The 60,314-nt window shown below is 38.4% G+C and overlaps 3 protein-coding genes across 3 annotated transcripts; 2 read left to right on the top strand and 1 right to left on the bottom strand.

Moving 5' to 3' along the window:
- Positions 1-2,043: 2,043 nt before the first annotated feature.
- LOC134821684 (uncharacterized) lies at positions 2,044-8,670 on the bottom strand. Its single transcript, XM_063832389.1, has 5 exons — positions 8,634-8,670; positions 5,948-6,274; positions 5,679-5,818; positions 2,873-4,010; positions 2,044-2,195 (listed from the first exon to the last, which is right to left on the bottom strand). The coding sequence occupies exons 1-5, from the start codon at positions 8,668-8,670 to the stop codon at positions 2,044-2,046; spliced, it is 1,794 nt and encodes a 597-aa protein (XP_063688459.1).
- Positions 8,671-8,834: 164 nt separating this feature from the next.
- LOC134821929 (cilia- and flagella-associated protein 157-like) lies at positions 8,835-10,711 on the top strand. The gene has a single exon (XM_063832757.1). The coding sequence runs from the start codon at positions 8,854-8,856 to the stop codon at positions 10,309-10,311; it is 1,458 nt and encodes a 485-aa protein (XP_063688827.1). The 5' UTR covers positions 8,835-8,853; the 3' UTR covers positions 10,312-10,711.
- Positions 10,712-10,857: 146 nt separating this feature from the next.
- On the top strand, positions 10,858-14,463 carry LOC134821930 (leucine-rich repeat-containing protein 69-like). The gene is made up of 6 exons (XM_063832758.1): positions 10,858-11,049; positions 11,638-11,831; positions 11,956-12,071; positions 12,206-12,320; positions 13,589-13,735; positions 13,928-14,463. The coding sequence occupies exons 1-6, from the start codon at positions 10,875-10,877 to the stop codon at positions 14,219-14,221; spliced, it is 1,041 nt and encodes a 346-aa protein (XP_063688828.1). The 5' UTR covers positions 10,858-10,874; the 3' UTR covers positions 14,222-14,463.
- Positions 14,464-60,314: the final 45,851 nt, after the last annotated feature.

Here is a 60,314-nt window from a genome sequence, read left to right as displayed (position 1 = left end):
AATCATTTACCTCATACTTTATTCAGAGAACTGTTATGTTTTTTTGGGCACTTATCAGTCTCTTAAGATGTTTCTTTACTATTTCGAGATTGTTTTAAAAGTTAGATAATAAACTTAAACATCCGATAATAAACTCATGAATATTGGATATGCACTAACGAAATGTAAAATACGTTTTTTACTATATATATAATACTAGTGAACTACTCAAAAATTCGTTTCAATCATAAATTTTTATCAGCGCAATTCAAAATTTAAATAAAAATTCTAAAGCAGAAGTGAACGTTATTCAAAAAAATATTTCCTCAACTGACTTGTTTTCTAAATATTTAAATTTCATAAAGAAAAAGTCCATAAATGTCTTGTTTCACGTTGTAGCCCAGCCGCGCACGAGTGACGTGCGCGGCTTCGTTATTCGTGGCTTTGATCACCACAAAACCACGTTGTGCAATGACAGGGGGTTACGACGTGATATATATCACGTAATATTAAAAATACTTCCCCACGAACATTAATTATTCATCAAATGCAATATTTAAAAAATGCATCAAAACATTGTCCTATTTTAAAAACCTAATCAAACTTCCCAGTGGAATAAAAATTTGTAAAACGCTTCTTTGCCACATTACATAAGGATTGTAGGTTTACAACCTACCAGGACGCGCGCCGAGTTGGACTCGTCGACGCTAATATATGGAAAAAATATTTTACGATCGTATCACCCGTTAACATAAAGATGAAACCAAAAAAAATCGTTATGTTTCTCTTTATTACTGACATAACTGACTCCCTCAATTTTTATTAAAACTTCATAATAATAATAATAATAATAATAACTAAACATTTATACATCGCTTTATAGCCAAAAAGAACTCAAAATCCAAGGATTCAGTTCAAGCCATCTAAAGCAACTTATGAATAAGTACATATAATAATATAATAATAATAACAAATAAGAACTTAGCATTTTATGAAGTATGGTTTGTACGAGAAAGATATTATATGATACTTATATAAACACTTTTTCAAAGAGATGAGTCTTTTGTAGGTTTATAACCTGCCAGGACGCGCGCCGAGTTGGACACCGCCGAGTTGGACACCGCTACCTCCACTGCACTAAAAGTTATACAATAAATTCTACAATCCTAATTTTGTATCGTGATGGAGACCGGTGTCCATACAAACATTTACTAGGTTGCCGTTTGGTGTGAGCAATAGCGAACAGCACGCACACTCCTTTGCCCCGTCAACCTATATCTAATCTATTTAAAGAGTGACAACCATACTACACATTGAATTAGGATTCCTTTAAATATCAAATTGATTTATTGTAAACTTGTTTACTCTGTAATAAATGGCATAAAATTGAATTTCTGTTTAACTGAATTTTTTGTTTAACTGATGGTCCTAATATATGGAACAGATATTTTACGAATATCACCCGTTAATGAGTCTTTAGTCTCTTTTTGAACAAGACAATATCAGTCAATGTTCTCAATTGTTAAGGAAGCTGATTCCATACGGAGGGTTCACAGTAACTAAAACCTCTCTCAGTTTGAGACAGGAGGAACATTTAGGTGGAAATAGTTTTGTTCAGTTCGTAGCACACTTACAGGTTGACTCTTGATGTCGATGCATTTGGTGATATAGTCTGGAACTATGTTGTTGACCATTGACGCATTTGAACACTGTTAGAGCAATATTATACTCTATTCGCTGTCTAATTGGAAGAAAATGGGCATGTTTCAGGAATGGAGTGACACTGTCCCATTTTTAATAGCTTTTCTACCAAACAAGAATCGTACACAGGAATTTTGTATCTTCTGGAGTTTCTTTATGAGAAAAGCGGGTAAACCATTGTAATAGTCTAGTTTTGAAAAGATCAAACAGTGAATGAGCTTTTCAACAAAAAGCAGCACACAAGAAGCATTTATTAGGAGAGTCGAATTTCTTTGGGAACAAAATGAATCTCTCCAGGACTTAGCCAACTAAATAGACTAGAAAACAAAAACTCTGCAAACATCTCAGAGAAATGATAACACCTTAAAGGATAAAGAGGGAGGATCCTGGACCCCGAAATCCACCACCTTTCTGTACTTTCAGAGGTATCAATGTGGCAGGAAACCAGGGCTCATGCTGCCGCTGAGCTACACTATGTCCCAACGCACTGGTGTTGGGATGTCTGCCGCCGGTGCCTGCCGGGTCAATAAAGCAGTCAAGCATCATGAATGTTATGTTGAGTATTCTCAACCAGCAGATGTGGGAACTCCCTCGAAAGACCGAAAAAGATCTAAAGAGACAATTAGCAAAATCGGAAAATAGACTAAATGTCAAACAGTATATATACAATAAATTAAATCAAGTGATGCAATTGGCAGAGCACAATCGTAAATCCTGAGCAATAGATATCATCTATCCCTCGTAGCTCTTCTCCTCAGGTATCAGGTTGAAGGAAAATAGACTTGAGTTTGTTTATATAATTTATAAAGCGTATGTTATTGCCCACGTTAAGGGGCCTGTTAATAATTAATTAAATTATTAGCTATTTTAGATTTAATAATAATAATGTCTTTTTAGAACTGAGTGGAGTTGGGTTAAAAACATATAAGAGATACGATGATTTAACTTGTAGAAGCTTTCAATAAACATGTGTTAATCGTCGTCAGCTGAATGTGATGTGGTGGACAATGCTTATATGTGATTGAGTGGTGTCAGGGATGGAGGGTGGGGGAGGTGTGGGTGGGAAAGTGAAAATTACAGTACAATGTCAATAAAAAATTAGTCTTCTGTTGAGGTTGAGAAGGAAATGCAGATGGTCTGGACTTTAAGGATTTGGCAATTTTAGGAAGAATGGGGTCCCAGAGGGAACTACATTTGGGTGCGCGGTCTGTTCTGTTCATAGCTGGTTGTCGTATTTGTATAGCTGCGTGTTCTGTGAGGTCTAGTTGGGAGCGTGAGGTGAGGGATTTGAGGACTTCGATGTTGTTCCAGGAGATGGTGTGGCCGGTGGTCAGGGCATGATGTGCAGGGGCTGATTTGATTCTGTCTGTGGATTCGTCGATGGCGTTGTTGAGTCTGTAACATCGTTCGTGTTCTTTCATGCGGTGGACCAAGGGTCTGTAGGTCTGTCCGGCGTATTTGGAGGGGCACTGTGAGCAGGAAATTTCGTAGATGGTGTTGGGGGTGAGGTGAGTAGGGGGTGTGGTCTTCGTTTTGGTGAGGAGGTTGCGGAGGGAGGTAGCAGAGGAGTGAGTGACTTTGATGTCGTGTTGTCCGAGTATCTTGGAGATGGGTTTGGATAGGGAGGGATGGAAAGGAAGAGAAACACTAAGGGCATGTTCACGGGTCTGTCGGTTGAATGAGGCTAGGGATTGGTGGCGAGAGGGGTTGGTGAATTTCCGTTGTACTTCGTCCATGATGGTGGTGATGCGGTGAGGAGGGAAGCCGTTCTGGAGGCAAACGTGTCGTACTGTCTGGAGTTCGTCGTCAAGGTGTTGGGGTGAGCAGATGTTGTGGGCTCTTCTGGTCAGTGATCGGATGACTGCGTTCTTAGATGAGTTGGTGGTGCAGGAGGAGTACTTGGTGTAGAGGTTGGTGTGGGTGGGTTTTCTGTAGACTGATGTGGATTTGTCAGGGTGGATGAGAACGTCAAGGAAGGGTATAGTTCCGTCTGTAGAGGGATGTTCTTGGGTAAAGTTGAGGTCTTCAGTAAGGGAGTTAAGGAATGTAAGGAAGGATTCTGCGTGGTTTCTGTCTCTGAAAGATCCAAGGCCGTCGTCAACGAAATGGGAGTAAGTGTTCGGAGGGTCAGGACATGAGGATAAAGCTAAGGTCTCGATTTCAGCAAGGCGGATTTCAGCTAGTTCAACAATGAGGGGGGATCCCATTGTACCACCTTCGTCTTGGGAGTAGAAGGAGCCGTTGAATTCAAGGTATGAGTTGTCAAGGCAAAAGTTGATAAGGGAGCCTATGGTGGTGGTGGTGACATTGGAGGGAAGACGAGAGGGGTTCTGTTCAAAGGAGGAGATGACAGTTTGAGGGCTAGGCGCATGTCACAGGAGGTGTACAAGGATTGGACGTCTAAGGAGGCGTGGTAGTGGAAGGAGGGATTGAGAGAGGAGTCGAAGCGATGTTTGAAGTCGGAAGAGTCTTTGAGGCGTAAGGGGTTCTGGGCTAGGGGTTTGAGGAAAGATGCGAGGACTTTGTGGAGGGCTTGGAGGGGGGTGTTGTAGAAGCTGACTACGGGACGGATAGGTGCGCCGGGTTTGTGTATCTTAGGTTGTCCGTAAAGTTGAGGCCATCTAGGACCCCTATCAAGATTCTAAAAAAAGTGCGATGAGATTGAATTTTGAGACTAAAAATGCGATTCCCCCCCCCCCCCCCCCCCCCCCCCAGACTGCAAGATTTCTTGCCCCACAAATTACTTTGTATTTAAAAAGATGTCCCTTTGTAAGCGAAATTGTAAGTATGTCGCTTTATGTCGCTCGATGTTTATTTCTCAGAATTGTAAGTATGCCGCTGTAATTTGGATCAATACATAACGAAAAATTTACGTGTGTATTTTTATGAAGTATATATTGTTACATATTGAAAATCTGACATGCCTCACGTAGCGCCCCAGTTTAAGGAACGGCCGCTAAGCAGCTGATCCCGAGTTCGAGTCCCGTCGACGGTCATTCTTTTGGCAATTATTAATTATTTTACTAAAATTATCACCAGAGCATCTTGTAATATACTTTATCTGATAAATTATACAGTTCGTACTTCAGCTAGAGAAGACTGGCATTTAAGGATTTGTCCGGGGAAGGCCTCGTTCATACTGGAACATATCAAATTATGGTGAACGGAGTTATCTGGTAATATTTGTTTTGTTTATGGCTAGAATTTAGAATGGAATCAATGTGATGAGGATCCAGAGTTACTTACCTGCTAGGATTAATAAGTCAGGTCTACAGTTGAAGAGACCCTTTTTCAAACTTTTAATGAAGAAATATCCACTGTGCCTATGGTAGTGTCAAGTATATTCATTATTCTGAGAAAGTCGACTTATTCGATGAGTCGACTGTAGCCAGGAATAGTACCTTGAGATTTCGACCATTACCGGACCTCCTTTAATGGTAACCATGGTAACTATAGTAACCACTGTGAATCTTGATCTTATAAACCGATTAATGTCGACAACAACTAGTATCCTTTAAGACTTAGTCTTAGACAGTACAGAAAAGTAAGCCGTCAGAGTAACACAACCAGTAATAATTCAAAACAATCAATACCAAAAGTTCAATGACCATGAAAAGTCGGCTTGATGATGAAGACGAAAAGGCCAGCAAGTTAAAGAATAGTATGATGGGGCCGTTGCGCGCGACCGAATATGTAGTGCTGAAAGAGGGTGCCGAAATCTCGCAGCTAGACTCGCGATATTGGGGTGAGATTTATACTAAACTCGTCAAAATCTCGCACTAATTGCGCGGCTCAAAGTTGTTATACTTTAACCACGTGATCTCACACCGCACTAAGTTCCGAATTCACAAAATATAAAGTACATTTTTGTGTCGCTTAAAACTTTTAAATTACATTTTTTCTATTTTCTCACACATTTTGTTGTTAGTTTTTTTTTCTGTGTTTATTTTAAGATTTTGTGCGATGAGCCTGTCTCGCCATCTCGCATGAATCTTGACCTGGGATCTAGGATGTAGATTGCGCATCTTGTGGTATAGGTCGGTCGTGATCTTCTTGTCGGTGTGTAGTTTCTTGAGGACTTTCTGTAGTTTAGTGGTAACGGATTGAGTGGGGTCTTTCGTTAAGAGGGTGTAACTACCTGAGGATAAGTGGTCGGTAACTTTGGTTATGTATTGATCGTGAGTCAGTACAACAGTGGCGTTGCCCTTATCAGCAGGAAGAAATTTCAATTCAGATTTCTTAGATTTTAAAGATTTAAGAGCGGTACGTTGTTGTGGAGTCAAATTGTCGGTGGTCATGTCACGTTTATTGTCAAATTTAGATAATACAGAGGTGACCTGATATGTGGCTGAGGCTTCCATGCCTTCTCCTAGTTGTTTAGTGATATTCTGTATGAGGGGAGCCAGGTCGGGGGTAGGATCTGAGGTGGGTGTCGGGACGAACTTCAGTCCAAGGGAGAGGACGTCAGTTTCAGCTGTGGAGAGGGTCTGTCCAGAGAGGTTGATCACTGTTTTGGCTGTGGTGTCTTTCTTGGGGGTAGGTGAGGTCTTGAGGAGGGGACCATGAAATGTGGGAGAGGGTATGTCGAGCGTGTCTTTTTAGGTCATAGTTAAGCTTTGAGCCTATAACTCGAAGGTTCCTCAACTGATAATTGAATTGACTTGATCTTCAAATGTAAGGAATTGATCAAAGAGGACACATAAACTTTTTACTGTGTGGGATGCATCCACAGGGTCAGCTGCATTGTCAAGGTGTATTGAATCGACTGGACATGAAGAGTTACTATTCTTGGTCTGTATTACAAGAGCTTCTGTTTTGTTTTGGTTTAATTTGAGTTTATTTTGGGTCATCCAGCTCTTAATTTCTTGAAAACAATGTGTAATTCTCTCTTTGATTGTTGACAGATCTCGAAATAGTGGGTTAAACTCAATGTAAAGTTGGGTGTCATCTGCGTACATGTGGATGTTAAATCCATGTCTCTTTGCAATATGATTAAGCTCCTTTGTGTACAGTATAAACAGAATTGGACCTAGAATTGAACCTTGCGGGACTCCAATTCTAAGGACGCATCTCTTTGATCTTGATTTATCAATAGTTACAGTGAAGGATCTGTTATTGAGGTATGATGTAAACCATTTGAGAACAGTACCTTCAAAACCAAAATCCTTTTTAGTTTTAGAAGGAAAAAGTGATGATTTACAGTATCAAAAGCAGCACTAAGGTCCAAAAGGAGGAGGATAACCTTGCTTTTCATGTCACTGATACAAAGGAGATCATTGTAAATTTAGTAAGGGTTTCAGTTTCGCAGCTATGGTTTGACCTATAACCACTTTGATGTTCAGCATGGAGATTGTGGTGGTCAAGATGTTTAGTCATCTGTTTCTGGACACTCTTTTCAATAAGTTTCGAGAGGAAAGGTAAGTTACTAATTGGTCTATATATATAATAATTGCATCATTTTGATTGGGCAGTGATGGTGACTGAGAAAATGTTGGGAGTGCCAGCCAGTAACTCTGTCAAATGAACAGCCCACTGAAGAGTGGGTGAGCGCAAACACAAGAACAGTAGAGAGGGCGGAAAACTAAGCCGTGCGCGGTAAGTTAGCCAGTGCCTGAGAGCCGGTCTTGCCTCCAAATGAGGTACTGTGGCAAACTGTGGAGGCAAAGTTCGAGTACAAGGCAGCTCTAACTGATGAAGAAAACTGAAGATGTAGACTGAACAGGAAGCCAAGAAAAAGGGATGGGAAGGATCCAGCTGAGGTCTGGCTCATGTCAGGAAGTGATGAAAAACTCACAGTCAAAATCATCCGTGGCTGTTTACCGGCTACCCCATACGTAGGCAATGTACGAGATTTCATGCATCAGGATACACTGAAACAGTGCAGAGCTGTGCAGAGCTGATTACGACCAGGGTCATCACTGAGATTATCCTTGCGATCGGGGTGCGACATGAACATGGAGGCAAGATTGAAGCTACCATTACCGACATTATTGAGTAGATTTCCATTTTGAAATGGAGCATATTATTCTTGTTCTCGATGAATAGCTGGTTGGTGTTCAGCTCGCAATAGTTGCAGGTCCTTTCATCAAGTGGAGTTTTGTCATATCTCCCCCTTTCAATTCTAAGGTGATGAGAACTAGAAGTTAATCGTTTTATTGATCCTACTAGAGTGGGTGTCCACTGTCCATATTGGAACACCATCTTACTATATATAAAGCGAGACGATATATATGTATATATCCGTACCATTTTACTGACACCACGGCATCAACTTTAACACGACTTTCCGCAAAAACCGTAAAAGATATACAACTGAAACTTTTTTGGCTGGGTCAATTGCTTTAATGGCCTCCAAATCAGCATGAAAAAATAAAAAATTGGCCAAGGAATAATGATTTTAGAGCCGAAAATTTGGACCCCCAAGTGGTGTCAAAAACGCGAATTAAATAGGTAATAATTATTTTAGTCTCTTGAGTATTGACACCACTTTAAAGTTAGACGGGTTCCTGCTAGTATAATAGAATGGGCTTGATTAGTGAGTCGAGCAGTGTTAGGAGTGCTTCGAAAGATAATTTTGAATGCATGATAACCCTTTTCAGGCCAAAGAATGCTCACATTGCTTTGGTTTTAAGGTTTTGTTGAGCAACCTGCACATCAGATTGATGCAGTTTAAATCCAAGGTAACAATAACAGTCAACAACTTCAAGCTCGGATCCGTTAAGTGTACATATGATGTTTTGTACATACTGTTTTAACGTTTTTCCTACCAAAGATGACTGCTTGAGTTTTGAGCTCAAAACGCTTGGTGCAAACCTCCTTTAAAGGTTTGCACCAAGCGTTCACAAATTCCGTTTGACTTTGGGCTATAGGTCGGAACTGTGACGTGTTTCACTCTTTGCTTTACCCAAAGTTCACGGTAAATCGGGTTTTTACTGCCCTACCCTGTGGCATACCTGTGTTGACAGGATTAAGGAAGCGGTGTGCATACATTACCACTTATTTTGGTGCATTGCTTTCTGTCTCCTCTCTGAACATGCTCTGTCTTAGAGTAGGTTGTGTCCAACCTACTTGAATAATATAACTTTTTCTGCAATCTGCATGTACCTAATTTTTGTATTTCATAATGAATTGTGTTGGATATGTCAATTTATTAACAATTGCTTCAGGTAGAGTATGCCCCCTAAAAAGAAAGGTAAGAAAAGTGGAAAGGGTAAGAAAGGTGGCAAGAAGGGTAAAAAATCGGGTACTGAAGAGAATGGACCTAAGAAAGAGACTATAACAGAACTGCAAAAGGAATTCTACATCATACAGATAAATGATTTAGAAAAGCGTCTTGACAGATATCAGAGTAAATGTGATCAGTTGGAAATAGAGAGTAAAGATCTACAGAAGAATTATGAAAAGCAGACTCAAGATAAAAAAGAAATTGTTGCATTTTTAAAGAAAAAGTTGGAGCAGATGGGGGATGAAGTTGCAGACCTGCAGGAGAAACTCATCAGTCTTCAACAAGCAAAGGATGCTGAAAAAGATTCATACGAGTTGCAGATAACACAGCTGAAAACTGAAGCCCAGGAAACTAAAGACCAGCTTACATCAGAGAATATGTTGATAAATGGAAAGTTGGAGCAACTGGAAGATTTCAGACAAAACAAAGAGGAATTGGAGGCCAAGTTCAAAACCATGGAAGAATTACTGGAACAAGAACAGAACAGTCGCAAAGATGCAGTGTACAACCTAGAAAGAAAAGAGGTTCAAAACCGGGATAGGCTAAAAAAAGAAATGACTGCTCGAGTAAACACGGTTGCTGCTGAATTTAGGAAAGTGTCGAATAAGCAGATGGCAGAAACTACAAAGCGAACAATTCGTGAAAATGTGTCTATCAATGCTCAGCTAGCTAAAATGTCCGAGAAAACTATTGAGCTGATTAAGGAAAATGATGAATTAAGACTTCGTGACAAGAGGCATCAACAGACAATTAACATGCTTGAAGACAATGAAAAAGAATTGGCGAGGAAAAACAATACCTGTCAAAAAATGATCAATATGCTGTTGCAGAAAGTGAAAAAGTATGAACAAAACGTTGACGAATACAAGATCATGGAGACTGACCACAAGGAAATGGCCATGACCATGAATATTTTAGAGTCACAACTTGCAGATGTTGAGATAGATTTAGAGGACAAGAAGATGGGTAAAATGGAATACGAGCAAGCTTATCAGAAAAAGATTGAGGAACTCAAAGCCAGCAAGTCAAGAGTGAACCAACTATCTCGAATAATCTTTGAAGCAGCTTTCGGAATTCAAGTTGCACTTCAAGTGTCTCCAGATGATATATCTGATAAGATGAAGAAGGAAGCTATCGAACAGGGTGAGGATCCAGTCGACAGAGAGAGGTTATTCCACACCCTCCTGACTTTGTTAGCAGCTGCAGGTTTACCAACTGAAGGATTACCAAAAGATATAATTACTGAACATAGTGTCAGCAAGACATCTCAGGCAGGTAAACTCTCAGCAACTATCCCATCCCAGCTTATTGATCCCAACAAAATCAGCCACTACCGTTTGGGAGATCTTGGTCTGGTTCCAAAACCGGCAAGTTCAGGCAAACAAAAACTGCCGCCCATCAAATGATGTGCATACAATTATGCTATTGGTATTTGTTATCAAGTTAGTTGTTGAGAAATAGGATCGATGTAGACTTTAAACCACTTTGAGATGACTTTTTATTCTGAAATATGATGTGATGGTAATCATATATGCATAATATGATAATAAGTTAATTTGAAACAGTTTCGATCTGAGGACCCTGTTAAGTTGTTTAGGTTTTGTTTTTCACAAACTTAAGTGGTCACAGCGTAGAACTAACAAAAATATTACTTTCAAGAAAGTTATTATTATCGATTTTTCTCGACATTCCAAATGAGTATTGTGTATTTTATAATAATGTTTTGCTGCACTGATTTGTAACGATGTGCGCTGTGCAATATTGTGTGTGTGTATAGCTACGAATAATTGAAAAGTACTTCATTTACCCTGATGTTTTAATCTTGAGTAATTCTTAAAATCTATCAACCATTTTCATTACTCATATCAATCTGTAGGTCTATTTGTCTCTGATTTATTTGGATAATTGACAAGATTCCAAGTTTTTATCACATTTCTGTTTCACTAACATCAATGTAGTACAATGTCACATGGCCGACACATCCCTTCTGAGTGCAGTTCGAGGACAATCCAAATCGGTTACTTTGTGTAACAAGGCCCTGAAACGAATACCTCCACTTCTTTGTAAAGTAACTGGTGCAAAGCAGCTGATCCTGAAAAATAATAAACTAAGAGAACTTCCCTATGAGTTAGAAAACTTGAGAGGTATGTTAGGTGTATTGTAAAATATCATAGACTTGCCATATTAACATATATCTAACTTAGATAGACCCTACGAAGCAGGTTCTATATGATAGATAGTTCCTAGTGCGCATAGCGTATGAGGTGTCTATCTTTGTGTAAACTCAAAATGCAGTTGAGAGGTTAACACTTAGATTCTTTTCAGTGACAAGTGTCCACAAATTATAGATAAGAGTTGATAAGAGTTTGTAAGTCCAGTGATATGTGCCAGACACGTGACCAGTGATTTTCAATACGCACGAAGTTTTAGTATACTAGCATCTAACAAATTCCGGGAAATCGATAGCAGGTGTATCAGTCACTTTGATATCACGGTTCTTCCTAGATATTGTTAAACACAATCCCTGACGAATCTATATATAGACACGGGGTGCAAACATATATCTATTTCCGATAGACCCTGCAAAGCGGGTTATTGTTACTCATTTTGTGGGCACTTGTTACTCATTTTTACTTTAAATTAGTCGTCATAATTATCATTATTTATTTAGATTGTAGACCTATGATTAATTTTGTAACCAATTTCCCATTATCTACACAACAATTATTCAGACTTGCAGTTTGTGAATCTCGGTAACAATGAGTTTGTTAAACTCCCTCTGGTGCTGGGATGTTTCCCACTTATAGACACACTCCACATCTTCAACAACCAACTCGAGGAACTTAACGGGGAAGTGATCATAAGATTGTTCAACTGTAAACTTCTCAATGCTAACAATAATCAGATATCTGCAATTCCGCCAGAGGTAAGCACAAATTTCGAGACCAATTAAAGATGTAAATTTAGATTCTATAATAGTAAAGTTCAATATTATAGGCACTTTCATTTATTCTGTGATTAATTAGTGGCAACCAAATGGTCCCTTTCAGATACGTGGGATGAAGAGTTTGAAGATCTTGTGTCTTGATAAAAACAGGATATCAGTCATACCACCGGAGATATTATCTTGTATTGAGATAACAGAGTTACATCTGGGAAATAACAGGTACAGGGTTGAACTAATTGACTAATTTATTATTAATCAATTTTATAACAGAGACTGGTTGTTTTTCTATAACACCTTCCTATATCAAGCTTGAAGCTGGTGGTTTGCGAGATAGTTAAAACACTTTCTTTCAGGATAAAAGAATTGCCACGAGAATTGGGCTATCTTAAGAACCTCAAAAAGTTGATGATATATAAGAACGAATTATCTGAAATTCCTGAGGAGATTGGTCACTGTCAGGCTCTTCAGGTTAGCATCTCATTTGATTCAATGACAATTAAAAATACAGTTAACCTGAAGTGAATAAGTTATTATTTAGTTAGTATTATTTAGTTCGAGAACCACAACACTTAATATTTTTATAAAATTGAGAGAAGTTTGTTTTAAAAAACAACTTTCATTGGCAAAAAAATCATAAAATTTTTTTAGGATTTAATCTTTTGAAGAAATTTGTTAACTACAGTTGTTTCTAATAGAAGGGATTTTTTTATAATTTGAAAATCTTGGACCTGGAAAAATCATCAAAAACCAGGTCCACGATTTTCAAAATCGAATAAAAATTTAAAAAAGCCTATCTCAAAATTCTGTCCGACCAGAATCTTCTAAATGATCCTTAAAACATTCCCTGTAAGTTTCAGGGTGCGTGATTGCTCAAAAACTGTATAAGAAGATTTTTAGACGAGATATTCAGTATATGCGCATGATTTACACGAGCGTGCTAAATAACTCTACAGTCGATCTTCGAGATTGTTCTAAAAGGGCCCCCGACAGTTGAAACCAACTTCAATCGATGTATTTTCGGACGCTGATTCCGAATCACTCCCCATGACATATAGGGTTAAAATGCTCCCCGGACGAGATATTGGCGAAAAACTGTCTCGATCACGTGATATGACCGTATAAGGAATTTAGTCTAGTTTCTCGTTAGGGTTAGGGTTTCAGTGTATGCTTTTGTTAAAGATAGGGTTAGGGTTAAGGTTGGGATCAGATTTTCTCGACTGACTGACAATGTTTCTTCTTTTCCCCATTTAGAATACAAAGATTAGTACATTTTAGCTTATGATTAATACTATATTTTTACCTATAGTTTACCTAGATTAGAGGGCTAGGATTTCGAAAAGTCGTTCAGGACCAGTTAGAGAACGGGTTGAAAAAGTCACGTGACAGTCGAGTGTAGAGTGATTAATCATCATCCTGATTTACAATTACTCATAATACAATTAATCATAAGCGCTGATCTTTGACCAGCGATAAATTTTACGAGGAACACTATTTTTCGATGGAATCAAAAATAGCTGATAAATATTTCTCCCTTCTATTAGAAACAACTAAAAAGTCGATTTTGAGAAAATTTCTATGAAGACCCCCCTGCCCCCTTACTGCCGTTTGTCAGGCAGTTATTTTGGTGCCAAACCATATGTCATACCACGATCGATGTCATTGATATTGCTCACTTCAACATTGTTTCTGAATTTTATTTTAATAAACCAGCAAGAAATAAAAATGTCACGTGTCAGATTCTAGACATATCCTGCAACAACATAACGATGTTCCCTGAGGGAATATACCATTGCTCACTATCTGAACTGCACTGCGATGAAAACCCTTTGTTGGAGCACCTTCCTGTACTCAGTCAGAATGTTAACGATGTCTTTTATTTGAAGGTAATTTATAGCTATATTAGAAAATTAAAAAATAAGATAATCTGATTAATTTTTAAATGCCTAGGCCTTAGGTCTATAGTATTATAATAAAACTGCACTTCTATTGATAATAAGCTTTTGTCGATTATTTGTAACTTTGCGAGTGATACGTGATTTATCCCTATTCCTCAATGTCACGGGTTCAATCCTCAGGAGTTGTGTGCTCGGATGATTCTGCAATCTTTCAAAGACCGCAACTCCATCCTCCGCAAACAAGCCACCGTCCGTCCGGACGTACTGAACCTCCTGAAAGACGCACGGAAATGTGTCCTTTGTGATAAATCTTACCTTTTCTCCTGGCTGGAATGTGTTCATTTTGTGGACGCTAAAGCAGTCCTCAAACTGTCAAACAGGGCCGGGAACATTCCTATAAGAGCTTGTTTGTGTTCGTACGAATGTTTTTATTCGGAGAGTCACAATTACTTTGCTGTGTCGTACCCCACGTGACAGGTACCGCTCACTTTTGGATTACACCGTCATATTCATTATTCATAGCAGTAGCTAAGTTTGTATAAATAATACGGGGTTTTAGAATGGTTTTATATGTTCGTTTTCGGGGATTTGATAGTAAATGTGAACTATGGTATATTTGCTAACGTTTTTATTTGGACGTTTCAAACTTGGCAATTGATAACGAACAAGTGTTTAAGTGTGATGTTGTACTATCTTTCAACGATCCTCATCCACCATATTGTAAACTTTAAGTTGAATAATATAAGGGTAAGAATTTTGCACTAGGAAACCTTCTACCCTCTACTCCCCTGTTGTACCACGGGGGGGGGGGGGGGGGGTACCAATGGCATAAATGGCATAATGGAGAATTGGCCAAACAAAATTTCCATTTATGCCATGAAATTTCTATGCCATTTGATGAATTTTATGCCATTTGTCTCCATTCTATGCCATTCGAAATATTAAATTTTAAAACTTTGAACTGAGAATTTAATAACGAATAGTCTGCACCCCACTAGTACTGTCCACCTTTATCTCTATTTGTTGTACTGACCCTGGTCATTAGAAACACCCCTAAAAGTTCGTTTTTTGACAAAAAATTTAAAACTTCTGTAATTTCATTTCTGTTTTACGCATTTGATTTTTGGTATGCGTATAGAAAATCGATACGGCTTTAAAATGAGATGTTCGGCGACCTCCTAGCTCACTCACTAGACTCAGTAGGAGTGATTTAACTGCAAGGGACAATCGAGGCTAACAAATTAGCCTCACCACTTTCAAAAAAGAACTTTCTCATGTTACGTCCATGATATCCAAGTTGCAAGTATAATCCTTAGTGATTATACTTGATCGAGATCTAAGCTTTAAATATTCGAGGTGAAAATGAGGCTAACCACCTTTTGAGAGGGTGAAATGAGGCTAACAAGTATACTTTTGTGTATATTTTCAAGTTGGTTCGGTATTGTGACTATCTAATATGTCAACAATAAAGATTGATTCATCCTCTTCAAACTCAACATTTCAGAAATCGCCGAGTCTACTTGTAGGAGGCCAAAATGAGGCTAATAAATAATTCGACCGCATTTTAACTTTAATGTACGGAAACAGGTTAACAGCTCACACGTTACTTGATATCCATGTTGCACATGAAATTCCTTGGGATTATATTTAATCGGTATTTAAGCTTCAAATATTCGAGGTGAAAATGAGGCTAACCACCTTTTGAGAGGGTGAAATGAGGCTAACAAGTATACTTTTGTGTATATTTTCGAGTTGGTTCGGTATTGTGACTATCTAATACGTCAACAATAAAGATTGATTCATCCTCTAGCTCTTCAAACTCAACATTTCAGAAATCGCCGAGTCTACTTGAATTGTAGGAGGCCAAAATGAGGCTAATAAAAATTCGACCGCATTTTAACTTTAATGTACGGAAACAGGTTAACAACTCACAAGTTACTTAATATCTATGTTGCACATGAAATTCCGTCGGATTATAGCTTCAAATTTTCGAGGTGAAAATGAGGCTAACCACCTTGTGAGAGGGTGAAATGAGGCTAACAAGTATACTTTTGTGTATATTTTCGAGCATGTTCGGTATTGTGACTATCTAATGTGTCAACAATAAAAATTTATTCATCCTCTTCAAGCTCAACATTTCAGAAATCGCAGAGTCTTCTTGTAGGGGGCCAAAATGAGGCTAATAAATGATTCGACCGCATTTTAAGTTTTAACTTTAATGTACGGAAACATGTTATAGACCCACTATAAAACTTGTAATTGTAGCCCGAAGGTTATTGAGACTTTATCGAAACTTATGTGAGGTTGGATTGAGGCTACCTTCCCTCCTTGAGGCAAAATTGAGGCTAACAGATACACTACGCAGACAATTGTCACTGTGCCAGCTATCAAGTAGTTGCTGAGCAGCAGCAGCAGTTAGATGAAGAAAATGAAGTTGAGGAAGGAAATGTATTAGAGCTGTTGGCTAGAGTAGGCCCCTTACTTCTATGGAGCTCTCTGGCCAATTGCTCTGGCAATGCTCTCCATGGGGCCATGTAATATCACGTGATCTGATATCATGCCAAATTAGACTCTAAACTATAAAGTATAATAAAAATGGAACTGTTTGAGAAAAAACATTTTTCGTTACTTGGAAAGAGAATACTTACTCAGCTGTCAGCATAACGAATCAGACGTACCTTGATCTTATATGTACTTGTGACGGTCTTGTTTTGTATTTAACTCTGCTGAAGAAGCAATTCCCTAATGCTGAAATCGTCACTTATTACCTTGGAAGTGATCAGAATGAGCAGCTGTTTGCATTTATTCGGGTTTCTTTTTCATCTGGTCGCTCAAGAAATATGGATGCGATAACTATGGCCCATGGAATGGAGAGAAAGAATGTGTACAGTGCTTTATCATTACATGAAGACACATCTGCAATTGCAAATTGCACATGCACGTGGAAGTACAGTTTTGCATCCTACAGTTCACCTCAAAAAGATTAAATCTACAGGCCAGAAAGCAGAACGAGTGAAATGGACTGGTGGTATGATAAGCCTAGGCAAGTTGGCAAAAACGCTGGACAGGGCATCGAGGGACTGCATTCGAGAAGGGAAAAGAAACAATTTCCCTGTGTTCGCCGCAGTCGCAGATCCTGAAGAACGGAGTGGGAAGCCAATCGTCCATGGCCAAGAACTTTCTTGGGAAGCTGTAGATGATGAAGCTGGATGCCTCGAGGATGAGGACGACTTAGCTTATGAGGTAGAACCTGGAGTTGATGATTGTGATGATGGAGAAACGATATCAACAGATAAATATGGAACACTATCCTTCCGGTCTTTTGAGACACTCACGCTCAATGGAGGAAGAAGCACTTTATCAACAAAATCTCGTCTTTCAAGATTCAAGGGGGACGCGTTTGGAGTGTCTTCTGATGTTCGCATATACAATCAACCTGAATGCGGATGTTCAACAGTTTTGAAAGCTGGCAGTACAGAAACTCTTAAAGTCTTCAAATCTCAGCAGGACTTTGCAACAGGAGTGGTTAGATTTATTTCTTATAAGTCATGCCCGATGAAGTACTACTGCCAGGAACATAGCCTAATCAATGGATCTCCAAATGTTTGGCTACTCGTCGAAGACAAATAGATCATCTGATGCATTGTTCCTTGATGACATTCAAAATCGTTGTGTTGTCAATGTTTGTATTCTGTACATTTTGAACATCTCACAATTTGCTTTTCTTGAATAGTGAAATGTTTGGTATATATTTGATATAATACATTTCTATTTTCTTTATTTGTCATATGAATCTTTGACTTTAACGATCATTCCAAGCGTTATAAAGCATGAAACATGTCTCTTATTCAAGTACTAATAATATTTGCGAATTTAAAGTCATCCTAAAGGTCAAATATGAAGACCTAAATTCATGGCATAAATTGGCATAAATGGAGAATTGGCCAAACAAAATTTCCATTTATGCCATGAAATTTCTATGCCATTTGATGAATTTTATGCCATTTGTCTCCATTCTATGCCATTGGTACCCCCCCACCACGGGGAAAATTAATCAATTTTATTGTAATTCGGTTGAAAAAAGAATCGATCGAATATGGTCATACAATCCCAAGACATTTCCTTCACTGGTAGCTACCGCCAACATTGAGAAATAGGTGTAAATATAAAATTGTCGACCGGTCATGACTTGGAATTTTATGAAAATCGGTTGATTTTGGTCTTGGAACACACTGATTGGAACCTGAAATTGGGTCAAACTTTGTCTGTGTGGCCACAGATATCAGTTTTGTTAATAAACAATTCATAAGGAGGCCATTTTTTGGGCATTATGCATAATAATAGTATTGAATTGGAATAGTCTTGAAATCGACTAGCAAAACTAGGTACATAAATTAAATTGAGCACTTGAAATCAGATATTCTGCACTAGTAACAATTTTACATCAAATTTTCGGTGCTTGTTGATTTATTTTAAGATACGAAAATGTGTGCAATATTCATGCTACGATTTTAATGATAAGCATGTAAATTCAACGAAAAGACGATTAACGCATTTTATTATAGTCATTTTATCCGAAACAAACGACCTGTTGTGTCACTTACATGTTTCCAGAGCCGCCATCAAATTATTAGGGGTCAGATCATATGACGTATAATAAGTGATGTGACGTATAACTAGTGATGTGATCCACCAGCTATGATTTACAGAACATGTGAACTCTACCCTATATCTAGCCCAGTTTAACTCCGTACTTTTGATTTGAATTAACAAGTCAATAGACATTTTTTCGTAGGATAATTAATCAAATTTACTGAATACTGAATACTGAATACTGAATACTGAATACTGAATACTGAATACTGAATACTGAATACTGAATTTAGAAATTTACCAATTTCCTCAAACTTCAATGAACGTGTCCATATACCTAAGAACACTTGATCGGCTCACTCCCCTTGCATGCCTTTGGCACGTACGTCTCACATGCCTTGATACGAGAACCCCCTTTAGCAAGAGCTCCCGTCCCTTATGTGATCTACGAGTTGAGCAGTCAGATCATGTTTACTTCTTAATGTACAGCTATGATTTACAGAATTGACATGGATTACACAGGATTACACAAGTCTGGGCCAGGGTTATCCTTAAATCTTAATTATGACTAATTCGCGAGGTTCTCACCAAATTGATAGTAAAATTGTTTAAGTTTCGTGCATTTGAATTACGTTGACGCATATCTTCTTAATAATTCGTCTTTGACATGTTGGTCTTTAAGTCCACCTGTGTCCCGCTTGTTGATTAGGGTCAATTCATGGTTCTTTCCGAGGGCATTCTTGGTGTCCATACCCTGGACATGTCTCAGGATTGAGTCTGAGATTAGGGTCGTCTTGAACACTTTTGAGGGCGTGGTGGATCCTGAAGTTTGACGCTCAGTGAAGTCGGAGTTCTGGGTCCTGGTGAAATTGGAGTTCTGAGTTCTGGTAAAGTTGGAGTTCTGAGCTTGAGTGGAGGTCTGAGCTCGAGAAACCGAGGAAGTCATGCTGAATCCATTGTTTCTTCGGGACAGTAGGTTGTTTTCTCTACTGTGAGTTCTTTGATCTCGAAAGGGTGAGGGAGGTTGGTAGGGTGGAGTGTATGATACATCATCGTCATTAGGGGAATGGGGACAGGTGGGACATCGGTACTGATCGCGCCATTCCATCCTTCTGACTGAGTGACTATTTTGTGAATTTCTTTAATCAACTGTCCGTCTTCCCGAAAGAATGCACTGTTGTAGTAGTTTTTGAGGTCAAATTTTAGTTTTTGAACACTTTTGTCTACTTCGTCCGTTTTCGTTTCTGCTATAGAAATCTCCGTGAAAACCTCGTCTACTCTGTTTTTGATCCGTGTGGTAGCTGACAGGTTTTTCTCCCAGAGGTCTTTGACCTTTTGCATTTCCTTCTTGCCAACCTCCTGCTAGTATCGGAGCACTTAAGGCTGTTAACCTCAGATGTAAGTTTCTCCAACTCCTGCTTAACGTCAATAACGTTATAGATATAGGGTAGACATGTGAACTCTACCCTATATCTAGCTCATTTCTGGGTCAATTAAATTCTGCTGGTGGATCACATCACTAATTATACGTCATATATCACTAATTATACGTCATATGATCTGACACCTAATAATCGGGGGCCCCCCTTTGTCGGCCTCCCTCAAATTCAATCTCTTAAAATACTTTTTGAAGTAGTTCATGTTTGTTACTAAGAATATAAGTTGTGTTGCAGTCGCACATATATTCATTTTACTCGAATTAAATTTGAGCTATTTTAAGAGAAAAAGAACGTGTGATCTGGGAAAAAAGTCGTGAAAAATGTTAGCTTGAGCGGAATGCGGATGTGCATGATAATTTTGAATTTTGGTGCACATCTTTGATAGCTCAACCTTTTAATGTGACGATAGTTTAAACCGCGGCACGATTTTGATAGGAAAATGTATCGCATCCTACTTGTGAATTTGTTAAGCAGATAATACCAATAGTCTCTATAAAGATTGATTCCTTTGTAATTTACTGCGATACTCTTACTTCAATGTCAGTTTAAAGACATATTATCGGTTCTCATTTTCGTGTTTTAAGCTTATGAGTTTGATGATATGGTTGTTTGCTAATTGCGAGTAGTGTCAGCCAATTTTGTATCAATAAACTTTAAAATTGTTACACAAATACATCATTTATTTCAAAGAAAATTCGCCGAATGACCTGTACAATGTACATGCCTTGACAAGCGACCGAGTGTAAACAAAATTAGGGACACCGAAACATCAGTTGACCTGTATAATGGTCATAGCAATTACATCGGGCCCTATGGGCATTGTGCACCTATATAAGTGAAGCGATGCTGCAACCAAGGCATGCTAGGTTTATTCCATTGGACTAAGAAGGTTACAGCCTAATTACATATTTTATTAATTACATATTTTATTAATTACATATTTTATTAATTACATATTTTATTAATTACATATTTTATTAATTACATATTTTATTGATTACATATTTTATTAATTACATATTTTATTAATTACATATTTTATTAATTACATATTTTATTAATTACATATTTTGTTAATTACATATTTTGTTAATTACATATTTTATTAATTACATATTTTATTAATTACATATTTTATTAATTACATATTTTATTAATTACATATTTTATTAATTACATATTTTATTAATTACATATTTTATTAATTACATATTTTATTAATTACATATTTTATTAATTACATATTTAGATTGTATTGTATTGTATTGTATCAGATGCCATCGTGGAGTAGATGGTCTCCTGCACCTTTTCCGCCTCGACATAAAAGAAAAAACCTAGACATGCAACCTGCAATCCGAAGGTGATTGCAGCCCTTACGGAAGACTATAAGATCTTCATGCTTATTAATCCAGTCAGTTATGGATATTTACCTGCATTTCATAGTAGAGGGCTGAACATTTTTTGGAGTCTCTCAAAGGTCTTAGGAACAGAAAAAACTTCGGAGCCCTAAAATACAGACTGGGAAAATCGCCCTTTTGGCCACACCCATTATCGGTACCAAAATGTTCCGGCACGATTTGAGAAAAATATGTATAATATTAAAGTCGCATAGCCCAGGCCACGCCACGGCTGCTGGTGAATTATTGACAGTGTAACTACAGATGGTATGCAGTGATCTAGAGTAATCGGTTTTTAAAGTAATACGTTTTGTGTTATATCAATTAAAATAGTACTTAGAAACAACTATAACTACTACGAGCCTCTATCTGCATTCAAATTACATTACTTAATCTATCTATTATAGCTGTATGTAGAAGTATGACGTAGAAAGGACACAATGACAACAACATTACCTCCAGTAAACCAAGCTGGATCGAAATCCGTATCTACTCTTCCTTCTCTGCCTCGCTCGCAGCGAAGCGCTAAACAACTAGCACGTGGCGCTGGCCGTCCCCGTCAGAGGTAAAGAGAGAAAGTGTCATGAATTGTTCACTGATTTCAATTAAACAAATTTGTGACAAGCACTGACGATATTTTACTTTTATTAGAGCAAGTTACAAATCAGCCGTTTTCTGAACAATCATGTGCTTAAATAAAATTTTGGAAATTCTGAATTCTTTAACCCAAATTTCTTTTTTGGGTCAAGAACTATCCATGAAACTCATTCGACTTTGACGAAACTCGACATAGGTCACATAGGTAGGTAGGAAACTATTAGAACCAATCGCTGGCCCCCAGGAGCCCCCTTTTTTGGGAACCCCCAAAAAATATAAAAATTTGTAAAAAAATGGGGTAAAAAAATTTTGTTTTAAAAACCCGGTTTTTTTTGGGGAAACTTTTGCCCAAAAAAGGGCAGAAAAATATAAGTTTATCTAAGGGGAATTAAGGGGTTGCAATTTAATTTGGAACCGTTTAACAAGAAATTAAATTTCTTTATCCGAAGAAATGGGGAAAGCTAGCAGAAAATCGATCGAGCCGTTTTGGGGAGCGAAACAGAAACACGTACAAAAACAAACCTCTCACTAGGATCTGCAAAGGGAATGTTTTCCAGTTTTTTTTGAGCTGTTCGAAAAAAATTCGCCCAAACAAGCTCAACTAGAGAAAATGCTGGTCATTTCGACGAAAATGTGTAAACATAATACTTTGTTTGTTGCAAATTGTTTATGTTAGGGTCTTTTTTTTTCCGAGAAATTTTTTCCCATCTTTTTTAAACATGAGATTCCCTTTTCCACCCCCCCCAACAAATATTTTTATTACGTTAAAATTTTAAAAAGGGGGGAAAGGGGGGGGGGTCTTGGGGGAAAATTTTTTCTCAAAAACCGTTTTTTTAGTTTTTTCCGATAGATGGGGGGGTGATATCAAAACCAAAATGGCTTTTAATCCATAGAAAAATATGCCCCTAGAAAGAAATTATCCCCCCGGAAAGAAGGTAAACGCTTTTTGTAATTGTATTTCGTGACGTTTTTTTGATCGCGGGGCCCTTTAAAAAATCGAGTCAAAAAAAAATCGGGGAAACCTTTTTTTTGGGACGTTTTTTCAGGTCCAAATTTTAAAAATCGAAAAAAAATTTTTAAAAGGCCTATTTTCAAAATTTTGGGGCCCTGAAAATCCCTTTTTTAAATATCCTTAAAACATATCCTGAAAGTTTGGGGGTGAATTGCTCGAAAAATGTAGGAGAAGATAGATTTTTAGACTCGATTTTTCGGGGCCCCGGCGAAAAAAATTGTCCCCGCAATACAATTAACCCTTTAAAACCCCAACGCTGGCCCCTTTCCCCCGGGCGAAAATTTCGGTTTGGAACAACATTTTTCTATCGGTTAAAAGCACTAAATAGATATAAACCCCCCTCTATCAAAACCCAACAAAAAAGTCGTTTTTAAAAAAATTTCCATGAAGCCCCCCCCGGCCCCGTTAACCGATCTTTTTCCGTCCCCCTTCCCTTTTGGGTGTGAATTTATATTGATCCCTTTTTGAAATTTAAAAGTTGATAAATAAATTTTAAAAAAATTTAAATTAAGGTTGACCCCCTGGATAAAAGAAGTGCCACTTTTAATTAACCAGCAGGGACAAGTTAGTTTTCCCCTTAAAATAAACTACTTGAAGCGGAGGAAGCCTCGGGGTTCAAACGTCATGAAACATTTTTTATCCTAAAATCGATTTTTTTTTAAATTTTTGCATTTTTAAAAAATTAAAATATTCTTATCATCTAAAATCAAATATACAGTGAATAAATGGCGCGATCAAAAAATTAAAGATTTCAGCCCTGGTTTCAAAATACAAAAAATAAAAAAGGGACGAAATATCTTTTAATTTTGTGAATTGGGGCGTATAGAAATACTTTAAAAACATAATTGAATTTGGATTGTTAAATGGGAACCCAAATTTTAACCACTGCTCCATCCAAAAATAAAACCCAAAAAATCCTATACACCTTATCGCATAATATCCTAATAAAAAACCCCGGAATTTTAATTAATAGATCCATTCCCCGGGGGAAACCAAAAACCCCCAATCGTACTTGGAACTAGCGCAGTACTTTGAAAAGTTCCCATCAAAACCAGTGGCTCATTAAACCCTTTCCACGAAAAATGCATGTCGGAGAGAAAGAAAGGATACTATATTTTGGTCTAATAACTCACTTTTGCACTTTTTTGCCCCACTTATTTTTTTTCATAAATCCCCCGCTGATATAGCCCGCATAAAATTTGACCCATATCGATATACCTGGAGACCAAAAAACTTTTTCCCACTTTTTTTTGTTTTCCGGGTAAGGCGGGGCCCCCGTGATACACCTTAAAACTTTAACTATTGCAATGCCGTCACCATTTTTAAACGATGTCAAAACACATTACCCCAATTCCAAAATCAGCACTACCCCCCCTACTTTTTACCCGTCACTGACTTTTCTTTTTTAAATTATTTCCCCCACGAAAAGGGCCCCCCCGGAAAACGGGTCCCCATATAGAAAATTTACCCCCAAAGCCCCCCCCCCATACGCCCAAAAGCCCAACATGTTTGGCCCCCCAAAAATTGGGAACAAGTGACGTTTATCAGGGTTGCAAAAAATTGGGTGGCGACTTTGCTAAAATTTGAGGGTTTTTTAACACCTCCCTGCATTTTTTTTTCAACTGTTTCCCCCAATTTCCCAAATAATTGTTTAAGCTTTTTTCGAGAAATAAATTTTGAAATTTTGGGCCCGGGAATTTTTACGTGTAATTCAAATTTTTTTCCCGAAAGAAATTGTGCCCTTTTTTTTTAACCGTCAAACCACTAAAATTGATTTTTAGAATTTGTTTTTTGGTTTTGATTTTTTAACTCAACGTAAAAAAAATATATTAAATTTCCCCCCTTTCGTAAATTTTCGATTTCTTGGTATTTGAGGGCATTCAAAACATTTGTTAGAGTCATGGCGAGCACCCCTTTTTGATAGTTTAAGCAAATTTGATTGTTTGAATCGGCCCTACACACGGGCCCGGGGGATTACCTCCTTAACTCTCATTGTAAAAACTGACTGTTGTCAGGTAACAGGAATTCCTTTTTTTATTTGTTGGGAGGGGTTGAAAGGAGATACCAGTTTTTTTTTTCTAAATTTTTTATTAAGTGAATAAGGGGGGGCCGGGGGGGGCCCTTTATCAAAATTAAACTCCAAAAAAGACTTTTTTTTAAAAAATATTTTTATTTTTAAGGGGGAAGAAGGGTGGAGGAAGAAAGGGTGGCAAACTAACTACAAAATTGGGGATTTGGGCCCGGGGAAAAACGAGGTAAGTTTAAATAAACTAATCTAAAAATCAAAAAAAAACTCCTTGGCAAACGCGTGAAATTAAAAGTTTTCGGAAGTTTTGTATCCATTTAAATGGGGGATCTTAACCAGTGCCCAAAATTTTAAAAAAACATTCCCGTGCAAAAAAAAGTAAAAACTGCTTTAACATTCAGAAAGAAAAAGGATACCCTTCATAAAAAAATGTCAAAAAAAAAATAGAAAGGCGTGCATTTAAAAAAGGGAAATTAAAATTTTCCATCGGGTTTCCCCATCGTACACATCAATTTTGGGTTTATTTTTAACAAGTAATTAACACTTCATCATTTTAGGTGATTACGTCAGCAGTTGATTACCCTTTAGAAGTTTTTACCAAAACTTACTACTGACCCAAAATGGCAGGGTAAGATTGGAGCCCAAACCCCCAGGGTTTTTTCCTTTCCCTTTAGGTTTTTGGGTTCTTACACACCAAAAAAATTATAACAGTTTAAAATTGAAAACCCTTAAATTTTCGACCCCCAGTTTTTTGATTTAGGGTTTATTGGAAATTTTAAAGAATATTTTATATAATATATTTAAAATTTTTTTTAGGGTTAATGTCTCCCTCAGAATGTGCTTTTTTTAATTTTGATGCCTTTGGGAGTTGGGATCCCGGGCGTTACTTGTTTTGGGTGAAAATTATAAAGGGAAAAAGCTCCCCTCCCTTTTAATAGTTACTCAAGAAAGCGTTTTTATTTGGCTAACAAGGGTTTGTTTTAATCATTAACCTGTTTAAAATTGGCCGCTGTTTTTAAATTTTTTTAAAAAATTTTAAAAAAATTTTAAACAGCAATAAAAAAACGGACATTTTCCGGGCAATTTATACGTGACCCCGGGCGTATTGCTGTATTTTGTATAGTAAAAATGATAAAACCCCCCTTTTTTTTGCTGGGGACCAATTTTTTTCAGCAATTTTTAAGGGCCCCAAAATGCTTTTCATTCCCTGTTTCCCGTATTTTTTTCTCTATTTGTTGACCCCAATTTTAACTGCCCTAAAAAATTATTGAACAATTTTTTTTGTCGTTTAAGCCATTTTTTTTATTAAAAAAATTTTATGAACAGGGTTTTTCCCCCACATAATTTTCCCAAATTTTTTCGCATGAATAAGAAGTTTTTTAAATTTGAAACGTCGTTTTACTTCCCCAACAGGGCAATATCATTTTTCGCCAAAAACAGAAAAATCCGAAACTAATTTTGGGAAAAAACCCAAAAAAATGGCAAAAATTAAGGGTTGGAAATTTTGGGGCTTTGTTTGGCACTGATTTTCCCTTTCCCGTATTTTTTTAAAAAAATTTCCCCACTTTCTGGAGACCAAAAATTCCCTATGGGGGAACTTAATTGGAATAATTTCGCTTTGTTCGGGAATTAAGAGCAATGTTTTTTTTACCAATTTTTCTTTAAAAACAAAACCCCAAAATTTTAAAGGAGGCTTTGGGGCCAAAATCTCACAGAATAGCATGTGATGCTTTGGCCTTTCCTCTGGGGGAGGCAGCCTATGGGAAAGCCGGGGGGAAAAAAAAAAGTGTAATGTAGGATGATGGTAAGTTTGTAAAAAAGTTCCTAAATGAACGGTGAAGTGGTAGCTGGGCGTTTGGAAAAAAGAAAGGGGAAAATAAGACGATGTTTAAGTAAATCGCATGGGCACACCCAATCGGGGCCAACTCCTCTGGCAAAAATTAAGCGTTTGGTGCGGTTTGCGAAGTTGGACAATAGGGGATGTGTTGGGTTTTCGAATTTTGGGCATTGACGGAAAGGGAAAAGTTTCCCGGAAAAATTGCCCCCCTTTTTTGGGCAATAGCCGGACACGGCCTAAAAATGTGAGACAATTTTCCTCTCCCGGGCGCCCCCCCCCTAAAACAAAACCCTGGGGCCCTTTTCGAATTTGGGTGGGAAAGGGGTTTGTTGAGGCCACCAAAGTCCCCTGATGAGGTGCAAATGCAGTTTTGTAATTTTTTCTGTTTTTTTTGCCCGAGTGTAAGTTAAGATTCTTGACGGGGTTTTTGATTGTTTTTTGACCGAGGGTCGTTTTGGGGGTGTCGGCCCTCAGTTAAACCCCGGGTTTTTCCCTTTTTGTCCCGGTGACTTTGTCGTCGGAAACAGGGGTTTGATGTTAAAATTTGGGAAATTTGGGGGCTTCAAATTTGGGTTCACTGGTTTTTGCCAAACTTGGCCACCATTTTGCCTTTTTTTTTGTTCCCCCCCACAAAACCATTTTTTGGGGCGGAATTTTCTAGAGTGTTGGGGATCCGAGTGCATTGGGGGGGTCTTAAAAAGTCTCTAGTAATTATACTCTTCGTTGAGAGCGAGGATAAGCTTTTATAGAAGGGGAGAAATGTCCAAACCAAAAAATGTGGGGTGTGTTTTGGGATAAGTTGAAGGAAAATTTGGGAAAACTTCCGGGTGAGGGGTTTGGGGTTTGGGTTGGGTTTGGGGTTAAAGGGTTTGGGGTTTTAGGGTTAGGTTAGGGTTAAAGGGGTTTGGGTTTAGGGTTGGGTTAGGGTTTTAGGGGTTGGGGGGGGTTTGAAAAAACATGGGAATAAACGGAAGCTTGTAGGGTCTTTCCTTTAGGGTATTTGGGTTTTTTATTGTAAGTGGTGAAGAAAATAGCCCAGCCCCCCTTTTCCTAGTCGTGGGGTGACCCTTTTGTGTGGCCGGGGATGGTTTCACTGGAGGGTTTTTGTCCCATGGTGTTTTTAAGTGAACTTTTATATTTTAAGTTGGGCACCCCCAGGAGTGGTGACTTGGAAATTTTGAAATGCTGTCCAAGCATCATGGTTGGGGATTGAAATTTTTTTTACAAACGGAAAGGGAAAATTTTGGGTTTGGCCCGTAAACCCCTAATACTTCCAGGGGGGGCAAAAAGAACCGAAGCATGTCTGCCTCACAGATTTGGGGGAAACCCTTAAAACAGGCTGTTGGGGGCCCTGAGGTTGCCCACCCTTTTCACCAAAAGGAAATTTGGCATTAATTATTATTTTTAATTAAAACGGCCCCCGATAAAACTAATTTAGCTGATTTAAAAAATCTTTTAGCAAACAATATTTTCCCCTTTTGCGAAAAGGGCGTGCAGAACAAAGATGGTGGGTACTCGGGGAGGGGATAAAATTTTTGTTTACATTTTTTGGGCGAGTACCGGGTTAGGAGGCGAGGGTTTATAATGCTTGGGTTTTTATTTAAGGGGGGACCAAAATGTTTTGGGGGGCCGAAGAGACGCCTGTAACGCCTTCTTGTTAGCCCCCCTTTTAGGGCCCCCGGGAAATTTTTTTCTGAAAAGAAAGCCAAAAAAAACCGAGAAAAAAACGCCTTCTTATTACCTTAAGGGGGGCCCAAAAAATTTGGTTCCCCAAAAAAATTTGAGAAAATTTTTCGAGACCATTTTCCCAAATTCCCATCGACGTATTTAAAAACGAAAATGAACCTTCCCAAAACCGTTTCGGCAGACCATGCATAATGGGCCGATGGATCGATTTTAAAAAAGTAATGTCCCCAAAAGGAGGGTCTTCACTTTAATTTCAAAAGGACTTTGGGGACGGGTTTTTTGCAATTTGGAACGGTGATGTCCCCTTTTATTAATTATAAAGCCCCCATAAAAATTTTAAAGCTTAAAATATTTAATATTCTTTTCATATAAATGCCCCTTTAAATGAAATTTTGGGACCTTTTAAAAATTTGGGCGCCCCAAAAAAAAAAGTCCTCACCCAATTTGGGTTTTCAACAATTTTAGGGCCCAAAATTTTTACTAAATTTTGGTTTTACCCAAAGTTGTCGTTCTTAAGGTTTAAATCATTTTGATGACCGTTTTTTTTAACCAAAAAAAAAAACGAAAAAAACGTTTAGCTACGTTTTCCCAAAACCCCAAAAAAAACTTCAAAGGGGGGAACAAGAAAGGGGTTAAAAAAAGCATTCCCCTTCACCCCCCTGGAAAATTTTCTTCCCCGCCCCAAAAATTTAAAAAAACAATTAACCCCCCTCCTCACCCCCTGAACAAGTACTCGATTTAATGTAAACAAAAAAAACCCTTATCCCTCCCCCCCATTTTCCCATCATTATTTTTCTAAAATGTCTGGGGGTTTAAAAGATTTGGAAAAATCATTGGAAACAATTTGGAAACATTCAAAATTTTCACTTTTTTTTTCACCATTTCAATTTTTAATTTCTAAATACCCCAATTGAAATATTAAAAGTGTATTCTGGGGCATAAAGACCAAAACCAAGAGCCTTTTGGGGGTTAATTTTCTTTTAAAGAAAGTTCAGTTTTTTCCCGTACAGGCTATTTCTACCTAGCATGATCTTGAAGTATTTTTACTGTTTTTAAAATTTAAAAGCAGAAAAATTGTATGTACATAGACTTTTTAATGTGCACAAATTTTTTTTCGAAAAATTAATGGTTTTAATTTAAAAATTTCATTTGTTAAAATTAAAGAGAAAAAGGGGTAGTGGGGGTTTCTTTTCCCCCCGTGATCAAACCCAAAATTCAGTTTTGATGTACCTTTCCTTTCCAGGGCCCCCTTTACCTAAAAGTAACCAGTTTTTGATGTACCCTAGAAATTCCCAATTTACTAATTTTAAATTTCCAGTTTTGATATCCATCTTACAAATTTTTTCGTCCCAAAAATTTCCAGTTTAGAAAATACTTTTTCCCCCTGGTTTTTTTCCAAATTTAAACCCTTTTTGATCCCTTTAAAACGCCATGATCACCAAACATTACTTTCCCGTTATTGATGAACCCGGGAGTAAAGGAAAACCCCGATAACATCCCGGTCAAAAACCAAAGCTAAAAAAGGGAAAAAACACTCATCCCAAAAAAGTTAAAATGGTTTAAAAATTTCCCCAAAATTGGGGGTACGGGACTCAATTCACCATAAAAAAATTCACAATTTTTTTTTTACCATTAGAACCCCCCAAAATATTTTATATTTTTCACCTTTTAAAAAGACCAAGGGTTTTCCCTTGGGTCGATGGGCGAGAAAAAAGTTTAAGTTGGAAAAAGGAAAAGCTCACGAAGCAAATTTGGCCCCATGCCAACAAGGTTTTTGTTTTGGAAATTTTGTTTTTTTTTTTTGTTTTAAATTTCCCCTTTTTAGATCTTATTTTTTGAAAGGGGTTTAATGTTGAAACCTTTTTCTTGGGAAAAATTAAAACCCGTACTTTTTTACATTTAAAAGAAAATTTGGCCACCTTAAATTGGTTTTAAAGAATTTTTCAGTGAAGGAAAAACTTTCGGAGGGAACAAAAAAATACAAGGAAAATTTTCAAGATATCGAAGAAGTTGGGGGACCAAAAATGTGTAAATCCGCAGGCATGCAGCTCTCTTGCTAGCCCTTTCAACATGCCCGTGAGTGGTAGAAACCCAAAATTTTAAACGGGTTCCCCAAAAAGCCGATTTTTTAAAAATTTAAAAGGGGAAAGATTTTTCAGGTTGTTTTTACTTTAAAATGTTGATCACCCGGGTTGGGAAAACGGGAATGCCCGTGGGTAAATAAAAAAAGGCTTTCTTGGGAAAGCATGGAAACTATGAAAAGGGAAAGGGTTTAACTTAGAAGTTAATTAAATTTAAACCCCAAACATTTAATTTTAAAAAGAAGTTCTCTTTGTTGTTTACACAAAAAAAAGCTGCGGAGAGAATCAAAATAATTTCGACCGGGATTGACAAATAAGGCCCCTGCAAAACCAAAAGGGCGAAAAAAAGCCCCCCTTCTCAAAGGGATCCCAAACAAAAAAATTTTCCCAAAGGGGCCCAAAGCCAATGAACCTAACGGCAACTACCCCCCAACCTGCCTTTTTTAAATTTCTTGTCCTTTGCCCACCGCCATGCCACATTTTGGGCAAATGGAAAAAAAATTTCTTGAAGGACCAATAATTAAAGGAAAAGAGGGCCCACCCTTCTTCGCCCCAAAAAAAAAATTCTTCCACAACCATACATTTTTGATGCAAAAGTCGCACTTAAAAACTACAACTGGGCCCGTAAAAGGGCTCCTTGATCCTTCGCCCCTTTGCGCCTTTTCCCCCAAAAGGGCCTAAACTCCTCATGAAACCCCTATAATAAAATTTTTGCTTACCAAAAAAGTTCGAAAAACTTCCCAAATTAGTAATTAAATTAAAATTTAAAGGGCATCACATCAACACACAAACAAAAAAAAACATCGCACTATGTTCATAGAACTCATGGATAAACAATTCATGACACAGATGGTCCTTCAGCCCACGAGGAATAAATTCTTGTTTCGGAAATAGGTTCTTTTTGTTAAATTTTGGCATACATTAGTTCAAATACACTCATGAATTTGAAATTGTTATTGTTTGAAAGAAGATTGTTTACCAAATTTGGGACAAGGTTCCTTTGCCTGTTGTTGTGGGGGCGTGGGGCGCCAAATGGTAACGCATACCAATGGTTTGTCATTGCATCAAAGCCACAATTCCCCACTGAACGACAAATGTCAACGGTAAATGGCTCTAGAACCCTTCAAAGTAAACCCCCTAGCCTACTATATCCCGTAATGTGTGGATTATGATTAAATACTGAAAAGGTCTACTTAAATTAGCTATTTAACAGTTTCTATGACAACGTTGATAATTTCTATTTAAAGTAAACCGCGCGCATTGACAGTATTAAAAGGAGGCGCGTTTATTTTGATCAGATAACTGATCTTCTGCATTGCATTGATGGTTATATGCGCACATACAACATACAGCATACCTTAATTCCCAAAAATTTGGGCGACAAAAAATTTGAGCGGGCCTCTCGCCCAAATTTTTTGCAGACCAAATTAATTGCATAAATCTTTTCCGTCTGCTAAATTTTTTGCTAACCAAACTTTTGGCATTTGGCCTGTGGCCCTGAAATCTATAGAAAGATGGCTTTTTCTTCATATAATCCAAGTGAAATAATATTTGAAATTTTAGTTTTCTAATCTGTCATTCATGGCTTGACCAAGTAAAAAGGCTTATATTTTAAATGAATAGAAATAACTGGAATTAGACTTCAAGACCTTTGGTCCGGGTTTACAGTAGTTCGCTACACACAATTATGTACACCTTTGTTTCCCCCAAAGCTAAGCGTATGTGCCGCTTAGTTTGATAGATCATGATGTAAACCTTCTAATTTTCTTCCAAACCTTTCGACCATTTGGTGAGGCGTCATAATAATAATTGTATGTGAAAGGGGTATGATAAGATATGCTGAGTGTAAGTAGACTAAACTATCTGATTGAGAGACTAAATATCACTATTGTATATCTATCATTTTGTACTGTGCCATCATCACTGTATTTTTTAGTAGTTACTGGGCACTGGGCAGATCGTAAATTTCATAATGTGAAACAACTCAGACTACCACCTACATGCTTAAAATTGAAAGCAAAATGACTGGAATAATAAGGAATAATAATGAACTAAGGCAAATATCTAACTGAAATTTTAGTGGAAAATCGTTCATTTTTCGAAGAATTTGTGCCCAAATTTTCGGTCGCCCAAATGAGTTCAAATTTTCTGCCCAAATTTTTCGGGCTCAAATAAATTGTGCTCAATATAATGGCACACAAATTTTTGGGAACTAAGGTAGCTAGTTACGCTTCGCCTTATCAGGTTATGTTCCGCCGGCGCACGGAAAGACTAAAGAGCTATACTACTGAGTAACTACTCAACCCCTCCCTGCTACTGGAGTATACATCCTGTATCAAGTCTCTTAATGTGTAAATCCGTTTTGCAAAATCGAAAAAAAAACCAAAGTCTGAAGTCACGATCGAGCACGTAATAATATTGGGGCGAGCGAAATGGTATGAGCCTATCGGTTAAGTTACACAAAGTCTACAATCATTGAATCATGATCAACTAATATTAACGTACTTTATAGCATGATAGCGTCACAACAGGAAATATTAACCGCTCTACTGTTTGAAAAAGTAGAGCAGTTTGAGAATATTTGCAACCCTCCTCTCGCTGAAGGAGAAGTTATCGAAGATGGGGCTGAACCTCAAAAACCTGATTTTCAGTTCAGAGATAATTTTGGTAAGTTCCCTTTTACAGTATTGAAAAGTTAATGTTCACACAGAATGGTGATGGTTTACTGCAGTGCACATTAAGTTGTGGTCTTACCATGCACCATGGCGTCAAATTCATATGAATAGGGACTAGAAATCAGGTCCCTATGAATAGTTAATGGTTAGTGATAATACTATTTCCTCTCAGGACAAACACCACTTGAGAAAGCAGCTGTTTTGGGAAGAGTAGGCTTAATTCCCAAACTTTTGGATAACGAAGAGGTGGATGTCAATCTAACGGACCCTCAGGTAAGATATTCATCAGGTATTTTGTTTCCCTACCATTGCCGATGGCAGAAAGATCGTAGGCCGTAGGGAATAAGTAATCGGGTTTTGATATTATACATATACTAGAAAGCCCGTGGTAACAGGGACGAAGCTAGTAGTATTTTTTGAAAGAAAGTTTTAATCGCATCAAAAAATATCCATCTCAACCGAAGATACATCCGATTTAAATATAAAACACTTTAAACACAACGTAATTACCACAAAACCGATCAAAATGACGTTAAAACAATCTTTGCACGTGCATACTGCATGTGTGCATTAAAACACCGTTGCTATGGAACCTTTTGGTTGTTACCTAAATTCCTATTTTTCATTTAATTTGCACGTGGGCGGTCGTACATACATACATACATTCTGCATACAGAAAGAATTCTCTGAATTATAGTAGACTAGAAAGCCCGTGGTAACAGGGACGAAGCTAGTAGTATTCTTTGAAAGAAATTTTTAATCGTATCAAAAAATATCCATCCCAACCGAAGATACAGCCGATTTAAATATAAAACATTTTAAACACAACATAATAACAACAAAACCGATCAAAATGACGTTAAAACAATCTTTGCACGTGCACGTGCGCATTAAAACACCGTTAGTATGGAACGTTTTGGTTGTTACCTAAATTATTATTTTTCATCTAATTTGCACGTGGGCGGTCGTACATACATACATTCTACATCAGAAATAATTCTCTGAATTATAGTAGAGATATGAATTATTTAATTGTGAGGTGGCCAAACGTTGCAGTGGTACTGGTAAGGATAGAAAGCTACTCCTTCTTGGGGCAGGGGGGGGGGGGGGGGGGGGGGGGGGGGGGGGGGGGGGGGGGGGGGGGGGGGGGGGGGGTCTTTATGAAATTTCTCTCGAAATTGATTTTATAGTTGTTTCTAATAGAGGGCAGTGATATCTATCTGTTACTTTTGGTCCCATGGAAAAATATTGTTCCTAGCCGAAATTATTGCTCATGTGTAATTGTATTGCGCGAGCTATTTTCAATCGTGCGCCCTGAAAATCGAGTCTAAAAATCTATCTCCTCCTATATTTTTTGAGCAATCACCTTGAAACTTTCAGGATATGTTCTAAGGACCATTTAGAAACTTATACTCGTTTTAGAATTTCGAGATAGACCTGAAACAAATTTGTATTTCATTTTGAAAATCTTGGACCTAGAAAAATCGGCAAAAAAAGAGGTCCAAGATTTTCAAAATCGAATAAAAAATTGGTCCTTAGAATATATCCTGAAAGTTTCAGGGTGATTACTCAAAAAATGTAGGAGGAGATAGATTTTTAGACTCGATTTTCAGGGCGCACGATTGAAAATCGCTCGCGCAAATCGCTCGCGCAATACAACAATACAACAATCAAACTCTACATCCGGTACGGCTATGCACACATGATATCTCTCTCTGCCATGAAACATGGCTAACCTTTTAAACTGTGATTCAAAACCTAAAGCTAAACTAAAACTCAACTGGGCTCTCCTTTGTCACCAAACTAAACCAATAAGTAATTTTAGATTATTATATTTTTCTATATTTGTATAATAAGTATATTGACGTAGTGGATGGTTGAGGGGGTTTCAAGCACAGGTCACTCTCAAATCCTAAAGATAAGCAGTGGCCTTCGGCACTTGAAACCTCTTCAAACCTCCCCTGATTTATTCATTATTGATATTGTTCGATTGTGCCGTAAAAATAAATATTTGTTTTATTAAATATTTGTTTTATTAATAATTACACATGAGCACTGACCTTTGACCGGCAATAATTTCGGCTAGGAACAATATTTTTCCATGGGACCAAAAATAGCAGATAGATATCACTCCCCTCTATTAGAAACAACTATAAAATCAATTTCGAGAGAAATTTTATAAAGACCCGACCCCCCTGCCCCCTTAAACACAGACCACGCCCTTTCGAATGAGACGTTTGTTTTGCTGCGCACGACGCCAGTGTTGATTAATTACACCCATAGCAACCAGTTGTTAGTGGTTGACGACTGTTATACAAGTTTCGAATAGTTTAAATTAATCGAATTTAGGAATTTAGCGTATTACTATAATTAAGGACATGTTTATAAAAAATGACACTGTTTTTACTTTTTTCAAAGTAGAGTAAAAAAACTGAGGAAATGCTTTTTAAAGTGCAACCATTGATTTGTACCTATGATGAAGTGAAAATATTCAGCTCAAGTTCCAGGCTCAAGCAGAATATGACTTATGATCAATTTAACAGAGTGCCAAAAATCAGCAAACCATTTGAACATCCAAATGACTAATTTCATTCATTTCGTCACATTTTCCTCAAAAATCGTTCACATTACATTGATAGGGGGGAGGGGGTGGGGGGGCAATGGCATAAAATGGCATAAATGGATAATTGCTCATGGGTTTTTCCAGTTTTTCCATCGAAAAAGTCTCCATTTTATGCCATTTTGTGCCATTTAAAAACTTAAAAATTTTAAAAACGCCGTTTTTTACAAAATTTTGACCCTAAAGGACGAAATAATTTTAATACAATATTCATCTAGATAAGAATCTAAATATCAAAAAGACAATTTTTGCCCTTTTATCGTATTTCGACCTTCAACAATTTCCAGCTCGAACACAAGGGTATAAATTTTGTAAAAATTGTTAAATAATTTGTTTTTCAAATATCTTAATTTTTTCTAAATATCTTGGTATTAGCTTTGAGTAGCCTGGTATGCGAAAGTAAACATGTTAGAGTGTCCAAGTAAGCTGCTTCATACGTAATTCGATGATCAAAAGTCATGGCATAAAATGGCATAAAATGGCATAAACGGGGAATTACTCAAGGGTTTTTTATTTTCTCCATAGAATTGGAAAAGTCTCCATTTTATGAAATTTTATGCCATCTCTAACCACCGAATTGTTTATGTTACAGATAACTGGAAATTAGTAAAAAGTGACTTATTTGACGGAAAATGTAGTAGCAACCTATGCCAAAACAAATTCCATTATAAAGTTATAATATCAGCCGGTAATTATCTTATTTCGGCACTGAATGAAATAAATGTGACTAGATTGTTGACAACTGATCTTTCTTTGCATTTACATCCATACCAGGAAGGCAATAAGGTTGTGCCATCCGACTGCTATGAAAAATCTTATATAAAATCATTAATCAAGGCCTCAATGGTGCTTCAAAATTTAGAAATTTATTAGTGAATGTTAGATAGAAATAATAACTAAGATGACATGATGCACGCATTATTTATACATGAAACAAAACACCGCGCAAAATTAATAATTTCCTACCTGTCGACCTAGTTACATCTTGGTGACAGTACTGTACAACCAAACCATATACAGACGGCGACACCCAAAATGTTTGTCAAGTTCTGCACGCCTTTAATGAAAACACGATTGTCGCGTGCGCCACACTCCACTCTAAGTCCAGGATGCAAGTAGACAACAGACATTTATATTTAGAGTTAGAATAATACCTGTACTGGTACAACTATATTGTAAGGAAAATTATCGTGCGTGAACCGTGGTGTAACCGCGGCAAAATTCTTTTTTATAGTTAGATACATGTATTACTTGTGTTTTTTAAATAGCCAGACGAGTTGAGATAAATCACGATTCCCAACCCTTTGAATTTGATACAATATTGCTAATCGCAAATTAGTATTTGTTTCTGGCTTAAATTAATCAAATAATTAAATGTTCAACAAGTTACCACGCCCCTCAATCTTCCAGGGGTACACATCTTTACATAAAGCCTCCAGCTGGGGACGAATCAACGCTGTTAGCTGTCTACTTGAACACGGGGCTAATCTTGGGTGATTTTAGCTACAATTTTCAACATGCAACTTACTTTCGAAGATGACTATAGTGCTCAAACTAACATTATCTACACTTCATAGAATAACTCTTGTCAATAATTGGATCACCCCTGCAGATTTCGTCGATTTCAGGTGCCGTCGGCACCATAAAAATTAAAAGCAAACATACATTTTTCCCCCTAAAATCGGACGCTTTCTGCGCAAAAAATTGACCTCAACAGAAAAAATTAAACATGGCTTCAAATCCAAATTTGAACCAGAGATTTTTCACTTCCTCTCGATAAACTCAATTTTCAACCCAAAATAAAGTCTCAAAGGGGTAAATTACTCAGGTCAGGATTGTAGGCAATGATTATGCCAAACTATACATTTTTGTAAATTCATTAAACTTTCAATTTAGCCTAAAACACCCTATTTCGCAAAATTTTTCCGGGGGGCTGCGCCCCCCTAGCCCCCGCCAATGGGGTCCGCCCCTTACCTGGACCCCGCTGGGGGCCGCGCCCCCAGACCCCTGCCACAGCTTGCAGCTTCGCTCGCCGACAGCCCCCCCCCCCAAAGAAAAATCCTGGCTACGTGCCTGAGCAAAATATAGGTTTAGGGCTTTTCAGATGATTTGGCTCCTCAACAGATACCGACGTACATAACGGTCAATATGTAGTTTAGGTTTTGCTGGCCCCTAGGTTACGAATGTGCCCGAGGAGGAAAAAAAGCAAACTTAAGAAAATTTCTCGGGAACTTAAAAGTTCACCTCAAAACGAAATCTGCACCTATGAATTGGATGACTTAATGAATACTTACTAGCGAAAAAAGAGGATTTCAGCTCTTTCCCGGTTCGCCCTTATAATCAGTTTGATCAAATTAACTTGAAATTAAACGTAACATTTCAGTTTAAAGACATGTCACGGCGAAACAGCACGAGCTCTAGCGGTGCGATACAGGCACGAGGGAACTGTATTTCTGTTGGACCAAACACAAGCTTTACAGGACTTCAGAGCTTCTATTAGTGATGTAAAATTTAACTATTATATCTGTAAAAATATAATTCAAATTTTGTATCTTTAAGAATATTGCTTGCTTTAAGCAAGGATTAAGCTTAGTCTCCGGATGAGCGAAACGGAGAAGAGGGATCCGGTTCTGGACTTGTCTAAACTTAAAACTGACATCGCTCTACAAGAGAGATATACAGTATAAGTTAAAAACCGATTTTCTATACTTGAAAAGGAGGATCAGACAGCAACAGAAAGGTATCAATGCTAGGCTGAAGCTGAGAGAATGTAGCATAAAATACCACTCAGATGCTACAGAAGACAACCGAATAGCTGTTCAAGAAGGCAAACAGAAGCTAGGCGATGCCTATCAAGCAGCCCAAGAGCAACTGCTGGAGGGGCAGGTCCGGGAACTGGAAGAGGCAAGAGGGCAGGCATGCTAAAAGCTGGACCATGATCAACAAGATTACGGGTAAAGCTCCATCGTATACTGGCAAAATCAAGGGCAACTCACCGACGGAACGAGTTCAGAAACGGAAGGACTATTTTGCAACTCCTCTAGGTTCACCACCAACAGTAGCGAATGCGGAAGAGGATATTGATCCAGTCCACCCACCTCTGAATATCGGAACAGAAGCGTTGAAGGGAAAACATGGGGTGACGACAACATAGCCCCAGGGGTCTTAAAACGATGCGACCTTGATCAAATTGTCGTAGACTTCTGTAACAATTCTCTATTGAAAGGCGAGAAACCAGACACTTGTTCTGATAGAGGGCAGTAATATCTATCAGCTGCTTTGGTCCCATGGAAAAATTTTGTTGAAATTATCATTAAATTGGAATTTAATGTTAAAGTTGGAAACGTTGGCGGGTTGAGCAATGCAACGTTAAAATTGAATTTCTTCATTTCTTCAGATTCACAGTCAAGTCACAGACCCTGAACGGATCGTAGGAAAGTTAAATAAAGAGGAAAAACAAACTTCAAACAAGTAATACTTTTCCCAAATATTTTTACATAAAGCACTCTATCAGCAAGGAAGTTTCCGGGAAAGATATATACTGTTAACTGAATACTTCTGATGCAAATCATTTGATAGCTAATTTACATTTTTAATTCTTTTCAGACTATGCGAAGAGGCACAAGCGTGGACTACATCACCTGAAGCCCACGAAAGTAGTTTAGAAGCTGTTGCAGAGAAGCAGACTCAGTTTGAGGAAATTATGAATCAGTATCTGGTGAAACTAGCGCCGCCTCCTTCTACTGAATAAACTGATCAGTATCTGGTGAAACTAGCGCCGCCTCCTTCTACTGAATAAACTGATCAGTATCTGGTGAAACTAGCGCCGCCTCCTTCTACTGAATAAACTGATCAGTATCTGGTGAAACTAGCGCCGCCTCCTTCTACTGAATAAACTGATCAGTATCTGGTGAAACTAGCGCCGCCTCCTTCTACTGAATAAACTGATCAGTATCTGGTGAAACTAGCGCCGCCTCCTTCTACTGAATAAACTGATCAGTATCTGGTGAAACTAGCGCCGCCTCCTTCTACTGAATAAACTGAGCAACCGATAAACATCCTTCAGTGTTAATCCAGTCTGCTAATAATTAAGTGCTAAATAATATAATTATAGAGTGTAATTCTCTGGCTATTTGCCAACAAGTCAGCACATCCCGACTTCCAAATTAACTGATATGAAATTTGAGATGATACACATGTGCAGCTTAGAGTCTTCACTTTATAAAAAATAATTAACGCATATTGATATATAATCATAAAGATTCGTATTATTTTAACGATTTCCCTTATCTAATATCTGTATCATATACTAACGACAGATTGACTCTGATTGTTTAAACAGGTTTTGGGTGCGTAATCTTTCTTTCAGACTTTTGTGATCTCTAAATTGAATTGAGCTTGAGACGAATTCACACTTCAATATTAACCACATGCACATTTGTTACCGTACATCATCATTGAGTGGTTGCCAAATCATTTGATTGTATTTTTAAAAGTTCTAGATTTAATTTTCATGATGTCGCTGTTGTTTTACTAATCTTTGAGATTACGTTTCGATTTTCGATCCGGTTATGTTTATAAATCTCGCGCGTTTTTATATTGCGGCACTCGGATCAAATTTATAAGTTTCACAAACTCCGATAATACTTCTATGAATATCTGTTATATAGTAGGGTACCAAGCTCCTCCTATGGTCCCCTTCTAGTCATCCTGACCGATTGCTATAGTTTGATTATAAATTATAAATGTACTGAAATCACAATCCCGTTCAACAACTCATCGTACTGAATATTTTCTAACCACCGCTTGTTTCAGTGAACATTTCTACAGCAATAGCTAGAACACACCACCACTTAGCAAGTTACGCTACAGCGATCCTCTGCAACACTGCTAAACTTACTGCTACTCTAGTTGAATGGAAGGATTACCGAGACGACGGTTTTATTCAGGCGAGCAGACCTGGCACACGAGCTGAGAGTTGCTTGTCAGGTAAGCCCAACTTTGATCACTTTGTAATAGTTTAAAAGTTAGTACAGGCCTCGAGAGGCCTGTGTATAGACGAGCTGGTTTAGTCTTCTCTTCTGTAAATAGTGTTAGCATTTCTCTTCTCTTCTGTAAATAGTGTTAGCATTTTTTCTCTTTTTTACTTTTCGAATGATTACTTCTTTTCACAGGTGCAGAAACCCCTGCGGCTGCTACTGCACCACCTGAAAACACTTGCGATGATAAGAAATAAGATTTTAAACTTGATGGACCTTTTTTTAACGATCAGCCATCTAGAGTCTTAATAGTTTGCTATTTTGTTTGGAGCTCAGTGATTACGGACACGATCTTATTTAATTTATTCAATTTGTCCTAAATCTAACTTCTTTGTCTAAAAGATATTGCATCATACTAATACTGTTAGTAATAGCAACCTGTCACTTGTGCGATGAGGCCAGTATCATCCATGGCCGTGTATTATCCATGGAGAATGGAGATTGGAGATTGGAGAAAGACATTCAATTGCATGGATTGAGTATAAATTCTTTCTTTGGTCTGTCCATCGATTATTAAAATGTTTTCATACATGTTGTGACTGATGACTATTGGATTTTAACATCGTGCAATCCAGTCATAGAAGAGTTCAATTCAAACCTAAGCCGATACATTAACTACCTATTAGACTAATTAGACGATGAGGATGGGTTTTTTCTGGAAATTTGAAAACCAAACTTGAATTAAAAAACAACAAGAATACTGTTTAATATGTTTCGGAGAATAATAATTTCGGCTAATTTGAGGATATGTCTAATATGCTAGAATGATATGTAGCAAAATCAAGAGATCTTGAAAGTTTTTGTAAATCGAAATCAGAATTCCAGATTTTATATCAAATATTTTTCATTGTTGCTTTAAAAAACCGTCGCTACTTGATTCCAAGTTGAGTCAATTTCATTATAGATTCGTCCGGGTGTTTTAGTGAGAATAGCTGAGAAGGGTTGGGATTCGAGATAGACAGATATACCCTCTGGCTATATCCCTGCATTAGATATACCCTCTGGCTATATCCTGCCGTGTGATAAATACTTGTACACGAATTCGAGTGTTTTGTAAATATATTTGACCAAAACCCATAATTGGGTAGAGTGGACCGCTGCACTGAATATGCCACTTTATCCTCATTCAAGTTGGGATTAAATTCATTTAAATAATGTCCTGTTTTTGATTTAGGGGTCGTTCACATATTAATGATTAAGTAATAATTTTTTGGAACATTTTTACCCCCCCCCACCCCCCCCCCCCCTCCGTAGTCAGTTTTACACATACCTATTGTGTCAAAATTACACTAGCGTAATCATTCGGAAACCCCCCCCCCCCTCAGCTGATTACGTAATATGTGAACGACCCCTTATTGTCAAATTTAGTATAAATTAAATAACTTTTCAAATTGTGGTTGTAAGTGTAACAAATATACCAAAAATCATAAAACAATAATATGTGACTCAATAATTGATTACCTGCTCGAACCATCGTCCTTTATTGGAGAGCACATTTTGATATCGGGTGAGGCAGTTGTCTACAGCAGACTGCACCGTGCTCAACTGTATTGTCCTTGCCTCTCTTTAGGTATTCTGCTTTAAGTTCTGCGGTTGTCTTAGGGACTGGATTACTATAGACTTTACTTCTGAGATATCCCCAGAAGTAGAAGTCACAGGGGTTGAGGTCGGGGGAGAATGGGGGCCAGGCAAAGTCTGCATTTTGGGAGATGATCCTCTCCTTGAACTTTTTCTCCAACCACGATTCTCTTTGCTACAGTGGGGAGGAGCGGCTCCTCAGGAGCCCCATCTTGCATGCACCAGCACCTATCAAGCACATGCTTTCTCTTTAGACTTAGAGCTGGTATAAGTTTACATAAAATGGATGTTTACTTGAAGTTGATCAACCTGATTAAAGGAAGTTTAGTTTAAACGAATAAGCAGAGCAGCCAGCAGTAGTTTCTAATTCGAGACTTAAAGATTGACATCATCATGATGAATTATTAATGTTGTTGTATGGATGGAATGTTGCCATTGGCTGATTGTGAATGATAGAAGTAAGGATAACGCCTTATTTTGACCACAGCAATAAATGGCGATTGTTTTTGCTTCTGAACATTGTTTACTGAGGTCCCCAGGTAAAACATTGTTCGAAATGGAACCGCTCCATACCATAGACTGGAGGCATTCGATAGTCGGGGGGGGGGGGGCCAATGGCATAAATGGAGAAAATGGAGAATTACTCATAGGTTTTTCCATTTTCTCCATAGAAATAGTCTCCATTTTATGCCATTTTATGCCATTGAAAACCTGAAAAATTTAGAATTTCGAGAAAAATTATTTAAAAAAAAGATATTTTCGGCCAATAATGAACAGAGTATCATGAAACATGGAGAAAAGTGGTTTTCAGAAAAACTTTGAAAAATGTTGACTTAGAAAATTTTCGGTCCGAGTCATTTACGATATGTACCTCCCGTATCGAGAGCTCCCGATTCCGAGCTCGTGTTGCAAAGGGGAGGCCTGCCTTCCGAGATCGCATTACCTCGAGTCCAAAATTGTGTATCGAGGGGAAGGTGTGGACTTCGAAAAACCGAAAAAATATTTTCGGCAAATAATGAACAGGGTAGGATGAAACGTGGAGAAAAGCGGTTTTCAGAAAAAATTTGAAAAATGCTGACTTAGAAAATGTTCGGTCCGAGTCATTTTCGATAAGTACCTCCCGTATCGAGAGCTCCCGATTCCGAGCTCGTGTTGCAAAGGGGAGGCCTGCCTTCCGAGATCGCATTACCTCGAGTCCAAAATTGTGTATCTAGGGGAAGGTGTGGACTTCGAAAAACCGAAAAAATATTTTCGGCAAATAATGAACAGGGTAGTGCTACCCGGTCATGAAACGTGGAGAAAAGTGTTTTTCAAAAAACTTTGAAATATTTTGACTTAGAAAATTACCTCTCGGTACACAATTTTGGACTCGAGGCTTCCCCCTGGTAATGCGATCTCGGAAGGCAGGCCTCCCCTTTGCAACACGAGCTCGGAATCGGGAGCTCTCGATACGAGAGGTACGTATCGAGAATGACTCGGGCCGAAAATTTTCGAAGTCAAAATTTTTCAAAGTTTTTCTAAAAACCACTTTTCTCCACGTTTCATGCTACTCTCTTCATTATTAGCCGAAAATATTTTTTTGGTTTTTCGGTTTATCGAAGTCTGCACCTACCCCTCGATACAGAAATTTGGACTCGAGGCTTCCCCCTGGTAATGCGATCTCGGAAGGCAGGCCTCCCCTTTGCAGTGCGAGCTTGTTTCGACTGTCGAGGATGTACGTCTCACTTCTCAGTGCCTATTACTCTCCCCTATTACTCACTCCTGCTGTAGCCTGTAGAAATAACTTTACACTAGGCTTGAGTAATTATGAGTTTGCCTGAAGTTTGCCTCTACTAACCTAGTATAAGCATCTAGTAGCCTACTATGAGCTTTCATAAGCTTGTTACGCCCCTAGTAAGCGTAAATGAACATGTTAGGATGTCCAATTTAGGTGTTAAATGGTGTTAAAGATGTAATTTCGAAGACAAAATTCATGGCATAAAATGGAGAAAATGGACAATTACTCATGGGTTTTTCCATTTTCTCCATAGAAAAAGTCTCCATTTTATGCCATTTTATGCCATTTTATGCCATTTTATGCCATTGGCCCCCCCCCCCCCCCGATAGTCGATATCGACACCATACGCTCCATAAACAGATGGTGACTCCTCAACATCGCTCCTACTAAATCGCTCGCCGAAATTTTAAGAAAATTCTTGTGAAAAGGCCCTAAGGGTATGAAATTGATCTGGATCGGTGTATTTTTGAACGCTGATTCCGAATCACCCCCCATGACGTAGGGTAAAACTAAAAATGCTTACCTGAAGAGTTATATGGGCAAAAACTGTTTTGGTCACGTGACAGGCTAGTTAAACACAAATTCGATTGTTTCGGACTCAGGTTAGGGTTAGGGTTGTGGTTAGGGTTATGAATAGCTTTGAGGTTATGGTTAGGGTTAGGGTTGGGATTAGGGTGTATGTAAAACCGTTTTGTTCGGCTGCAAAACCATAAAAACCATGAAGTCACGTGAAAATTTGGGCGAGCGAATTAGTAAGAGCCCCTCAACATACAGGGTGGGCCAAAAGTCAGTGTGCAAACGTTGGCCTTAATAGCTCAGTCACTGAGTGCCCAATTGAAATACTTCCTTCTGGTATGACTTAGTACCACCACTGGTTCGAGGAATTTGTCAACTCGAAAAATATTCGCGTTCATTTTTTTCAAATGGATGTTCATTTTCACATTTATTTGATAGTTTGGATAGTCGGATCAAGCTAAATGTTATTGAATTGTGTTTGGCCATTCGAATTACGTTTGTCCTGAAAGAATTAGAACTGTAGCTTCTCAGATGACCGAGATTTGAAGCATAACGAGTTTATTCATTACGTGTGATCAGGTGATTGGTTTACCTAATCACGTGATAAGGTGACCCCGTTAACTACCCCGTTAAACATTATGGGAATTGTTAAGGGTGCCCAATTAAGGTGTCGTGTCACGGTGTCACATAATCACCCAGTCAATTTTGTTAACGAGATACACAAAATGCTTGATAACTTCGTCATTTCTAATTCGTTTTGCCTCATGTTTTCAGATCATATGCAACATTTGATAATCTACCGTCTCTAAAAAAATTAGGCGTTCAGCATGTTCAGAGAAAACAATATATAGGTGTTTTAATATTGAATGGGCGTGGTCTAAATTATTCGAATTTTCAAATTTTGACGACGGAATCCTTGAACCAGTAAGTACAGTATGCCATCTGCAAAGCAACAGCTCTCAAATATAAAACACGGCGGAGGTATAAGACCCAACGTTTGCACACTGACTTTTGGCCCACCCTGTATAATAACAAGTGATGTCAAACACTTAAATGGCTAACTTATATTGTGATGCAGGTTGATTGATATTAATGAAAAGTCCATAAGTTTCATGATGGACTAACTAAGTTTGTTACTCACGTGGTCTTAATGGGCCACAACCCCCCCTCCCCCCCGCTGGTCACACGGTGTCACGTGATGAAATAATCTCGTAGTCCGAGATTAGTTACGCATATTGAGAGGAATTTAATTTCAATATCCGCAGACGAAATATATAACTTAGTTAAGGGGGAAATATATAACTTAGTAAAGGGGGAAATATATAACTTAGTAAAGGGGGAAATATATAACTTAGTAAACAGTAAAGGGGGAAATATATAACTTAGTAAAGGGGGAAATATAATAACTTAGTAAAGCATTTAGCAGGAATGCATTTAGCAGGAACGCACTAAAAACGCGCGTTTATAAATATAAATATTACATTTCTTAATTACATGACCTCATGTCATACGTTGTATAATCCGCCGCGCACGAGTGCGCGGCTCCCCCTGTATCGTAGAAACTCCATAGTGAAACGACCATGGGGGTCACGACGTGATACAACTCACGGCTTAGTCGATCAGGGCTTCGCTTTTAACCTGAGGCACCCGTATTCTGGGCCCGCCGACGATAGTTTTATTATCACTTTTTGGCAATAATGAATAACTAATAATCACAGTGCTGGCAAGCACGACCGTTGCATTTATTGTGGGTATACTATGTACCCCATTTAATATTATACCCCCTTTACTATTATACCCCCTTTACTATTATACCCCATTTGGTACACGTTACAAGCCTCTTTCGTGCACGCGAAGCGTGCACTCCGGCCGAAGGCGGCGGCCGAAGGCAGGAGTTTTCCAGGCATTAACACTCATCGGAAGTCGTTCAGCAGATTTATTTTTAGTTCAAAACATTCTAATTTGATGTCAAAGATGACAGGAATAAAAAATAGTTATGTTGAGATTTTTAAGAAATTTGCATAAAATACTTGCCAGCACTGTTATACGAAATTCGGTAAAAAACCCAAAATCGCCATATTCAGGTGCCTTAAAAACCATGTTAAAATTGAGTTAGAGATCTGAAATTTTTCAGGGCGTCTAGACGTTGACCAAATCGACTGCAAAAAAAGTTTCAGGTTTCAGGAGCATCGGGAAAATTGAAATGGGTTTTCTAGAACCCCTGTTTTACGACAGATTGTCGTGATATATACATACATATTCAGGGATAGACGCTTTGCCAGTCAATTGTAACCTGTATTTAAGTGTCCATAGATTCAAAAGTATAAAAGATACAGCCATTTCCGACCACAGGTCTTGCAAATAATTGTTTACACTTTAGTTTACATTGTATAAAAAATTATTTGACGTCATAAACACCCATTGATGACGTCATCAAGTTAACCGTTTTTAAAACTTGATTTTTGACAAAGTAATAACTTTTAAAATTAATTTTACACCATTAAGGAGTAATTTAATTCAAAATCTGAGGAAATTTTTACCTTAAAACGGATTAAACGGATTAAACGGATTAAACGATTCAAAAGTCAAATTACAATGGTAATGTCTGACCAGATATAAAAAATTAAATTTACCCAAAAGTCATAAAGAATATATATACAATGAACCCCGTAAATCTTAAGAGTGAGATTTAAAAATACTTAATAATTTAAATGAACTCATCTGAAAGTGTTCTGAGTCATAGATTATAATTTGGCAATATTAGTTAGTGTTAGGAATTTGTTTGGAGGACGCTTTAGGGAATCTTCGTTCATAAGCTTTGGTAAGGAACCTTCCTAGGTCTCCGATGGTTGTAGGGTGTGCGAAGATCTGTCCAATGTCAGAGAAGAGTAATGTTTTACTTTGTTGGGACAAACAGTGGCGGAGATCTTCATAGAGAGGGCAAGTACGTAATACATGAAGTTCATCTTCGATGATTGGATCAGGGAAAGGAAGCTCTAGAAGAAGATCGAGTGACTCCACATCTGTAGTAGAACAGTGTTTGCATGCCCTATTCGAAAGTTTATGTCGATGCATGCCGTGTCTTCCAGTTTCGATGTTGTATTGATGCGAGCTTGTTCTGAGTTGCGCAAGTCTCCTAGTCTGCTGTGGCCGTAGGTTGATCGACAGGTATGTTTCGCAACCGAAGCTTGCCTTGATGAGGTTGTAGAATCCTAGTTTTCTGTTGAGTTTTCGCTCTTTGTTCCATTGTTGAACGAAAAGGGTTTTCATAGCCTCGCTGATTTTGAGCGGGTTTGAAATATCACTTCCTCCTGTCAGTTGTTTCACTGTGTTCTTGGTGGATTCCAGCCGGGAGAACCATAACAGTTTCAGATCCCTCTGCTCGGCGTAAGCGTGCCTCACTAAAGAAGAGCATCCCTCTTTGTCCAGTCCCTCCAACCTCCCGAGGTAGCTATAGACTTGGGACGTAAGCTCGATGGCAAGCGGGTATCTTCCAGTGTCACCCCACACAGCGGTGTTTGAAGTCGATTTGTTGACATTCATAGTCCATTTCATAAATGATAGGTGAACTTTCTCCAGGGGATCTTTTGCTGTATCCTGAGTAGCCGGATAACTCCCCGAAGCAAAGTTAGACATGAAATTTGTCATGGGAAGCCAGATAATTGTTCAAGCATTCTGAAAATCTACCGGAAAGTTTTTCTAGCTTGCTCCTTCATAAAGATATTCGTCATTGAAGTTTGTGCTTTTTTGAAGAATTATTTTATAAAAACGTCAATTTTGCGATTTAGTATTCTCTGGTGTTGGGCCATGCCTTGGGTTGTGGAGCTCAGTTCTGCTTCCTATAGGTATAAATTGTGCATTAGGCTAGTTTTAAAGATGAAAATCGAAAAGTTGCACACGTGGGGACACGCCCAAATTGATAGAAAATTGCTAAAATCACTGAAAATTGCTGTTTTCGTCATTTTCTGTCAACTTTAGAGTGCCGTTGTGATTACAGTTCTTCTTGAAATACTTTGAAACTTTGCATGCTTATCAAACTATATATAAAACAATTACATGCAAAAATTTACGGCGATTCAATATTGGATGCGCACGCAACGTCCGCTCAAAGTTTGCACGTGCGAAAGGTGAGAATTTTGCTCATTCGTGATTTCCAACAAATTCTGCTTTGTCACGACAGTTTAATGTCATTATATATGAATTTAATGCCAACTTGAATGAGTATTAGGTGGCATATTCAGTCAGTGATCGACCGATATGCTTCCTTAAACACAAGGAAATGTTTTTAAAGGAAAAATTTCGAAATCGTTGAAACTTCCTCCTTATTAATGAAGATATCAGTTTATATTTCGACTTTATAAAGTACCCTGACATTATAATCAAAAAGAGATGATATTTTACCAAAACCCATAATCATGGGTAGAGTGGACCGCTGCCAGTGTCTCTCTTTCGGCTTTCCCAAACAAAAGGAAATGATATTAATTTGATTGACCGTTCTCAAATGCAAAATGATACCGAGAATGAAATCGGTCGCTCGCTTTTCCCATTCATTTACAATTGTAATAGATTAAGAAGAACTACCCAAAGGCAGCTGTACTCGGCAATAAAGATTCAATAAACTTCAGCTAATTCAATAAGTAATATCTACCACCCTTACCCCGAAATACTAGGTATCGACCCGAACGCAACCCAAAGAGATTTTTACAGCATCTGATTGATGTAATCAATCGAAACTTATTACAATTCGTAAGCCGTGAATGAATGGGAAAAGCGAGCGACCGATTTCATTCTCGGTATCATTTTGCATTTGAGAACGGTCAATCAAATTAATATCATTTCCTTTTTTTTGGGAAAGAGAGACACTAGCAGCGGTCCACTCTACCCATGATTATGGGTTTTGGTAAAATACCTTAGTAATATAATCAGCAAAGCACGATACAGTATGATATGGAATTTAGCTTGAATGTGAAACATACTGAAATAGTTACCCAGTCGTAAAATTTATAGCCACTTTTCCCGCCTTAATCAGATTCCTAGTCACTTTTCATATATATATTTAAGCCATCGGGCCAAATTGTGGTACTGGTAGTGGTAGCAATTTGTATTCAAGCAGATTATGATGCCGATTACTGATTACTGCATACTGGTTAGGCTGAGGCAAATTATGATGAAAGTGGAAAGATGTGCGGCGTATGGCAGCTGATTTTTAAAATTGTAAGTACTTGCGTACTTTGCGGAAACGTTTATCGCAAGAAATACGTGCGTATTCCATATTCGGACAAAATTTAACAATAACATCAAAAAATTCTTTTTCTGAAACTGCAAAATGGGCCGTTTTTTCTTGTCATACGTTGTATGACCCGCCGCGCACGAAGTGCGCGGCTCCCTCTGTATCGTCGAAGACTATAGTGTATAGTGAAGCGACAGTGGGGGTCACCACGTGATACAAGTTTTTTCCACGTATTTCTTAAAGTTAAAATTTTGACAAACGGCGTATTTTCGGCGTATTTAAAATGTATGCAGGGGGTATCTTCTGAAAGCCAAAGGGGCGCGGCTTTTACTAATTCGCTCGCCCAAAAAAATTCACGTGACATACAATTATTATTTTTACGGTTTTGCAGCCGTAACTCTCCAGGGAAGCATTTTTACCCTACGTCATGGGGGATGATTCGGAATCAGCGTCAAAAAATACACCGATCAATTTCATACCCAAAAGGCCTTTTCTCAAGAATTTTCTTAAAATTTGGGCGAGCGATTTAGTAGCGGAAAGGGGCTGCAAAATTTTCACTAGATTGTTTTATGAATAATAAATGCACTCGACCACAATTATTGTGTATTGTGGATCACTATTAAGCAAATAAATTGATTCTTTGTAGCAGCAGCTACCAGGACGACAACCGATTGAAACAATTTATTCGACTATAGTAAAAATTAAAAATTTTCTAAAGGTATTTACAAGATTGATTGTACAATATTTTACACAATAACCAAAAATATAATGTTTATCTCGGTAATCGGATTAAAATTCAACGTTTCGAATACATTTTTGGCAAAATAACATGTAAATGTAATAACAATCGTCGAGCAGGGGCCATTGGGCCAATCAGCAATCACATCTTGTCCTGTATTGTTAAACCTCTGACAAATCAATAAAATCTGACAGGAACTACTAGTACTGTCGGTCCATAACCAACCCTTATTTTTAAGAAGTTGTTTGTACTTCTGGCAGATCAAAAATGCTTGCTAAGCAACATCGCATAGGTGATGTGTGAACCTGAAATAAACAAGTTCCTTCAGAAGCTCAAACTTTATCTAAATCTTCTAGGATCCGTTTATGTTGAATGTGTCGTCTCACTCTCTCTTGCAGAATGTCTTCCCTCAAAATACTCGGTTCTTTTTCGATCATATCTGGAAGAGGCGAAAGATTCGGCTTCCTTTTAGCTGGTATCGGTCTGGAATCTTGCGCGCATACTGGGTGTGCCGGGAAAGAACCAGATCGGCAATAAATTTCGGATCCAAAATTTGCAATCGATTCTCAAAATAACCAAATAAGAATTAGGAGCCCCTGAACTTTCAAGGGAAAAAAAGCTCTCAGCACAACGAAGTTCGAAAGCTTACTAGCTAGCCTCTTGCAAGATCTATCAATGACCGAGGTGGATACAAGTAAAGTAAAGAATAATAAAGTAAAATAAGACCGGGATTTGACGGGATGATAATTAATCACTCTACACTCGACTGTCACGTGACTTTTTCAACCCGTTCTCTATCTGGTCCTGAACGACTATTCGAACCCTAACCCTCTTATCTGATCCCAACCCTAACCCTAACCCAATCCTTAACAAAAGCATATGCTGAAACCCTAACCCTAACGAGAAATTAGACTAACTTCCTTATACGGTCCATATCACGTGATCGAGACAGTTTTTCGCCTATATCTCGTCAGGGGAGCATTTTAACCCTATGTCATGGGGGGTGATTCGGGAATCAGCGTCCCGAAAATACATCGATTGAGTTGGGTTTCAACCGTCGGGGGCCCTTTTAGAACAATCTCGAAGAGCGACTGGAGAGTGATTTAGTACGCTTGACGCGTAACTACAATAAAAGATCGTGACGGTACGCGCGCATGAAACTATGCTTGTTGCGCTTAATAGCCTCTTATCAATTCTAAGGCGCGTTTCCAAATATCAAGCTCTTCGAAACGGTTTGCTATGTACGGTTGCTATGGGATAACCATCACAAAGTCAAACGGCCAGATTGTTAGCTTCAAAGTGCCTGCCTGATTGATACAACCGTCCTACTGGCAATTCCTCAGTTTGACAACGTTGGCAGAGAGGCGTATACGTGGTCATCGTATTGAAGCGTTCCAATTGGTTATAAGCGGTTTGGCCGATTATGTATCGGGAAATGTTCGGAATGATCAGATCCGGTCTTAATCTGATATTAAACAGCGGATACTGTAAAAGTAGCGAGTTAGACCATACGGTAAACTAGATATGTCTAGTACATAGTACACATAACTGAGAACAAACTTCCTCCGGACGTCAAGAGTTCTAAGACACTGTCGAAAGACAGTTCTAAGTTTTAAAGTCAAATTTGAAGGATTAAGAAAGATAGGATTTCTAAAAGTAGTGCAAATAATTGTTATTTTGGAACGTTTCGAATGAAGTGTTTGTAAAAAAGTTAAAAGTTGAACATTCCGAGTGGCACCATTGTTTTGGTTTTGGCATATTAAAAAAAAAAGAAAAAGAAATTTTCGAATGAAGTTTTAGGAAGATATGCATTATTATTTGATTTGTTTTTTAATTTGATTTGCGGGAGAAATCTCACATTTAATATCAAATTGAGGGAGACACTTCACATCTATATTATAATTCGAAAGATTCCTCTTGTTTGTACAACCACCCACGTGAAAAGAGATGAAAAATAGTAGTTGCAAAGTAACCATGGTATGGGTGTTGAAACGCGGTGGAGTTGGTGTTGTACACACTGCACTGATAATGATATCAAGTTGAACGTGTAATGTAAATATAGTGTGGATACATGCGAAGTATATTTCTAAATACTGATATTAATTATACATTATAAGATCAAAGAATATTGCAAGTAAAATTTTTGTTAGCTACGATCCCCCGGTTTTTTTTCCAAAAAACCCCGGGCCCCCGGGTTTTTTCCCCCCCCGGGGCTTTTCCCAAAAACCCGGGCCCCCGGGCTTATTCCCGGGCCCCGGGCCCGGTCTTATTCCCAATCCCGGGGCCCCCGGGCTTATTCCCCCAAACCCGGGCCCCCGGGCTTTTTCCCCGGGCCCGGCCCCGGGCTTTTTCCCGGGCCCGGGCCCCCCCCCCCGGGCTTTTTTCCCGGGCCCCGGGCCCCCGGGCTTATTCCCGGTCCCCCCGGCCCCCCCCTTATTTTTCCCGGGCCCCCGGGCCCCGGGCTTATTCCCGGTCCCGGCACTTTTTCCAATCCCAGTCCCGGGACCCGGGCCCAAAAAAACGGGGCCCGGTCCCATGTTTTGACAAAAAATTTTTACTTTAGAATTACTGACTATTTATATTTCCCTTTTTGAATTACTGCATTTTTTTTTCTTTTGAAAATTCTGCTATTTTTTCTTAAGAAATAAATGACTATTTTCATTACTTTAGAAATACTGACTATTTTTATTTCTTTGAGGGAAAAAAAACTGACTATTTATAGAACTTTAGAAATACTTAATATTTCTTTGATCTTTAGAAATAATTACTATTTCTAGATCTTAAAATACTTATTAAAATTTCTATTTTTTAAAAATTATTAGAAAAAACTTAATATTTCCGACTTTGATGGTGGCTGGTAACTGGGGGTTTACAGATTTTTTCTTAGGAAATTCTTTTGGGCCAAAGTTCTGAAAGTAGCTGCTGTGCGTTCATGAAATTCCTTATTTTCCCACTGCAAAAATAAAAAAAAATCAAATGAATGGGATAAGTAAAAACCCGAAATTCTAAAAAATTTTTAATTTCCCGTACTAATTTTAAAATTAAACCCAATTCCGCGGAAATTAATTTTTCAGCTTGGGTTTTTTAATTTAAAAAGTTGTTATTTAAGGGGCCCAAATTAGGGTTTAATTTTAACAGCTTAGTAAAAAGGGGGAAGGGCCCTCCAAAGGGTCCAAAAAGGGAGGAAAGGAATTTTGGGTTTTGGGAAAGTGTTTAGGTGGGGAAGGTAATGGGGGTTTTGGGGGGGGGGGGGGGGGGGGGGGGGGGGGGGGGGGGGGGGGTTAAAGGGGGGGGGGGGGGGGGGGGGGGGGGGGGGGGGGGGGGGGGGGGGGGGGGGGGGGGGGGAAAGGGTTTTTTTTTGTGAAAAATTGGTTTCGAGAATCATTGGGCCCAAAAAACTAAAACCCGTGGGCCGAAAATTTTTAGGGGGGGCCCCGGGCCCCCAAACCCCCAAAACGGTGCCCCCTGGGGGGGGAGGCCACGGGGGCCCAAATTTTTGGGAAAAAATTTGGCCCCCAATTTTTGCCAAAAACCCTGAAAATGCCTAACATCCCCGGTTTAAAGGGGCTTACTTGTAGCTAGTGGTTCCCCGAACCCGTATGTGAAATTTCATCAAAAATTTTAAAACCCAAAAAAGACTGAGGGAAAGAGGCCAAAAAAAAAATTTTTCCCCTATTTGGGGGATACGCCCAAAAATTTTGGGAGATTTCGTCCCATAAAATTGGGCAAATATTAATATTTTTTTTAATGGACTTACTTTAAAAATAAAAGGTAAAACTTTTAAAAAAGTTTTTCTCTGGGAGTTATAGCTTTATATATATTTAAAAAATTTTTATTGGGGCCAAAATTAAAAACTAATTAACAGCTAGTTTTAAATTTTAAATTAATTAAACCCCTAGTTAATCTAATTTAAAAGCTTGTTTAAAACAAATTTAAAAAGCTTTTTAATCTAATTAACAGCTTGTTAAAAACCCAATTATTTTCTTGTTTTAAACTAAAATTTAAAACTAGTTAATCTAACTAACACTAGTTTAATTTCAAAAACAACGCTAGTTAATCTAATCCCAAAAGCTAGTTAATCTTTAATTTAAAACCCGCCCCCGTTTAAACTAATTAACAGCTTGTTAATCTAATTAAAACCCCTAGTTAATTTTTAAAAAACAGCTAATTAATCCCAAAAATTTCAGCTAGTTAATCTAATTAACAGCTAGTTAACTAAAATAACAGCTAGGGTTTAAACTAATTAAACCCGCTAGTTAAACTAATTTAAAACCCAGAAAAATAAAAATTTAAAAGCTAGTTTAAATTTAAATTACCCGGGTTTTAAACTAATTAAAAGCCTTTTTAATCTAATTAACAGCTATTTAAACTAAAAATTTAAAACTAGTTAAATTTTTAAACTTAAAAGCCCAGTTTAAACTAATTAACCCGCAATTTAACTAATTTTTAACCCCTAGTTAATCTAATTAACAGCTAGTTAATCTAATTAACAGTAGTTTAATCTAAAATTAAAAAGCTAGTTTAAACTAAAAATAACAGCTAGTTAAACTAATTAACAGCTATTAATCCAATTTAAAAGCTAGTTAATCTAATTTTAAAACTAGGGGTTTTAACATTAACAGCTAGTTAATCTAATTAACAAAACTAGTTAAAATCAATTAAAAACTAGTTTAAACTAATTAAACGCCATTTTAAACTAATTAACAGCAAATTAAACAAATTAAAAGCTAGTTAATCTTTTTTAAATTAAGGGGGCCCCTCCCTAATAAACGAAAACCCCCCCCCAAACCCCCCGGCCCCCCCCCCCCCCCCGAAAACAACCGGAGCATTTTGGAAACCACCCCCCCCGGGGTGATTACGTAATTAAAGTATTGATAAAACAGAAAGATTAAAGTTTAGGGTATACGAAAACCCCGGGAAACCCTTTCTGATGAAAACCAGCACAGGTATATTTTATTTTTGGGATTTTTATGAACCACAAACAACACGTAACTGTAAACAAACAATTATCCAACCAAAACCCGGGTTTAAATTTTTAAAAGATAACGCTAGGGGAAAGGGGCAGTTAGGGAATTGGGTTTCGTTTTGGGAAAAGGGTGCAGTTAGGGAATTTGGGGCATTAGGGAATAGGGGGCGTTAAAAGGGGAAAAGGGTTCCCGTTAGGGAAAAGGGGGCAGTTAGGGAATAGGGTGCAGTTAGGGAATTTGGGTGCATTAAAGGGAATTGGGTGCGTTTGGGAATAGGGGCAGTTTTGGGAAAAGGGGGAGTTAGGGAATAGGGTGGGAGTTAGGGAAATAGGGTGCAGTTAGGGAATAGGGTGCAGTTAGGGAAAGGGGGCAGTTAAAAGGGGAAAAGGGTGGAATTAGGGAAAAAGGGTTTCAGTTTTGCGAATAGGGTACAGTTAGGGAAAAGGGTTTTCAGTTAAAGGGGAAAAGGGTGCAGTTTGGGAATAGGGTGCAGTTTGGGGGTTGGGGGCAGTTAGGGAAAAGGGTGGGAGGGTTTGGGAATAGGGGGCAGTTAGGGAATAGGGTGCAGTTTGGGGAAAAGGGGGCAGTTAGGGGTTGGGGCAGTTAGGGAATAGGGGCATAGGGAAAAAAGGGGGCAGTTTGGGGGAAAAGGGTGCAGTTAGGGAATAGGGTGGGAGTTTGGGGGAAAAGGGGGTTCCCGTTAGGGAATTTGGGTTTCAAATTTGGGAAAAAGGGGGCAGTTAGGGAAAAGGGGCCCGTTTTGCGAATAGGGGACGTTTTGGGAATATGGTGCGTAAGCGAAATTGGGGGGGCAGTTAAGGGGAAAATGGTGCAGTAAACCAATAGGGTGCAGTTAGGGTTTGGGTGGGGTTAGGGGAAAAGGGTGCAGTTTAAAGGGGAAAAGGGGGGCGTTAGGGAAAAGGGGGGCAGTTAGCGAAAAGGGTTTCAGTTAGGGGAAAAATGGTGCAGGGAAGGAAAGGGTTGGGAGTTAGGGTTTTGGGGGGCAGGGAAGCGAAAGGGGCAGTTAAAAAGGGGGAATGGGTGGGAGTTAGGGGGAAAAGGGTGCAAGGTTTTGGGGGAAAAAAGGGTGCAAAAATTAAAAGGGAAAAGGGTGAAAAAAGGGAAAAGGGTGGGGAGTTTTGGGGGAAAAGGGTGCGGGTTATTTGGGAATAGGGTGAAGTTAGGGAATAGGGTGCAAATTAGGGGGAAAAGGGTGCAGTTTTTGAATAGGGTGAAATTTTTGGGGTTAGGGTGCAGTTCGGGAAAAGGGTGCTGTTGGGAAAAATTTGGGCAGTAAGGAATAGGGGGGCAGTTTGAAATTGGGTGCAGGGTTTGGGAAAAGGGGACATTAGCGAATAGGGTTTCAGTTAGGGGGAAAAGGTGCAGTTTAAACGAATAGAGTGCGTTAAAGGGGAAAAGGGGGGGCATTTTTGGGAATAGGGGTTTCAGTTTAAGTTGGGTGCAGTTAGAGAATAGGATTTCCAAATTAGCGAATAGAGTGCAGTTAGGGAATAGGGTGCGTTTTTGGGGAAAAGGGTGCAGTTAGGGAAAAAGGGGGCGTTTGGGGTAGGGGGCAGTTAGAGAATAGGGGGCAGTTAGGGGGATGGGGCAGGGGGGAAAAAGGGGGGTTTGGGGTTTGGGGGCAGTTTTGGGGAAAAGGGTGCAGTTAGGGAATAAAGGGGGGAGTTAGGGAATAGGGGGGCCCGTTAAATATGGTGCGTAGACGAAGGGGGCAGGTTTGGAATAGGGGGCATTAAGGGGAAAAGGGTTTTCGTTAGGGAATAGGGTGCAGTTTGGGGGAAAATGGTTTCAGGGAAAACGAAAGGGTTTCAGTTAGAGAATAGGGTGCAGTTAGGGAATAGGGTGCAAAATAACCCAATAGGGTTTCAGTTAGGGGAAAATGGGGGCAGTAAGGCCAATAGGTTTCAGTTAGGGGAAAAGGGGGCAGTTAGGGAATAGGGGGCAGTTTGGGGAAAATGGTTTCAGTGGGGGGAAAAGGGGGCAGTTTAGGGAAAGGGAATTTTGGGGGGTTGCAGTTTTGGGAATAGGGGTGCATTAGGGAAAAGGTGCAGTGGGAATAGGGGGCAGTTAGGGGGAAAAAAAGGGGTGCAGTTAGGGAAAAAATTTGGGGAGGAAGGGGAAAAGGGTTGGGGTTAAAAGGGGAAAGGGGGCTTTAGGGAAAAGGGGGGAGTTAGGAAAAGGGCAGTTGGGGGAAAAGGGGGCAGTTTGGGGAAAAGGGGGGGCGTTAGGGAATAAAGGGTGCAGTTTTGGGGGAAAAAGGGTGCAGTTAGGGAATAGGGTGCAGTTAGGGGAAAAGGGTGCAGTTAAGGGGAAAAAGGGGGCGTTAGGGATAGGGTTTGGGGAGTTTTAGGGGTTTGGGTGCAGTTAGGGTATAGGGTTTCAGTTTTGGGAATATGGGGCGTTTGGGGAAAAGGGTGGGATTAGGGAAAGGGTTTCAGTTTAAAAGGGAAAACCTCCCCCCGTTTAAGGGGAAAGGGGGCCCCCAGGGAAAAGGGTTCCAAGTTAAGGAAATTTTGGGGGCCCCCGTTTGGGAATATGCATAGGAATTTTGGGGGCCCGGTTTGGGAAAAGGGGTTTAAGGAGGGGGAAAGGGTTGAAATTAAGGGGAAGGGGGAGGGTTGGGGAAATATTGCATTAAAAGGGGGGAATTTAGGGTTGGAGGGGGTTAAGGGGGAATTTGGGGCAGTTTTTGGGGATAAGGGGGGGGAAGGTTTTTTGGGTTTTTTTGTATAAAAATTTAGGGGCTCCCCTGAAATTGTTTTTGGGGGGGGCCGGGGACTGATTTAAAAAAATTTTAAAACAGAAAAAAGATTATGGGAAAAAAATGAAATTAAGAAGGTGTTCCCAAGAAAATAAAATTTCCCCCAAAAAGGGGGGTTTTGGGGGAAAAAATGCGCAGGGGCCCAGGGGAAAAGTTTTGGTAAAAAAAAAATAAATTAAATTCCCTTTCCCCGGTTTGGATTAAAATTTGGGGGGTTTAAATTTTTTGGGGTTTTTTAAAAAAGGAAAAAAAATGGTTTTTGGTAATTTTTTTGTGGGGGGGTTGGGGGTAGGAGGTGGAACCCCTGATACATAAAAACACGTGACAAATCTCTTTCCCCGGCCCTTTGGGCCACAGTATCTGGCCCGGGTTTGAAAGAACGACTTCAAACCCGGTAATCCTTCCAACAAAAATAGTTCCTATTTTTTTTTTAGCAAAATTTCAAACCCTTTTTTGCCCTTTTTTTATTTTTTTCAGTGCAATGGAAAATGATAAACGTTGTTTTTTATCGGTGTTTAATTTCTTTACCACACAACATAAATACACAAATGTTTTCCCAGTAGCTGTTTAATTTTTTAATTTTTAGAGCTACAAGGAAACTTTAATTTTATATTTTTGGTTAATTTTGCATCCGCCACCATTTTACGAAATAAATTTAGGATGCATTTTTATTTTTGGACAAGGAATTAAATTTGCAAGATAAAAAAAGGAAGGATTCCGTTCCCCCTAATAAAACCTTATCAGTGATCACTTTGTTTAGGAAAATGTGCTAACTTCTTCCATGCCGGCGAGGGGCCAAAAAATTTTTTAACTTTTTTTCTAAATTTCAATAATCATAGATTAATAATTTTTACTTGAAAAAAGAGGGTTTAATTTTTATCATCAATTACAATTTGCCGGGGATTTTTTTTTTCCTCAAAATCTTTTAATAGTGTTTACACACTACTACCCTTTTTAAAACTGTTAAAATAAGGAATTCAAAAGACTCTGTAAAAAAAATGGACAACCCGTATCTTTTTATAAACGATAGAAAAAAATTAATGAGTTGCCGGACTGCCCTCCCCAATTAGGGGGGGAAACCACTTCCTCCCCCCCTTACTTTTACGAATTAGTTCGGGGGGGGAAATTTTTGTTGGGGGGGTTCAAAAAATTTTTCTTAGGATTAAGCAAGAGGGAATTTAAAACAAAAGGGAAAAGTAATCAAAGACAAATTTCTTTTTATTTTTTAAAGGGTTTTTGTTTTAACACAAATTCCCTTTTTAAATTTCTAATTCCCCAAAAATTTCTATCGCAACTCTACCCCCCCCAAGGGATAGCAACGAAGAACCTGACTACATAATAACCCGGGTGTATTAAAGAAATCAAGCCCCAATCCCCTTTGGAAGAGTGCGACGGGGGGCCCCCACCAAAATGGACCATTTAATTTCAGAAACCATAAAAATCGGGGAGCTTTAAAGACTGCTTTATAAATATGAGTGGTCCCCCCGTTTTTAAAGGGAGAAAATCTTTTTAAAAAACAAAATCCCCGAAATTTTCGTCTATTTACCGAAAAAGGGCATCTTGTGATTTTGTGTTTTGGAAAAAATAAAGCTTACTTTTGGTTTGGATACATTTTAAGTTAATAAATTTTTGCCAAGTGCGACAATTTTTCGTTTTTGGCCAGAAAAACAATTTTCCGGGCTGTGATTATTAAAGGGGTTGGGGAAACCAAATTTTTACCCCCAAAATAGTGTCTTCCCCGGGCCCAAAAGAAAAATTTTTTTCCCTCAAAAAGGCCCTTTAGAAACCTTACCCTGGTGAAAACCCCAAAATCGGGTTTTTTTCCCCAAACCCCCAAATTTTTTGTGTTTTTCCCCCCCAAAACCCCCAAATTTTTGTAAATTTTATAAAAAATCCAACAAAAAAACGCCCCTAAAAACACAGCAAAATAAAAAAGGGGCCCTTTTAAAAATTAGTTTTAAAAAATTTTCAATTTT

Source organism: Bolinopsis microptera, chromosome 10, assembly GCF_026151205.1.
Source record: "Bolinopsis microptera isolate Bmic1 chromosome 10, MBARI_Bmic_1.0, whole genome shotgun sequence".
NCBI lineage: Eukaryota > Metazoa > Ctenophora > Tentaculata > Lobata > Bolinopsidae > Bolinopsis > Bolinopsis microptera.
This window is presented reverse-complemented; position numbering and strand designations above follow the sequence as displayed.

What these genes read in the sequence shown, in the direction of transcription:
- LOC134821929 (XM_063832757.1), top strand. Translation starts at nt 8,854, where the DNA reads ATGCCCCCTAAAAAGAAAGGTAAGAAAAGTGGAAAGGGTAAGAAAGGT.
- LOC134821684 (XM_063832389.1), bottom strand. Translation starts at nt 8,670, where the DNA reads ATGTATGCACACCGCTTCCTTAATCCTGTCAACACAG. An exon ending in CAATTTGACTCCACAACAAC is followed by an intron (nt 5,819 to 5,947) that starts GTACCGCTCTTA and finishes ACTTATCCTCAG; the next exon opens with GTAGTTACACCCTCTTAACG. An exon ending in ATCTACATCCTAGATCCCAG is followed by an intron (nt 4,011 to 5,678) that starts GTCAAGATTCAT and finishes TCCTTTGAACAG; the next exon opens with AACCCCTCTCGTCTTCCCTC.
- LOC134821930 (XM_063832758.1), top strand. Translation starts at nt 10,875, where the DNA reads ATGGCCGACACATCCCTTCTGAGTGCAGTTCGAGGACAATCCAAATCG. An exon ending in TGAGTTAGAAAACTTGAGAG is followed by an intron (nt 11,050 to 11,637) that starts GTATGTTAGGTG and finishes ACAATTATTCAG; the next exon opens with ACTTGCAGTTTGTGAATCTC. An exon ending in TATCTGCAATTCCGCCAGAG is followed by an intron (nt 11,832 to 11,955) that starts GTAAGCACAAAT and finishes GGTCCCTTTCAG; the next exon opens with ATACGTGGGATGAAGAGTTT.